Genomic DNA, 72,089 nt, shown 5'->3' with positions numbered 1-72,089 from the left:
ATCCAGGTAGGCTCCGAAGACTGGTAAGGATGATTCTGGCAGCCTGCTCCTTATAGGAGGAGAGTGCACGGTGCGGCCGGCACACATGTACATACTTCTACATGTATATGTGATCTCCCCCAATGGAATGCAAGCTCATTTTTTTACTTGTATCACCAGCACCTGACAATTACTGGTTGATTGATTAAAGACACTGGGTATGTTTAACCTCCAGAAAAGGAGACTCAGGGGAACGTGATTGCTGTCTTCGAGTATCTGGAAAACTGTCACGTGGAAGAGGGATAGGACTTGGTCTGCTCGGCCCCTCGAAGACAGAACCAAAAACAATGGAAGGAAGTGGCAAAGAGACAAATCGAGGCTCGATGTCAGGAATAGCTTCCTGGAAATGAGAGCTTTCCCAAAGCAGAATGGCCTGATGGCTTCCTGAGGTCCTTGAGCAAGCTAGATGACTCCTTGTCTCCAGCACGTTGTAGTGGGGATTCCTTTATGGGTATGGATGGTAATTCTTTGAACTGCACCTAAATTTAGCAAGCGTTGATTAGGCTCCTACTGGATGCAAAACAGAACAAAATGTGCTTCTCGCTCCTCATTGCTGCCCTCCTTGCCTGCTTTTCTCTGCTCTCCCTCTGCTCTAAAAGTCCACCTGTCCTTGGGTTGCCCTAACAAAACGAAGGTTCCTTCCGGCTTTAAAATTCCAGGAGTCCGAGGCAGCTAGGTGGTGCAGTGAAAAGAGCATGGGCTCTGGAGTCAGGAGGACCTGAGTTCAACTCCAGTCTCAGACCTTACTAGCTGTGTGTCCCTGTCAAGTCACTAAACTCTGATTGCCTCAAAAAAAAAAATCTAGAAGTCTGAGGTTTTGAAATTTTACAAATCTAAGATTTTGTTTCTCTAAGACTGGGATTCTCTGTCAGCCCTTCCTATGTCCAGTTCAATGCCTGGCTCTGAGGTCTCCCACAGCAGTAGTGACCCAGAAGGCCATTATGTATTGGATGGAGTATTTCAATTAAATTCCAAAAGTGTTTCTGAAAAGACTTGTATGCGACAGACACTGGAGAAACAAAGGTAAAAAGACAATTCCTGCCCACAAGTAGCATGTATTCTAGGGAGTAAGGGAAGGACTCAGAGGAGGAATGTAAAGTATACATTAACATGGTAGTGAGACAAATGAAAAGCCCAAGAGACAGAGTTTCTGGGTAATTAATAATTTATTAATTATGTCTAGCAGATAATCAATAAACTGAGGTGACAGTGCTCTTGGAAATCAAAGACACCATTTGTTCCAAATGGCTTTCCCTTTCCTCTTTCCCCTTTCCCTCTTCTTCTCCTCTCTGGGGTTTACTGGCTCAATTTCCTTCTCAAAGACTAAGCCTTAAATCCAATTTACTCTGGAGCTCATAGATTGGACAACAATAGGTCCCTGCCCAGGCACCATTTAATGGTTATTTTTTGGGCCCTCTTGGCTCAGAGTGAATGAAAATAGTAACTGTTTCTCTTTTGGTCAGCAACCCTGAGGGTCTTCCCCTCCCAGTTTTATTTTTTTTTTTCATTAAAGGGGCCATCCCTTGACACACTTCTTAAAGAGGCCTATGGGCATTACCCCACTCAAAGTAAGAACCTGGAAAGAACTTAGAATTAAAGGGCCAAGGTCTAACCTCCGCATCCTGGGCCATCTCCAGGCATCCTGATCAATGACTGGCCACTGGACCCAGATGGCTCTGGAGGAGAAAGTGAGACTGGTGACCTTGCACAGCCCTCCCTCACTCAAAACAAAGTCAGTGCAAGTCATGTTATCACCTCCCTGATGTTACGGTCTTCTTTGAGAACAAAGGACAAACACAACATCCAACAACAAGGGATACAAAGAAAGGCAAAAACAGCTCCTGCCCTCAAGGAGTTCATAACATGTAAACAACTACATACAAACAAGACATCTACAGCATGAATTGGAGATAATCTCAGAGAGAAGGGGAATGTGAAAGACTTCTTGCAGAAGGTAGGGTTTTAGCTGAGGCTCGAAGGATGCTAGGAGGTGGAGGAGAGGAGGGAGAGAATTATAGGCATGGAGAACAGCCAGTGAAAACAATCAAAAGTGAGAGTCTTGTTTGAGGAACAACAAGGAGACAACTGTCACCGGATTATATAAAGTACACGTAGAGGGGAGTAAGATGCAAGAAAGCTGAGTAGGAGGGGATCAGATGATGAATGGCTTTAAAAGTCAAAATACACACACATATACGTACATTTTATATATGTACATATACATCTCTCTCTCTCTCTCTCTCTCTCTCTCTCTCTCTATATATATATATATATATATGCATAATCCTAGAGGGAATATGGAACCACTGAACTTTGCTGAATAGGGAGGATAACAGGTCCCGTCGTGAGGTGATAAGCACCTGCACCACGGGATGACAGTGTCAGAGGAGAGAAGAGGGGGTGTTGAGATGTTTTGAAGGTAGAATCGACAGTACTCGGCAACTGCTTGTATATTGGGGGTGAAGGAGAGGGAGGCATCGAGGATGATACTTAGGTTGTGAGCCTGGGTGACCAGGAGGATAGACAGCAATAGCAAAGTTAAGAATAGGGAAGGGTTTTGGGAGGAAAAATAATTTTGGACATGTTAAGTTTTAAATGGCTATAGGACAATATCCAGTTCTGGGTGGTTGGTAGGGAATTCACAAAGATGTGAGATTGCAGATCAGGAGAGAGGTAAGGGCTAGATAAATAGATCTGAGAATCATATACACAGTAGAAATAATTGGCAGGATAGAAAAATCCACACTAAGAAGTCTCGCCAAATAAACAAAACAGAAAATAACTGATTGGGAATAAAAATTCACAGAAGTGAAGGACAATATGGAAAAAAGAAAAGCAAAAATACCAATAACATTAAAATAAAACATGATCTTCATACAAGCAAAACATCGATCTTTTTTTTCCTTCTCCAACCATTTATTTACATATTATATGTCAATATGTAATGTGTATATAAATGCATCGTGCACTGACCATGACCAACCTGCAGGTCTGAACAGCACATTATAAGACAGACTCCTGGAAGAGATGACCTTGCATTAGTATCTTTTAGTTTAAAAAAGAGGGAAATGTCTGGCCAGGATGGGAATTGGACAAATAGGAACGCTTCAGAGTGCAAAGCAGAGGAGAAGCTGTCTGACTGTCTTCAGAAGGTAGAGGTGGTGCTAAGGGAAAGAACACATCATGCACAAAATATACTTTACAAAATACATACCCATCCCACCCTCAGCCCCCAAAAGAGGATTTTCTTAGAAAAAGAAAAAAAGCTCCACTTCATACCAAACAGCAACATTATCACAGAATAAAAACATATTGATCTTAAAGAGAGGATTCATAGTATATCATGGATTATGTATCTTCCAGAAGAATATGACAAGCAAAAAACCTTAATAGCAAGAAATAATACAAGAAAACTGTCTAGAGATTTTTACAACAGGGAAAAAAAAAGTGTTAATCAAAAGAATCCAAAGGAACACTAATGCATTGTTGGTGGAATTGTGAACTGATCCAATCATTATGGAGAGCAATTTGGAACTATGCCTAAAGGGCTGTGCATACCCTTTGATACAGCAATTGCCGTGCTAGGTCTGTATCCCAAAGAGATCATGAAAAAGGGAAAAGGACTCATATGTACAAAAATATTTATAGCAGCTATTTTTGTGGTGACCAAGAATTAGAAATTGAGGGAATGCTCATCAATTGGGGAATGGCTGAACAAGTTGTGGTAGATGAATATAATGGAATACTATTGTGCTATAAGAAATGATGAGCAGGTGGATGTCAGAAAAACCTGGAAATACTTACATGAACTGATGCTGAGTGAAGTGAGCAAAACTGGGAGAATATTGTACACAGTAATAGCAACATGGTGCAATGACTAACTTTGATAGACTTAGTTCTTTTCAGCAATACAATGATCTCAGACAATTCCAAAAGACTCACGATGGAAAATGCTATCCACATCCAGAGAAAGAACTATGGAGTTTGAGTGCAGATGGAAGCATACTATTTTCTCTTTTTTGTTGTTTTTTTTTTCTTTCTCATGGTTTCCCCCTTTTGTTCTGATTCTTCCTTCACAACATGACTAATGTGGAAATATGTTTAATATGATTGTACATGTATAGCCTATATCAGATTGCATGCCTTTTGGAGGAGGGGGGAGGAGAGGGAGGGGAAAAATTTGGAACTCAGAATCTTATAAAAGTGAATGTTGAAAACTAAAAATAAATAAATTAATCAAAAAAAAAGAATCCACAGGTTGTCTCTAGAAAAATACACTATGCTGCAAACTCTAAGACACAGAGTGATTAAATTTAACAATTCCACTAAACAACAAATTTTGCGAGTGACCAGGAGAAAGACCTTCAGATATAAAGGAATTGACATTTTAATAACACAAAACTATTTTGTACCCACCAGAAGCTACAGGAAGGAATGGAATAATGAGTTCCAAAAGCAAAGGAGCTCAAGATGCAACACACATTTAAAAATCTGAAACTAACCATTAATGAAAAAAGATGGACTTTCAATAAAAAGAAGCATTTGAAAGATTCCTGACAAACAAACAAACTAGACCTAAAGACAATTATTTGCTTTCCAAACTCTCCAGACAACAGATGTACTAGAGGGGTAAATAAATATAGCAACAAAGGAAGACAACAACAAAAGAGAGACCATTAAATTCCTTTCTAAATGCACACAAAAAGAAAAAGGTGAAGGCAAAAGTCAAATAGTAGTGATGGTAGAGAAATAATATTATGAACATCATGGACTAAACCTCACAACAATTTGTCTACAGGTGAATCAATGTTTGTCTGTTTGGGGGCAAAGACTAAGTTACAGAATGAGAGGGTACATAAAAGGGGAGTGATAGAAGAAGATAGAGGTGATGTGCCCTATCAAGTTAAAGGCTAACAATGAAGGGAAAATAACTCCTGTAGTCTCTCAGGATGTAGGGAACGTATAAAAGAATAGAGAAGGAGGCAAAGTGAGGGATTGAAAAAGGAAGCAAGAAAAAGAGAAATCTTATTTCAGTTGTGGGAAAGGGTACCCCTGATAAACGCTCCCATAGGAGAAGAAGAATATTCTGTAAAGGGAGATTAGAACTTAAAATGGGTATAATCTGCAAGGATTTGGTGCTTAGAGAGATGGCTCATCTTGCCTCAGGTGAAGAGGAATCAGAACTTCTGGGGGCAACTAACCCCCAGAAGAGTGGGAGGGCACAGACCCAGGGAGGAGATTCAAGGCAAATGGGGAAAAAATGGCCATGGGCAAGGCAAAGGTCAATAATGAACTGCATAATTAGGGGCAGAGAAAAACTGGTACAGGGCAAATGAGCAATATCCTCTCTATCACCTGTGGGAATTGGTATTTCTAAGAGCGAGGTACAACAGTAAAAAGGGTCTGAGGAGGCAAGATATACAAGGCAATAACACAGAAAATGTTTAGAAGAAGGAACTCAAAATAGGTACCTTAAAAGCTTTAATTCTATGAGGATACACAAATTACAGGACTAAAAAATTGTAAGAACCACGAATCAAAGAATAAAAGTCTAGACATAAAAGGAAGGTAAATAATAGGGTGAAGGAAAGAAATCCTTTTCAGAAAAAGATGCAAAAAATGAAATTTTGAAAACAAACAAGCCAAGTTGAAGGGGAAAAGAGGAAAAGGGATTTTATCTGACAACTGAAAGGGGGAAAAAGAGGAGAAGAATCAAACAACTAAATAAGAACAAGAAAGAAAAAGGAACTAAGTTAAACAAAAGTCCAAGAGAAAGTTGTAACAAATGGGAAGGGGAGGGATTTGGATGTGAGAAAAAGAGAACTTATAGGAATAAGGTTGCCTTAAAATACATGAAGATAAAATAACTGGAGACATAACACTGTGTTTATAGAGGAAGAGAGGGGGAAAAATCCAAATTTGTAAAAAAAAAAACAAAAACAAAAACAAGTAAACTCAATATTAGATACAAATGAAGGAAAATATAAACTTAACTTTCATAGCTCTAAATATGAATAGAATAAATAATCCAATAAAATAAAAGAGTGAGTTTGGATAAGAAAACAAAATCCTACCATTTGTTGCTTATAAAAAATATTTAAAAAACAAAGACATATACATAATAAAAAAGTATTACTATATTATTACGTTACTATACATCAAGGGAATAAAAAAAGCAGGAGTAGCTGTCATGCTATTAGACAAAGTAAAAACAAGCATTCAAAATATAAAAAGGGATAAGCAAGGAAACTACATTTTGCTGAAAGGAACCAGACAACAAACCAATATCAATGTTAAGCATATATGCTTCAAATACCTTAGCAATTAAATTCATAAAGGAAAAATTAACTGAACTGCAAGAAGACAGACAAGTAACACAATAATGGTAGGAGATTTAAATATCCCTCTCTCAATTCTGAATAATTCTAACAGAAAAATAAAAGTCAAAATATAGAACTCAACAAATTGATGAATAAACTAGAGCTAAAAAACTTATGATGTCTTCTAAATAGTACTACTAAATATGTATCTGTGTGTATTTCTGAGCACCACGTGGAACTTTTACAAAAATTTATCATGTATTAGAGATGTTGCAAAAAAATTGCAAAAAGGCAGAAATAGTGATTACATCCTTTACAGAGCACAATGCAATAAAAAGAATAATTAGTTCAAGGATCGCACACATACAAATAGACACAAATGGAGACTTAATAATGAAATTCCAAATAATGAATGGGTTAAAGAAGAAAGAAACATAGAAACAATTAGTAATTATGTGAAAGTAAATTATAATGATGAAATAACATACCAAAATTTCTGGGACGTAGCTAAAGCAGTCTTGGGGAAAAAATCATATCCCTATAAACATACATCAACAAAAGAAAAAAAAAAGAAAAATAATGAACTGAACATGTATTTTTAAAAATTAGAAAGCTAAAAAGTGAACCTAAAATGATCATGAAAGAGGAGATACCGAAAATGAGAGAAGAAATAGATAAACTAAAAACTAAAAAAAAAACAACTATATAAATGATAAATAATACTAAAAGCTGGTTCTTTCACAAGACTAATAAAATTGATAAACCTTTGGGTAATGTGATTAAAAAGAAGAGGTCAGAAAATCAAATCAACAAAAGAACAAATTAATAAGGTGAAATCACAACAATACCAAAAGAAATTAAAAGAATAACCAGAACTTAATCTGTGCATACCTTTTGAACTAGCAATACCACTACTAAGTCTATGTCCTAAAAAGGTCAAAGAAGAAGGAAAAGGACCTATATGCACAAGAATATTTGTAACAGCTCTTTTTGTGGTGACAAAGATTCAGATGTGCCTCAGTTGGGGAATGGATGAACAAATGTTGGTATGGTATATTATTGTGATGGAATACTATTGTACTGTGAGAAATGGCAAAGGTGGTGGTTTCAGGAAAACCCTGGAAAGGTTTATATGAACTGATGCAAAGCTAAGTGAGCAGAACCAGGAGAAGATTTTAACAGCAAAATTGTAATGACAATCAACTGTGAAAGACTTAGTTACTCTGATCAATACAGTGATCCACAACAATTCCAGAGGACTCACTGTGAAAAATGCAATCCACCTCTGGAGAGAGAAATGATGAACTCTGAGTGGAGACTGAAACATATTCCTTTTCACTTTATTTTTCTTGCTTTATTTTATTTTGTTTTTGCAACATGGCCAATATGAAAATGTTTTGCATGACTTCACATGTAAAACAGGAATAATATTGCTTGCCTTCTCAATGGTTGGGGGAGGGGTTGGAGGGAGGGACAAAATTTGGAACACAAAAATTTTTTTAAATGTTAAAATTTTTTAAAAGAATAAAACTTTCTTGACAACCATTTGTACACAGTTTTATGCCAAAAAAAAAAACAAACCTCAGAAACACAAAACCATAAGAGGAATATCTTCAAAAATATAAAATATCCAACATAACAGAAGAATAGAAAGCATAAAAAAATCAACTCTCAGAAAAGCTCTTGCTCCTGAAGGATTAACAGGATAATTCTATCTAGTTTTTAAAAAACAATATTATACTATTCAAAAATAAAGAAAGAAAGCACTCTACCAGATTCCTTTCATGAGGAAAATAGTCCTAATACATAAACCAGGGAAAGATGGGAGAGCTCTAGACCAGTATAATTGATGAATGTTAATTTAAAAAATTTTAAGCATCTGTCAAATAGACTATAAGGGATTCATCCAAGAAATCATCCAGTTTGATCAGGTTGGATTTGTACCAGGGATGCAAAGATGGTTCAACATTAGGAAAGCAATCAACATAATTAGTCATAATGAAAACAAACAAAAAAAACCCTAAATCACACAATTGTCTTAATAGATATAGAAAAAACCATTGTCAAAGCATAATATTCATTTGTGCTAAAAATTCTACAAAGCATAGACATAGTGGGACCTTTTTTTTAATACAATAAAAAATATCCGTCTAAAATCCAAAAGCAAACATATATGACAGGGATGCACTAGAACATTTCCCAATAAATATAGAAACAAAGCAAGGATACTTACTCCTCCCACTGTTATTTGCTATAACTCTAGAAATGTTAGCAATAGCAATAAAACAACAGGAAGAAATTAAAGGCATAAAGATAGCTAAAGAGGAGATAAAACTCACTGTTTGATGATGATATGATGGTTTTCCTAGAAAATTTTCATGAATTAACATAGCTACTAATTGAAATAATTAATAACTTTTACAAAGTTGCAGGCTATAAAATAAACCCTTGAATACTAATAACATTTCTATATCATAGTAATAATAACTAAATCTAAGAAACAATAATAAGGAAATCCTATTTCTAATAAATAAAAATGTGAGATCAATCTCCCAAAGTACACAAAACTGTTGTATAGACTCAATTACAAAGTGCTCCTTAAAGAAATAAATAACTGGGGCAGCTAAGTGGTGTAGTGATGAGTGCTAGCCCTGAAGTCAGGAGGACCTGAGTTCATATCTAGTCTCAGACACTTACTAGCTGTGTGACCCTGGGCAAGTCACTTAACCCTGATTGCTTCCAAAACAACAACAACAACAACAAAACAAAAAAAAAACACAAAGAAATAAATAACAACTTAGAGGAATATTCTTTGCTCATGGCTGGGTCATGTTAATATAATTAAAGTAACAATACTATCAAAGTTCATTTACACTTTAATGCAATACCAATCCAATTTTCAAAGAAATACTTTTCAGAACTTGATGAAATAATAATAAAATTTATTTGGAAAAATAAAAGATCTAGAATATCATGGGAAATGATGGAAAGATGTAGGGATAAATGAGAAATAGCACTTCCAGATCTCAAACTCTGTTATAAAGCAGCACTTATCAAAAAGATCTGGTACTGGCTGAGAAAATAGAAAGGTAGATCAATGGAACAGATTACAAAAGGGAGAATCAGAAATAATGGAACTCAATAATCCAGTGGTTAGATAAACCAGAAAATATAATTAATTAGGAAAGGACTCCCTATTTGATAAAAGCTGCTGGGAAAACTGGAAAGCAGTCTGGCAGAAATTAGTCTTAGACCAATACCTTCTTACACCTTACACTTACACTACATTCTAAAAGGATATCTGGCCTTAATACTAAAGATCCTACTATGAAAAAATTAGAAAAGAAGCAGATCATATATCTCTCACTTCTATTGGTAGGAGATGTATTTTAAATACAAGGAATAAAGTCAACCACAAAAGATAGAATAGTTCATTTTGATGACATGGAACTTAAAGCTTCTGTTCAAACAAAATTAATACACCCGATATAAGAAGGGAAGTGATTGAATGGAAAAAAAAATCTTTGTATTAAATTTCTCTGATAAGGATTTGGCATCTAAGAATATAAAAAAATCAGCATACATATATACCTATGTGTGTGAATGGGTATAACAAAAAGCTATTTCACAATAGATCAGTGGTCAAAAGTCATGAACAAGCAGTTCTCAAAAAAAACAAAAAAAACCCCTATAAAATGTTTGCAACCACATGAAAAAATGTTCCAAATCACAAATAATAAGAGAATTGCACATCAAAACAACACTGAATTTTCAACTCATGCCCAGAAAATTAGCAAAGATGACAAGGAATGGGAATGGTTAATGTTGGGGGGTTTGTGGAAAGATAGGGATACTCATATATTGTTGGTGAAGCTGTGAATCAGTACAACCATTTTGGAAAATAATTTGGAATTATGAAAATAATGTGACAAAAATATCCATACACTTTGACCCAGAAATTTCATTATGGTCTCACACACCAAGGAGGCTATTGATAAGAAGAAAGTCTCCATATATACCAAAATATTTATAGCAGCACTTTTTGTGATAACAAGGAATTAGAAAAAAAGATTTCCATCGATTGTTGTTCAGTTGTTTAGTTGTGTTCAACTCTATGTTACCCTATGGACCAAAACACACCAGATCCTTTTATTCTCTACTATCTTCCAAAGTCTGTTCAAGTTCATGTTCATTGTCTCGATGACACTATCTATCCATCTCATCCTCTGTTGTCCCTTTTTCCTTTTGCCTTCAATCTTTCCCAACATCAGTCTTTTCCAACGAGTATTGTCTTCTCATTATGTGGCCAAAGTATTCAAGCTTTAGCTTCAGTATTTGACCTTCCAGTGAATAGCCCGAATTAATTTTAAATATTGACTGATTTGATCTCTTTGCCTTCCAAGGACTCTCAAAAGTCTCCTCCAGCACCACAATTTGAAAGTGTTTATTCTGTGGTGCTCTGTGGAAAATTGAGTACAACTCCCATAGTACAACTCTCACAGCTATACATTGCTACTGTAATAACCATAGCTTTGACTAGATAAACCTTTATTGACAAGGTGATGTCTCTGTTTTTTAGAATACTGTCCAGATTTGCCATAGTTTTCCTTCTGAAGAGCAAGTGTCTTTTAATGTCATGGGTGCAGTTTCCATCTGCAGTGATCTTTGAGCTCAAGAGTATAAAATCTGACACTGCTTCCATTTCTTCTCCCTCTATTTACCAGGAAGTGATGGGACCAGTTGCTAAGATCTTAGTTTTTTTGGTTTGTTTGTTTTTTTTAAAACAATTAATTAATTTATTTTTAGTTTTCAATATTCACTTCCATGAGATTTTGAGTTTTAAATTTTCTCCCCCTCCCTCTACCCTCTACCCTCCTATTCAATCTGATATAGGCTCCACTTATATGTTCATATTAAGCATATTTTCCCATTAGTCATGATGTAAAGAACAATTAGAACTAACAGGAGGAACCACAAGAATGAAGCAGTAAAACAAAACAACAAAGGACTCCATAGTTCTTTCTCTGGATGTGGATAGCATTTTCCATCATGAGTCTTTTGGAGGTGTCTTAGATCCTTGCATTGCTAAGAAGAGCCAAGATCAAAGTCAGTCATCACACAGTGTGGCTGTTACTGTGTACAATGTTCTCCTGGTTCTGCTCATTTCACTCAGCATCAGTTCTTAGAAGTTCAATCAAGGTTTCTCTGAAACCATGTGCTTCATCATTTCTTAAAGCACAATAGTATTCCATTACATTCATGTACCACAACTTGTTCAGCCATTCCCCAATTGATGGGCATTCCCTCAATTTCCAATTCTTTGCCACTACAAAAAGAGCTGCTATAAATATTTTTGGACATTTGGGTCCTTTTCCCATTTTTATGATCTCTTTATGACACAGACCTAGAAGTGGTATTGCTGGGTCAAAGGGCATGCACAGTTTTATAGCCCTTTGGGCATAGTTCCAAATTGCTCTCCAGAATGATTGGATCAGTCGACAACTCCACCAATAATGCATTAGTGTTCTAATTTTTCCACATCTTCTCCAACATTTATCATTGTCCTGTTTTGTCATGTTAGTCTATATGATAGGTGCGATGTGGTACCTCAGTCATTTTGATTTGCATTTCTCTAATCAATAGTGATTTAGAACATTTTTTCATATGACTATAGATAGCTTTAATTTCTTCCTCTGAAAACTGCCTGTTCATATCCTTTGACCATTTATCAATAGGGGAATGACTTGTATTCTTATAAATTTGACTCAGTTCTCTGTATTTTTTAGAAATGAAGCCTTTATCAGAGACACTGGTTGTAAAAATTATTTCCCAGTTTTCTACTTCCCTCTTAACCTTCAATGCATTTGCTTTGTCTGTGCAAAAACTTTTCAATTTAATGTAATCAAAATTATCCATTTTGCATTTCATAATGTTCTCTATCTCTTGTTTGGTCACACATTCTTCCCTTCTTCATAGATCTGAAAGGTAAATTATTCCTTGCTCTCCTAGTTTGCTTATACTATCAGTCTTTATATCTAAATCGTGTACCCATTTTGACTTTATCTTGGTACAGGATGTAAAATGTTAGTTCACATCCAGTTTCTGCCATACTATTTTCCAGTTTCCCCAGCAGTTTTTGTTAAATAGTGATTTCTTATCCCAGAAGTGGGAGTCTTTGGCTTTATCAAATAGTAGATTAGTATAGTCATTGACTGTTGTGCCTTGCATACCTAACCTATTCCACTGATTCACCACTCTATTTCTTAGCCGTACCAAGTAGTTTTGATGATTGTTACTTTATAATACAACTTAAGATCTGAAACAGCTAGGCTACCTTCCCTTGCATTTCTTTTCATTAGTTCCCTTGATATTCTGGATCTTTTGTTCTTCCAGATGAATTTTGTTATTGTTTTTTCTAGCTCTATAAAATAATTTTTTGGTAGTTTGATTGGTATGGCACTGAGTAAGGAAATTAATTTAGGTAGAATTGTCATTTTTATTATATTAGCTTGGCCTACCCATGAGCAACTGATATTCTTCCAGTTATTTAGATCTGATTTTATTTCTGTGGAAAGTGTTTTGTAATTGTATTCATATAGTTCCTGGTTTTGTTTTGACAGGTAGACTCCCAAATATTTTATAATGTCTGCAATAATTTTAAATGGAATTTCTCTTTCTATCTCTTGCTGTTGGGCTTTGTTAGTAATGATCTTAGTTTTTTTTTGAAGTTAAGCTTCAAGCCAGCTTTTTCACTCTCCTCTTTCACCCATCATTAATTACTCTTCCCTTTCTGCCATCAGAGTGATATCTTCTGCAGATCTGAAATTATTGGTATTTCTCCTGGCAATCTTAATTCTGGCTTTTGATTCATCCAGCCTGGCATTTTACATGATGTATTCTGCATATAAGTTAAATAAATAAGGTGACAATATACAGCCTTGTTGTATTCCTTTCCCAATCTTAAATCAATTAGTTGTTCCGTGTTTGGTTCTAAGTATTGCTTCTTGGCCCACATACAGGTCCTCAGGAGACAAGTAAGATGAACTGGTACTCCCATCTCTTTGAGGACTTGCCACATTTTGTTGTGATCCACATAGTGAAAGGCTTTAGTGTAGTGAGTGAAACAGAAGTAGATGTTTTTCTGGAATTCCCTTGCTTTCCCCATAAATAAAGTGAGTGTTGGCAATTTGGTCTCTGTTTCCTCTGCCTCTTCAAAAACCAGTGTACCTTCTATTAATTAGGAAATGCATAAACAAGTTATTGTACACAAATGTAAGGGAATATTACTGTTATGTAAGTATGTAATGAACGTGACAAATACAGAGAAATATAGAAAGATCTATATGAACTGATGCAGAGTGAAGTAAGCAGAGTAAAGAAAACAATATTACAATGACTACAATAACACAAATGAAAAGAACAACCAAAAAAATAAAAAATGAATATTGCAAAATTATACAGAACAAGCATAGCTCAAAAGAAGAGATATGAAAAAACATCCTATATCTCTTCTCTGTCAGAGATCTACAAATATTGTACATTACATATATTTTCAGGCTTTTTCAATGTATTGATAGTTTATGCTATTTCTTCTTATCTTTTACTTTCTTTTTTATTTTTTTTCTTCAAAAATATTATTCCTTATATAGGATTGCTCTCTGGGATGGAAGGGGGAGAGACCCTTGGGAAATTATGATGATATTAAGAAAAACAAAATACATCAATAAAATATATTTTTAAAAAGAAATTAGAAAAAAAAACAAATAACCATGAAAAAAAATCTGATATCTGAGATATATAGAGAACTGATATATATATATATACATATATATGTATATGTGTGTGTATATATGATATATAAGAACAAGAGCCATTCCCCAATAAACAAATGGCAAAAGGGTATATATATGTACAGATAGTTCTTAAAAGAAAAAAATGTGAGTTATCAAGAACCATATTAAAAAAAGTTCCAATAAAATGAAACAACTCTGAGTTTCCATCTTTGACTTATTGTCAAAGATAATAAAAAAGGAAAATTAAAATTGTTGGAGGGGTTCTGGAAGGACAAGCACATTGTCACAGTTGGTAAAGTTGTGAATTGGTCCAGCCATTTTGAAAAACAAAGTATAACCATACCCCAAAAGTCACCAAACTATGCATACCCTCTGAACCAACTAAGTACAACTAATATTGATATACCTCAAAGAGATCACAGAAAGAGGAGGACCCATAAGTACAAAAATATTGTCAGTAGCACTTTTTGTTTTAACGAGGAACTAGAAACAAAATGGTTGCCCATTGTGAGAGATGATGTCTGAGGATCTCTCAGGAGTGAAGCCTCCTCAAGGAGTTAATCATTTGACCTTGTAAATAGACATGCTTTTCAACACATCTTGTACTTTACCAGACCCTCCCCCTTCCCAAACATGTTTTTAGGCATGTAGCAGGGAGGAATAACACCCTCCCCTTCTAAAACTGCTTAGTCACTCTTGCAAAAACTTCCCACCCTTTTTTTTTTCTTGTCTCTAGGCAACAGTTTTTTGTTTTGTTTGTTCTCTGTTGCTCGGGTAGACTTTCAGAGAATAGATTGTGCCGTCAAGGCTTGCACCAATGAGCTGAGAGGAAGGGGGTTAGGAAGAAGAGTTGTGGTTAGGGGCTATATAATCTTTCTTTGCTGAGCACGCCCTTGCACTCTCCCAGCAGAGCCATCTTAGGCAGATAGAGGGTGCCCTTTCTCAAAAAAGCTAATAAAGAAAACTTTCTTTTTGCTAATATCTCTGAGTCTCTGATTTATTGGCAAGGGTCTCTGTACCCCACACAGTTTTGGGAGATCGTCTGGTATTTGCACCCCCTTTTTCAGGGACTACCCCAACCTAAATTCGGGGGCAGGAGATCTTAGAGCAGCAAAACAAAAGTCCTGCAGCACCGGTAACCAGAAGACCACCGCAGCCACCCATGTAAGTGAAAGAAATTTTCGGTCATGTAAGTTTGTGTGCACAGACCCAGGTAAGCAGACTAGGAAGGCTTGGAACCTAAGTGGGGAGGCCCATGAGGTGTCACAAGCCCAGAACAGCAACCCTCTGGGTGACCAGGTTCCCCGGAGTCTAAGCAGAGAGGTCCAAGACCTCCAAGGGAACTGAAGTCTTCGGAGGGGAAGCCCTATGAGCCCGCCTAGACTCTTTGAGTCGGAAAAGTGGCCATCTGAGGAGGATGGGGAAATTGGGTGGAGACAAGGAAAAGTTACCAGATGTGCCAGCTGATAGTCCCTTGGGATCTAGACTTAGTAATTGGGATGAACTTCCAAAGTATAGGGAACAGATTGAGTAATTGAGTGCATTAGCAAAACATAAAAGGACAAGAAACTATAAATAGGATTTGTTTTGTGACTTTGTTTCTATCTGTCGTGTGTGTGTGTGTGTGTGTGTGTGTGTGTGTGTGTGTGTGAGCAAGTGCGTGTCTGTGTCATCTGAAACCCTGTAAGGTGTAAAAATGCAGCCAGCAAGGGTAGCTCCTAAGAGCTGCAGCTGGATTTATTGCTTGGGAAAGTGTTTTCTTTCTTTCTCTCCCCCTCTCCCTCCCTGATTACAGCAGCCTCAGAGGAGTGGGTGGATGGGAGAGAGAAAGAGGGACAAATACTTGATTATTTAGGATGATTGATAAAAGGCAAGTCAAGAAGGATCCTCAAAGCATCAGATCAGACTTAGAAAGAAATAAGATATGTGCAGTTTTAAAGGGACTTTAATCAAAGTGCATCAGAAGGAAAGGCAAGAAAGTTTAAGCATGTAGGAATGAGAGAAGTATGGGTAGAAAGAAAAGTATAAGGTATTTGCACAAACAGTGTGAACAGAGGGTTTGAGAGTAAAAGAGTTGGAAACTTTTGAAGAATTGTTGGGAAAAAAAATTCTCTCTCCACATTCAAACTCTAGCCAAGTTTTGAATGTGGAGGGAAAGACAAGAAAGAAAAGGGAAACCTTTTCCCCTCAGGTCAAAAAGAGAGGTAGCACTTAATCTTTCCTGCATATCACATAAGAGACAAAAGTTTTTATGTACCGGAACACAACTAAAAGGTAATTTAATTCATTCTGGTAATATTTTAAATGAAATGTGATGTTCTTAATTTAATGCTTAAGTCAGAATTGAATTTATTATACTGTTTGTCACTAAAGTCTAAATTTGTATGTAAATGATAAGAGAGAGGTCTCTCAAGAAGAAAAATGTTATGATGGTTGCTAGAGACCTGACAGCAGCAGGTATATTCTTAAGTCAAGTAAAACCTCAGAACCCATTCAAAGGGGACCATGGGGCAAAATGAGTTTCTTTTGACTGGTCAAGGTTAGAATTAAGAGTTGTGCACACATTGTCTGTCTGTCTGTCTGTCTGTTGATGTGTTGTGTCTACCAGAAAAATTTTTGGGTAATTTTTTTGAGATTCAAATAGTAACAGTGGGAAAGAGCTTCCGTCTCAGGCTTTCTGGGGGAGATTGAGATTAGAATGAAAAAGGCAGAGAGAATCTCTCAGAAGTTAGTGGAAGGCGCAACAAGCAGCCTTTACTTTGTTGAAGGTGCTAATAGTAATAAGAGCAATGATTTCTATATATGATAATGTGGAAGTGCAATTGATGTTCAATTGAAATTGGGAAAATGAATGGATCTGAAATTTGTTAACTAGGTGACATTAAGCAAGTTATCTCAGTTTATCTCACATGATTGGAAGGTGCCTAGCACAATGCCTGGCAGAGGGCAGACACTATAAATGTTAAAAGAGGAATAGCTTACGGCTTATTTTGTAAATGCCTTGAAAGAAGCATCTATTTTAATTAAGGATTATCTATTTGTAGGTGATTTGATATGTACTGGTTTCAAATTAACTATTGCGTATTGGAGTGTGTTATTAATTTCTTAGTGGAATCTCATCCTCCTGATGGGGAATATGAATAGGAATGAATAATGAACTAATGCAAGGTATGAATAAGGCTAGGTTCTAATTTTTCTAATTTGAGTTTTTTAAAATATGACAATTGGCCAAGGTTCCAATTTTGACCTTGTAATAGTGGAAACATGGGAGTTGAGTTAACTTTCATTATTTTCCCTGGTTATTGGCAAGATAACTTAAAATTGTGTTAAGATCAGTCTTGTAGGAGAGAGGACACAAGAAGAAGGATCTCTGCAGGAGGAGATTCTGCTGGACACTGAGCAGCACTTGGACCAGAGGACTTCACCAGATGATGTCCAGAATGTCACACAGCTGTATGAGAAGAGACTTCTGAAGCTTTAAATGGACAATTTATCATTACTTTCGGGTCTCTGTTTCTGTACTTAATAAGGGGACTGCCCCCTTTTTTAAATTTGTCAATGCGTCGTTCACTTTGTCCCATATTATTTTAAGTCCCCAAAATCCCCTGATGAAATGTTGCCCAGTAGCACAGCCCCAGATAGGACCATCACTAAGGCATTGCAAGGTTTAACTACTTTAGCTGAGGAATTGGCAGAGAACTCTGAGATAGATAATTAGTTAAAGGGATGGTTAGAATGTTAACTGCTGTAGGATGTTGTATAGTTCCATGCAATAAGGGACTAGTATAAGGATTGATAATCTCACTAAAGATTATCCCAATGGCCATGGGTCCCTGCTCCCCTGAAGCCAGAATGGCCCCTTAGCAATAAGTCAGTAGTTAATACTGGAACAGGATCCTGGAAAAATGGGAAGAACATTCATGGCCCCTTGCTGAGAAAAAGAAGGGGTTATACTGTCTGAATCAAATGGAGGGAAAGACCCCATTAGGAGAGAATAGTTGTGAATGAACCTTCATGGGGCTCCCAGGAATCAGATTATATAAGTGCACTGAGATTCAACGGCAGTGGAACAAAACAGGTACCCCGGGTGGAAGTGCAATTTTGGGGAACACCATACTGATCAAATTAAGGGAAGAAATGTTCCAATGTGGGGGAGTGGAGGGAACCATAAAAGTCCCCCTTTAATACTTCTTGGTGGTCTTGGTTTGGAAGAAGTTAGTGGAAACAAATTCTGTGGTTTGTGCTAATTGCTATTAATTGCATAATATTATTCCCTGTGTGCCTCCCCTGCATGATGCAGCTAATTACCGGAACTGTTCAAGATGCCCTGCCTAAGATGATCAGATTAGAAAGGAAGGCAGAGGGGTCCATGCGACTGATGATTTTAAAAGGTGTCAGTGTCGACCCTATAGATCAAAATGAGCCTGAGGCGGAGAAGACAATTTGATGGAAGAAGCATATCAAGAATGGTGTGAGGAGGCTTCAAAGAGTAAAAAAGATAAGAGGAGGGATTGTGAGAGATGATCTCTGAGGATTTCTCAGGAGTGAAGCCTCCTCAAAGAGTTAATGGTTTGACCTTGTAAAGAGACGTGCTTTTCAACACATCCTGTACTTTACCAGACCCTCCCCCTTCCCAAACTTGTTTTCAGGCATGTAGCAAGGAGGAATAACACCCCCTTCCAAAACTGCTTACTCACTCTTGCAAAAACTTCCCACCCTTTTTTTTCCCCTTGTCTCTAGGCAACAGTTTTTTGTTTGTTTGTTCTCTTTTGCTGGGGTAGACTTTCAGAGAATAGATTGTGCCCTCAAGGCTTGCACCAATGAGCTGAGAGAAAAGGGGTTAGGAAGGAGGAGTTGCAGTTAGGAATCTATATAATCTGTCTTTGTTGAGCACACCCTTGCACTCTTCCACCAGAGCCATCTTAGGCAGATGGAGGGTGCCCTTTCTCAAGAAAGTTAATAAAGAAAACTTTCTTTTTGCTAATATCTCTGAGTCTCTGATTTATTGGTAAGGGTCTCTGTACCCCACACACCATCAACTGGGGAATGGCTGAACAAAATTATGGCATATCAATGTAAGGTAACATGATTGCACCATAAAAGATGACCCAAGGGAGGGATTCAGAGAAATCAAGGAATAATGGCATGAAATTATGGGAGACTGGGGTGAGTAGAACCAAGAGAACAATTTCTACACTGACTACAATAACATTGTACAGGAAAACAACTCTGAAAGACTTAAGAACTCTGCTGATAACAGAATATGCTTCCCAACTGTTGACAGGGAGGCAGTGGACTACAGTTGCAGAATGAGGCATATATAATCAGAACAAGACATGATCAACATGGGAATTTGTTTTACTTGACTATATCTGCTTGTTAAAAGGGAGTGCATTTATTTGGGGAGGGAGGAGGATATGGTATGGAAGATAGGATAATGATTTTTAAAAAGAACATCCAGGTTTCGGGAGCCAAGATGGCGGAGTAAAAAGGTAGTCGCTCTCACCCTCCCCTATCAACCTCTGAAAACCCAGAGAATATCACCCCAGAAAAAACCCTGGAATATCTGAACCAGAAGAAAGATGAGGTGCACCAGTGCAGTAGCCCAGGTAGCTAGAGGGATTAACAGGAAAGGCCCCTCTTACCTTGGGGGAAGGGGAGCAGTATGGATCCAGGAGTCACCCAGCCAGCTAGTGGAAAGACCCACTTTAGCACACCAGGAGGAGATTCTGGTGCCTCGGCATTCTATAGCAAATGGGTCTCCCAGTGCCTCAGCAAAAATAAGGGAAGCAGCACTACAAAGGGCCCCAGGCAGATAAGCACCCCACAGCATTCGTCTGAAAGGAGCTAAAGAAAGCAACCTAGAGTTGCCCGAAAGTTCCAGCCTTGCTGATTCCAGTCCAACACCAGGTAAGCTGTCAGAACCCTACAGCCTCCAACTGCCAACCAGGAGGAGATCCTGAAGCCCAGGTAATCGAGCAGGCAAACACCAACAGCTAGACCTCCGAGTGCCTCAGTGAGGGCGGGGGAACTGATGGAAACTAGCTCAGAAAACCACCAGGTGCCTCAGCATTCTACAGCAAAGGAGTCTCCCAGTACCTCAACAGAACTAAGGGAGGCAGTACTGCAAGCGGCCCCAGGCAGATAAACACCTGGCAGCACCCATCTAAAAGGAGCTAAACAAAGCTAAAGGAAAGGAAAATCAGGCAACCTAGATTTGCCTGAAAGTCCCAGCCTTACTGATTCTAGCCCAACACCACGTAAGCTGCCAGAACCCTACAGCCTCCAATTGCCAGCATTAGAGGCCCCAGCACACAAAGCCAGTGACCAAGACCTAGGCTCCCAACACAAGAAGCTTGGATCAGTGCCCTCTGCTCCCCATCAGGAGAGCTTAATCTCTTTAAAGGCCAGGGAATAAAGAAACACCATGAGTAAAATGTACAATAGATTCATGTTGTGAGAAGAGTGAAGATCAAGACAGAAATTCTGAAGAGGACAACATTGTCATCAAACCCACATCTGCAACATCAAAAGGGAATATGAACTGGTCTGAAGTCCAAAAAGCCTTCTTAGAAGAGCTCAAGAAGGATTTTAAAAGTCAAATGAGAGAGGTAGAGGAGTCCTTAAAAAGTACAATTGGCCAATTGGAAAAAAAGTACACTGAAGAAAACAAGTCCCTAAAACAACTGACCTGGAAAATTGATCCAGGAGGCAAAATTTAAAAATCACAGGCCTACCCAAAAATCATGATGAAAAAAAAAGCCTGGACAATATCCTTCAGGAAATCATAAAGGAAAACTGCCCTGAAGTCCTAGAACCAGAAGGCAAAATAACTATAGAAAGAATCCACCGCTCCCCGACTGAAAGAGATCCCAAATTGAAAACACCAAGGAATATAATAGCTAAATTCCAAAATTACCAGATTAAAGAGAAATTACTGCAAGCAGCCAGAAAGAAACAATTTAAATATCATGGAACCACAGTCAGGATTACACAGGACCTTGCAGCCTCTACATTAAAAGACTGTAGAGTGTGGAACATGATATTCCATAAGGCAAAGGAGCTTGGAATGCAGCCAAGGATTAACTACCCAGCGAAAATGAGAGTGATTTTTCAGGGAAGGAGATGGATATTCAACAAAATAGGGGACTTCCAAACCTTCCTGATAAAAAAGACCAGAGCTCAACAAAAAATTTGCTCTTTAAGTACAAGATTCAATACAGACATAAAAAGGTAAATGGAACAGAAAGATACAATATGTTGTTAATAAGTGCAAAATGTTTACATCCCTACAAGGGATGATGACACTTGCAACTCTTGAGAACTATATTGTTATTATACCATGTTAAAGGAGTATACATAAAGGGGGTGGATATAAGTTGACTTTGATGCAATGATAAAAAAAAATTTAATCAAGTAGGTTAAATGGATCCAAGTAAATGGATTAGTCTGAGCTAAGAAAAGGTACTGAGAAAGGAGGAGGCAGACAAGGGTAAATTACATTTCAAGAAAAGACACAAAAACCTATTACAGCAGAGGTAAAGAAGGGAGGGGAATGAGCATTGTTTGAACCTTACTCTCATCAGATTTGGCTCAAGAAGGGAATAACATAATCAGTTAGGTATAGAAATCTAACTTGCACTATAGGCAGTAGGAGGGAAAAGGGGAAAGAAAAGGGAGGGGGGATAGAAGGGAGGGAAGAAGCATTAAGGGTAAAGGGGAAGAAAAGGGAAAGGGATAATAGAAGGGAAGTGAGACTGAAGGAGGCGCTGGTCAAAAGCAAAACACTAGTGGGGGGGTAAAGGAGAAAAGAGAAAGAAAAGCATAAACGGGGGGAAAAGGATAGAGAAAAAGACACAGATAGTAATCATAGGTGTGAATGTAAATGGGATGAACTCTCCCATAAAACGGAAGTAGATAGCAGAATGGATTAAAAACCATAATCCTACAATATGTTGTTTACAGGAAACACATTTGAAAAAGAGTGACACATACAGGTATGGCTGGAGCAAAAATATATTATGCTTCAGCTGAAGTAAAAAAAGGCAGGGGTAGCAATCCTGATCTCAGACAAAGCAAAAGCAAAAACAGATCTTATCAAAAGAGATAAGGAAGGAAACTACATCCTGCTAAAAGGTGCCATAGACAATGAAGTAATATCATTATTAAATGTATGTGCACCAAATCGTATAAGCATCCAAATTCTTAAAGGAGAAGTTCAGGGAGTTACAGGAAGAAATATATAGCAAAAGTATACTAGTGGGGGACCTCAACCTCCCCATCTCTGAACTAGATAAATCTAACCTCAAAATAAACAAGAAAGAAGTTAAGGAGGTGAATAGAACATTATAAAAGTTAGGTATGATAGACCTCTGGAGAAAACTGAATGGGGATAGAAAAGAATATACTTTTTTCTCAGTGATACATGGTATATACACAAAAATTGACCACATTCTAGGGCATAAAAACCTCATAATCCAATGCAGAAAGGCAGAAATATTAAACGCATCCTTTTCAGATCATGATGCAATAAAAATTATATGTAATAAGGAGCCATGGAAAGATAGACCAAAAAATAATTGGAAACTAAATAATCTAATCCTAAAAAATGATTGGGTCAAACAACAAATCATAGAAACAATCAATAATTTCATGCAAGAGAATGACAATAATGAGACAACATACCAAAACTTATGGGATGCAGCAAAAGCAGTTCTTAGGAGAAGTTTTATATCTCTAAATGCTTACATAAATAAAATAGAAAAAGAGGAGATCAATGAATTGGGCATACAACTAAAAAAAACTAGAAAAAGAACAAATTAAAAATCCTCAATTAAAAACCAAATTAGAAATATTGAAAACCAAAGGAAAAATTAATAGAATTGAAATTAAGAAAACTATTGAACTAATAAATAAAACTAAGAGCTGGTTTTATGAAAAAACCAATAAAATAGATAAACCTTTGGTTAATCTAATTAAAAAAAGAAAGAAGAAAACCAAATTACTAGTATCAAGAATGAAAAGGGTGAAGCTACCACCAAGGAAGAGGAAATTAAAACAACAATTAGGAATTATTTTGCCCAACTATATGCCAACAAATTTGACAATCTTAGTGAAATGGATACATATTTACAAAAATATAAACTGCCCAGATTAACAGAAGAGGAAGTAAAATACTTAAATAATCCCATCTCAGAAAAAGAAATTGAATAAGCCATTGATGAACTCCCTAGGAAAAAATCTCCTGGGCCAGATTTATATAAGAATTTTTACATAATCTTTACATAAGAATTTACATAAGAATTCTATCAAACATTTAAAGAACAATTAATTCCAATACTATATAGACTATTTGGTAAAATAGGTGAAGAAGGAGTCTTACCAAATTCTTTTTATGATACAAATATGGTGTGATACCTAAACCGGGAAGAGTCAAAACAGAGAAAGAAAATTATAGACCAATTTCTCTAATGAATATAGATGCAAAAATTTTAAACAAAATATTAGCAAATAGATTACAGCAACTTATCACAAGAATAATACACTATGACCAGGTAGGATTTATACCAGGAATGTAGGGCTGATTCAATATAAGGAAAACTATCAGCATAATTCATCATATCAACACCAAAACTAACAGAAACCACATGATCATCTCAATAGATGCAGAAAAAGCTTTTGACAAAATACAACACCCATTCCTATTAAAAACATTAGAGAGCATAGGTATAAATGGAATCTTCCTTAAAATAATAAATAGCAGGGGCAGCTAGGTGGCGCAGTGGATAGAGCACTGGCCCTGAAGTCAGGAGGACCTGAGTTCAAATCTGACCTCGGACTAAACACTTGACACTTACTAGCTGTGTGACCCTGGGCAAGTCACTTAACCCCAATTGCCTTAAAAAAATAATAATAATAATAAATAGCATCTATCTAAAACCTTCAGCAGGCATAATATGTAATGGGGACAAGCTAGAAGAGTTTCCAATAAGATTGGAGGTGAAACAGGGATGTCCAGTATCACCACTGTTATTCAACATCATACTGGAAACATTAGCTTTAGCAACAAGAGAAGAAAAAAACATTGAAGGTATTAGAATAGGCAAAGAAGAAACAAAGCTATCACTCTTTGCAGATGACATGATGGTATACTTAGAGAATCCCAGAGAATCATGTAAAAAACTACTTGAAATAATAAACAACTTTAGCAAAGTTGCAGGCTATAAAATAAACCCACATAAATCATCAGCATTTCTCTATATTACCAACAAAGCCCAATAGCAAGAGATAGAAAGAGAAATTCCATTGACACTTACTGTAGACATTATAAAATATTTAGGAGTCTACCTCCCGAAACAAACCCAGGAACTCTATGAACACAATTACAAAACACTTTTCACGCAAATAAAGTCAGATCTATATAATTGGAAAAACATCAGTTGCTCATGGGTAGGCCAAGCTAATATAATAAAAATGACAATTCTACCTAAGCTAAATTACTTATTCAGTGCCATACCAATCAAACTACCAAAAATTATTTTATAGAGTTCAAAAAAATAATAACAAGATTCATTTGGAATAACAAAAGGTCCAGAATATCAAGAGAACTAATGAAAAGAAATGCAGGGGAAGGTGGCCTAGCCATTCCATATCTTAAATTGTATTATAAAGCAGCAATCATCAAAACTGCTTGGTACTGGCTAAGAAATACAGTGGTGGATCAGTGGAATAGGTTAGGTATGCAAGACACAGTAATCAATGGCTATAGTAATCTATTATTTGATAAACCCAAAGACCCCAGCTTCTGGTATAAGAACCCACTCTTTGAAAAAAACTGCTGGGAAAACTGGAAAAGAGTATGGCAGAAACTAGGCATGGACCAAAATCTCACACCATATACCAAAATAAAGTCAAAATGGGTACATGATTTAGATATAAAGGCTGATACTATAAGTAAACTGGGAGAACAAGGAATAGTTTACCTGTCAGATCTATGGAGAACAGAAGAATTCATGACCAAGCAGGAGATAGAGAACATTATGAAAAGCAAAATGGATAATTTTGATTACATTAAATTGAAAAGTTTTTGTACAAACAAAGCCAATGCAACTAAGATTAGAAGGAAGGTAGAAAATTGGGAAAGAATTTTTACAACCAGTCTCTCTGATAAGGGCGTCATTTCTAAAATATATAGAGAATTAAGTCAAATTTATAAGAATACAAGCCATTCCCCAATTGATAAATGATCAAAGGATATGAACAGACAGTTCTCAGATGAAGAAATTAAAGCCATCTATAATCATATGAAAAAATGCTCTAAATCACTGTTGATTAGAGAAATGCAAATCAAAACAACTCTGAGGTACCACATCACACCTATCAGAATGGCCAACATGACAAAACAGGAAAATGATAAATGTTGGAGAAGATGTGGGAAAACTGGAACACTAATGCATTGTTGGTGGAGTTGTGAAATGATCCAACCATTTTGGAGAGCAATTTGGAGCTATGCCCAAAGGGCTATAAAAATGTGCATACCCTATGACACAGCAATAGCACTTCTAGGGCTATATCCCAAAGAGATCACACAAACAGGAAAAGGACCCACATGTACACAAATATTCATAGCAGCTCTTTTTGTGGTGGCAAAGAACTGGAAATTGAGAGGATGCCCATCAATTGGGGAATGGCTGAGCAAGTTGCGGTATATGAATGTGATGGAATACTATTGTGCTGTAAGAAATGATGAACAGGCTGACTTCAGAAAAACTTGGAAAGACTAGTATGGTCTGATGCTGAGTGAAGTGAGCAGAACCATGAGAACATTGTACACAATAACAACCACATTGTGTTATGACTAATATTGATAAACTTAACCCTTCCTGGAAATACAAGGATCTAAGACATCTCCAGAGGCCTTGTAATGGAAAATGCTATCCACATCCAAAGAAAGAACTATGGAAGTCGAATTGCTATTTTATTTTTCTCTTCTGTTGAGTTTTGTTTCCTCTTTCTGATGGTTCCTCCTATTGGTTTTGATTTTTACTTACAACATCACTAATGTGAAAATATGTTTAATATGAATGTAAAAAAAAATAAAAAGAACATCAAGGAAACATTAAAATGTTCACCCTAGAGAGCAGAAGTTGGTTCAGCAGACAACACAAACAAGGCAGTGGTGGTAGGTAATTAACATGTTAAAGTGTAATTGCATAATTAAAAACAAAATCAAGCAGTATATAATAGAAATTCATGGTTTCATATGAAAGCTTCTTTTTCTTGTCATGGAAATGTATTTGTCAAGTTAAAAAAAAGAATTTTTTAGAGAAAAAGAAGGTAATATGGCTATATTTGGAATTGTTGTTCAGTTGTGTCCAACTCTTGGAAAAATACTGTAGTGGTTTGCCATTTCCTTCTCCAGCTCATTTTACAGATGAGGAAACTGAGTCAAGAAAGGTTAAGTGACTTTCCCAGGCTCACACAGCTAGTGAGTGTCTGAGGCCAGATTTTAACTCAGGAAGATGAGTCTTCCTGACTCCAAGCCCAATTCTCTGTCCACTGTGCCACCTAGCTGCCCCAATATTTGGAATCCCTAATGTAAATACAAAAGTTATCAATAAAACTGTATTTAAAAAACATCAAAGTCTTCTCCTTATATACTCCAACTGGATCACAGACAGAGCTAGAAGAGATTTTAGAGGTCAAGTAATCCAACCCCTCTGAGTCCCAGAGTGGGTTAAGTACCTCAGTCAAGGCCAGATAGGGTGAAAGCGGTAGATTCCCAATGTATGAATCCAAATCCAGTCTTTCCACTGAATGATGCTAGCCTTCTTCATTAGGACTAGCAAGATTGGGTATATGGGACTGTGTAGCACTAAAAATCCATACACATACATTTGAAATACCCCTCAAAAGCTGCCTGTAGTTCCACCATTAAAGAGTAATTTTTTTGGATTAAAGGGTTGAGTCACAGTGTGAGAGATTTAGAGCTGGAAAGAACCTTAATGTCTGTTCTAACTCAATTTTTAAGAAATGGAGGCCCAGAGAGGCTGACTTGTCCAGAGTCACATAGGTAGGAAATGGTATAGGGAGGATTTGAAGTTAAATCCCCCGACTTCAAATCCGGCACAATTTCTATGTACCATTGCATAATGTGGTACAATGTGGATAGAGAGACTCTCTTTGGGAATCAGGACACCTAGATTCTAGTCTGGGCTTAAACACAGCTTTACTGTGTGACCTGGGGCAGTTTTGTTTCAGATTCTTGAGAGTGGGGGCCCTAGAGACAGGGAGATGTGCATAGGACTGCTAATATTGGCTGGGGATACAAAGAAAGATAAAATACAGGGGCAGCTAGGTGGCGGAATGGATAGAGCTCTGGCCTTGGAGTCAAGAGGACCTCAGTTCAGATGCAGTCTCAGACACATGACACTAGCTGTGTGGCCCTGGGCAAGTCACTTAACCCCAATTGCCTCACCAAAAAGCAAAAAAAAGAAAGAAGAAAAAAAAGAAAAGAAAAGAAAAAGAAAGAAAAAGAAAAGCAAGATAAAATATAGTTCATGCCCTAGAGTTCACAATCTAGATGGGGGAGACAACATACAAACAAGCTATATACAGCATGAGTAGCAATAGATACACATACTCAACAGAGAAATAATCATCAGAGAGAAGGCACAAGGCCTGAGGTCCAAGATCTATGTCTGAAGTGAAGAGAGAACCTTATATACTAATTCTGGGCTGACAAAGTCTCCTGGACACCACCCCTAACAACAAATAAGCACCAAGAATGCAGGAGAAGGGCCCCACTCACCTTTCTCCCTGCTCTGTGACGTCAGCGGACTGGCCTTATACTTCTCTATGACGTTGGGGCCGGGGGTTCAGAGTATAGGGAATCTGTAAGAGATCACTACATTCAGGCCCACGTGTGGGACCCTCAGGGTGGGAGTAGGGGGCTGCTCTGGTCTCCTCAGGGTGGGTGGTGGGTAGCTCCCCAGGCCCGGACCCGGGCAGGGTGTAGGGACGGGTCTGGGGGAAAAAGGATCATGCGGCGAAGCCCTAGGCCCGGTTCAGCTGCACCCCCCCATAAACACAACCCCGATTTCTACAGCGACCGCAGCAACAGCTCAGTGAGCGCCAACTCCCGGGACAGCGGCTCCCGCAAGTGAGGGGAAGGGCGGGGTGCCAAGGTGGAAGTGACCCTCCAGACGGCTCGGGTGGGAGCGGGGAGATTTTGCTTGGGGGAGAAGAGTCCGAGAGGCAGCGGGGAGGGATGCGGGGTCCATCCGTGGCTCAGAGAGCATCCTGTATACAGAGGCAGCCGGAGGTCACAGGTGGGCTGGAAGCCGTCTAATGAGCCTCGCGCTACCCAGGAGGGCGGAGCGGACGGTCTGTGGCTGAGCACCGGTAAGGACAAAGGGATGCTCTTGGGAAATGGGGGATAGCGGGCGGGAACTGACCAGAGGAGGGTCCCAGTGGAGGCCTCGCACAGGACCGGGCTCTGCCTCCTGCAGCAGCGACAGCCGCAGCAGCAGGAGCAGCCACAGAGCCCCGCAGCCTTCACCATCCACCCGTGGACCTTTCCCGGGACCGCCCCATCCAGCAGCAAACCAAGAGCCTGATAAGTATGACACCCCTGACCCTTACCCAGCCCCACCGAGACGTCTACCCCGTCTCTGACCCCTTAATCCCAGACGCCTTGTTCAGATGCCGACCCCTCAATCAATCTGTCCTCCCCGCATCCCAGCCCTTGTCCTCCAGGCGCTGGGATTTTTTCCCGCCGTGTTTGGAGAAGTTGTGGGTGCTTTTGGCAGGTGCGGGTGAGTGGGGAGAGCACAAGGTGAGGGAAGGAGGGAGGATTGGTGGAGGGTGTAGAGGAAGAAGAGGCAGCAGGGGAGGCTGCAGGGGAGCCCATGCGGGGAGAAACCAGGGGCGGGAGAGCAAGAGCCGGGGGAGGAGGAGCTGGAGGTGTACAGGGGCGGGGCCACAGGGAAGGAGGAGAAGCCAGACGGGGGCGAGGGTAGAGGAGGGGGAGAAGCCATGGGGAGAGGAGGGGCCAGAGCCGTCTGGGAGAGGGGGTCAGTGGAGGAGTCAAAAGCGTGTAGGTGAGGAGACGCTGGGCCGTCTGGAAAGGAAGAATCAGAAGCAGGTAGGGGAGGAGCCCAAGCCGCTGTGGGGGAGGAGTTCGGGGAGAGTGGGGAGGAGGGGGCAGAGGTGCGCAGGGGAGGAATCGGAGGTTGAGGGAAGAAAAGCCGGAGGCAGGTAGGGGAGGGGGCAGGAGGCGGGCTGGGGAGGAGCCAGAGGCAGGTAGAGAGGGCCTTTTTCACTCAAACCCTCCCTCGTTCCTTCCCTCTCTGTTGGTCCCTGCACCAGGGAGGTCCGTTCTCTCCGCTTCCTGCTTACAACTTTGCTGTTCTTCAGTATCTTCACGGCTGGTGAGGGAGCCACTCTCAAACCCAAACCTCAGCCCCCAGCGCCCTCAGGACAAGGGGTGGGATGTGGGGGACCTCCTCAGGGACAAACCCCCAGGGAGGCAGAGCCAGAGGTTCAGGGTTAAGACAGCCCTATCTCCCATCCCTGCTCCCCAGGCTGCCTCTGGAGCCTCCCTGGGAAGGAAACCTTCCCACCCAGTTCCCAGCCTAGGCCCTTCTACACTTTGGAGCCCCCATGTCCAATCATCCAAGGCTTGAGCACTGGAGCCCTGTGTCCCTTAGCCCTCCAAATCCTCAGGCCCCTTAGTCACTGAACCCCTGATTCCCTGAACCTGATTCTCTCTCTGCAGTGGTATGGGGTGCACTTATGTATTTTGCCCCTGTTTGGGATGAGGTGAGTGATTCCTCCTGACAGTGGGGATGTGGGAGATGAGAAGGGCTGGGGAGACAACTTGGGGAAAGAGGTGATGGAGGCTGAGCTGAGATCTGTGTTCCACCTCCTCCCTTAGGAAACCAAGGAGTTCCTGACTCTGAGGTGAAGGCTGAAGCCTAGAGGGGCTGAGGGGCCTAGGGAAAACTTGGTGGGTCCTGTGGGAAGGCCCCTGAGGGCTCATCCTTATATCTATGGTGGGGAGGGGAAGAGAGGGGTTTGCCCTTTTTCCCATGTTCCCACCCTATGCTCCTGCTTCCTGTTCCCTGCCCTTTGCTCTCCTACCCTCCCTTTGCAGTGAATACCATGACAGGGTCCGCTCGCAGGGGATGCAGCTGCAACAACTTCAGGCTGAGCTTGATAAACTCCACACGGATGTGTCCAGCATCCGAGCAGCCAACAGTGAGGTAAGCACACCTCACCCCTTTGGTCCCCCACTCCCCACAGGCCAGACTCAGCTGGTCTTTCTCGCCTCGTCTCTCCCCAGAGGGTGGCCCAGCTTGTGTTCCAGAGACTGAATGAAGATTTTGTGCAAAAACCTGACTATGCGCTGAGTTCCGTGGGTGAGACTACCTAAGACAGAGATACCTGGGGAAAGAGAGATATGGAGATACACAGAGAGATAGAAATACTCAGAAACTGAGAGAGGCAGAGACACATGGAAACAGAAGACTCCCGTCCCCTTAGGCTCCATTTCTGAACCCAGACCCTTTGGCTGTTGCAGGGGCTTCCATCGACCTAGACAAAACATCTCATGACTATGAGGACAGGGATACAGCTTATTTCTGGAATCGGTTCAGTTTCTGGAATTATGCCAAGCCCCCCACAGTCATCCTGGAGGTATGAGGGGAACCTGAAACCCAGTGAAAGAGAGTAGAGTGGGTACTGAAAGACCCTGTGAGGAACTGGGACAGTCAAGGGGGATATACTCCCTGCATCTAGTGTATCTTCAAGCTCACCAGGCTCAAAGTAACCCTCTGGTGGGGAGGGGTCCATAAGCCAAAAATCAGACAAATCTAGAAAAAAGTGAGGAAGATGCTTGTCAGTGTGGATGAGGCAGGGGCAGGTTCTCTGAATGGATGGATGTAGATAGATCCTTAGGGGATCTATGTGGCAGGTTAATGGGGGTCCCTTTTGGTCATTCAGGACTGGTAGTGGGTTGTAATGTAAAGGGTCGTGGATTCAAATTACAGTCCTGTCATTACTAGGTTTTGTACCTCAGACACTTTCTGTGTAACCTCTGAGTAAGTCACTTAAGAGCTGTCTGCCTCAGTTTTCCCATCTATAAAATGGGGATAACAGTACCTACCTCCTAGGGTTGTTTAAACGACGTAAGATTTGTTTAGTGCTTTACAAACCTTAAAGTGCTTTGAAAATGATGATGATTACCATTAGCAAGTCACTTAATATCTCTGAGCCTGTTTCCTCATCCTTAAAATGAGTGAATTGAAATAGATGTTCTCCAAGGTATCTTGAAGCTGTAGACCCTATGACCCATGGGTTACTGGCCTGACCTTATGTAATATTTGTGTCATCACTTCTCTAGCCTGATGTCTTCCCTGGGAACTGCTGGGCCTTCCAGGGTGCTAAGGGCCAGGTGGTCATCCGGCTGCCTGGCCAAGTTCAGCTAAGCGACATCACCCTACAGTACCCACCACCGACCGTGGCCCACAATGGAGGTCCTAGCAGTGCCCCCAAGGATTTTGCTGTCTATGTAAGTAGGACTAAAGATTAGTCTGTGAGGTCCCCCACTGTCAGGTCCCTAAGGAGAACTGATGAAACTTCTGCTGGGGAAGGAAAAGAGGAGCTGTGAGATTGACACGTCTTGGATACACTTTCTGATTTCACCAGACTCCCATTGTGTCTCTACCTCCCCACTACCCCAGGGCCTCGAGGGCGATGACAAGACTGAAATTCTCTTGGGAAAATTCACCTTTGAGGTCGAGAAATCAGAGATTCAGACATTCCATCTGAAGGTGAGAAAAGGGCTTGGGGAGGAGATTGGAAAGTGGGCTGAGGCACCATGGGGAAGGGCTGTCACTGTCCCTTCAGTACTGACTAGTCCAGAATAAGAAGGGCTTGGGACTCAGGCCTCTGTCTTTCTCCCTAGAATGAGCCCCCCATGGCCTTCCCAAAGGTGAAGATACAGATACTCAGCAACTGGGGACACCCACGTTTCACCTGCTTATACCGTGTGCGGGCCCATGGGCTTCGGAGGCATGATGACGCAGGAGAGAAGATAGGACAAAAGGAGAGAAAGGGGGAACCTACTACTACTCTTCATTAAACCTCCTGCTAATTCCCTATGAGCAGATTTCAGGGATCTCTTCATGGGGAGCTAGGGACTGGGGGGACTAGGTCTGTGGGTGTCTAATTCTCTCCTTGGGAGAATGACAAATACACTCTCCAAACAAGAGCCCGCCTGGATTTCACTCTAGAGAAAGCATCCTGTTTTCCCTCTAGGAAATTAATCCTATGAACTTGCCACCATTTATCATAGGTCTCCTTCCTTTGGGCAGGAGAGTCTGCATAACTTTTTCCCTGAGCAGAAAGAGCTCAAGAAGTTTGGGTTCTAGACCCAGGTCTACCACAAGCAAATTTCTTTCTAGGCCTCCTCTGACAGTCAAACCAGAGTTGGAAAAATCGAGTGGGATCAGCCCCCTTCTGTTGTTGTTGTTGTTGTTGTTGTTTTTAACATTCTATAAGCTAATTTTTTTCTTCTTTTCACCCCTGGTCTGTGGTCAGTGTCTCTACCTACCAGTATTCCAACAGCATTGGATGTCCTAGAGACAATGATATCTCCTATCCTTTTCCAAAATAGCCTCCTTGGGCCAAAGCTCATTCCCGTCATATTTCGCTTTTACACTACCTCGGGCAAATTATTTTGGCTTCACATTACACAGTGACTGTGAAGAGACTTCACACACACACACACACACACACACACACACACACACACACACCTCCGAGACGTGAAGATGACTGCAATCTCCGTTACTCATGTCCCCTTCATCAGTTAGCTCCTGCTGAGGCTCCACCCCTGAACATTTCTGATGCAGAATCAAAAAAGGAGATAATGATCTCTGCTTTATTGTCAATGCTTTGCTTTTTATTCATCTTTGACTCAACATTTATTGAACACCTACTTTCACAGGACTCTGTGTTTTGTGGTAGAGGGATCTCCAAGATGCTAAGGTGAATTGTAGCCAGTGACCATAAGGCATTGAGTACTGAGTAAATTTTGCATCCAAATGGGATTAGTTGTAATTCCTTAGTCAGCTGGGCCATCTTTCTTTAAAAACCCCATCCACTGGGGCAGCTAGGTGGCGCAGTGGATAGAGCACCGGCCCTGAAGTCAGGAGTACCTGAGTTCAAATCTGCCCTCAGACGAAACACTTGACACTTACTAGCTGTGTGACCCTGGGCAAGTCACTTAACCCCAATTGCCTAAAAAAAAAAATCCCATCCATCCTCAGAAAGCAAATAAATCTGCCCTGTATCCAAAAATCTGCTGTGTGAAATAATGGTAGCCTCCCCCAAAACTACTTGAAAGATGTATTTGGGGGGCAGCTAGGTGGCACAGTGGATAGAGCACCGGCCCTGAAGTCAGGAGGACCCGAGTTCAAAGTTGGCCTCAGACCAAACACTTGACACTTACTAGCTGTGTAACCCTGGGCAAGTCACTTAACCCCGATCGCCTCACCCCCCCCAAAAGATGTATTTGGATTTACGAATAACGGTATGTAGCTCAAACTACAGCTTCACTGCTCTTTCCTAAGCTTTGGCTCCTAAAAGCCTTTTCTGTGCAGTCTCCTTTGCCCTGCAGATACATAAATTACAGAATGTCTCAGGTTGAGCCCTGAGAACCTTTTGCTTCTCAGATTCAGCTCAGTAGCTTTCCTGAAGCCCCATTCCTCACAATACAAATGAGTTCCTATCACTATCTTCCTTTGCAGGTGTCCCCAACCCTGATCTTTGCGGGGATGAGAGGAGTCATGTCTCAATTCCTTCATGGTGGAGCAAACCCAAGGCACCTACTGATGCAGTCAGAACCACCCCTAGACTGAAAGGACCAACTCCAGAGCCATGCTGGTATCATTTTCGATGCAGCAGCTATTCCAGGGGTGGGGAACCTGTGGCCTCAAGGCCACAGTGCCCTCTAGGTCAAGAGAGGCCCTTTGACTATCTTGGATTCAAGATAGGCCACTTGTGGCCTCGAAGCCGCCAGGTTCCCCACCCCTATCTCATCTCTGCTTCAAATAAACTTAAAACTCAGCTGAGATCACAGGATATAGGGCTGGAAAGGACTTTAGAGATCACATAAGTAATAGTAATGCAACTGGATCAGGCACATACCAATTATACTTCACAGCAGGGGGTACAAATGGACAGAGCCATTGGGGGCAGTAAGGAGATAGCCTTTCGTAGAAGAGCAAGATTCAGAGCAGGATCATAGATTCAGAGCTAGGTTCTCTACTTCCTTCTCCCTGCTAAGGCAGCATGGGAAAATAAGTATTAGATTTAAAAATCAAAGGACCTGGATGCAAACCCGGGGTTGGCTATTCTCTACTTGTGTGAGCCTGAGTTAAGAGTACTGTCCTGGTAAATTTGCTTGTGACTGCACTCACATATATTCTTCTGTTGAATTTAGCACATTTCAAACGCTCATTTTGGCCTGCTGGGGAATCTTAGCCAGGAATTCCCCATTCCCCTCCCTTTCATTGGCTAGGGCCTATCACCAGTTCACTTAGATGAGGCTAATACAATACAATAAGCTCTTCTATAAGCATGGCATGAAATTTGTCAACAAATGGTTTACGTAAAATTCAACTTAGGAAAAGACCAATAAAGTGTTGCCACAGCTTCCAGGAAGGTCTCACACCTTAGCTTGAGTGATGTTTGGTCTTGAAAACTGACCAATCCAAAATTATGCTTCTAGATTTGGTGCATTGATATGGTGTTCGTATTGCTGCACTGTGGCATTTTGGGCCCATAAGTGCTCTTGGGACTGGAAGGCTGGCTAGTTCACTCCTTTAGAATATCTTGTTTCTGCCTCTTTTGTACTTATGCACTGTAGCCTGAGAGCCCCAGTGGTGAAACCTAAGAAAAATTTCTAGGCCTAGGATAAGAGGACTAAATTGCACTGCCCTAGCTTGTGATCTTAACCAAGTCATTTCCCTTTCCTAGGTATGTTTCTCCTGTAAAATGGGATTAACACTTGCATCATCTCACAGGATTGTTATAGGAAAGGTACTCTGTAAACTTTAAAGCACCAAAAAGTTTGTTATTTGTAGCCATGTCTTATGCCCCTGCTAGACTCATCTTCATGAGGCCAGGGAACATCACTAAATCTCCAAGTTCAAAGGATCCTTGCGGCCATCTAGTTTAACCAACAGGTGAATAAGAATCCTCTAACATATCCAGAAAATGGTCATTAATCATCCCATTTCCCCTTTGAAAAGAGGAGCATAGGACCTTTGCACACACAGAAGGCTCTATAGTTATAGCTCAGTAAAAGGGCCCAAACAGCATTCAGTAAAGTCTCTTGTATGGTATTGACTAAGAATGATTCTTTCCCCTGGGCCTTCATCAGAACAGGTAGACAGAAATTCAGTTTTGATTGATCTTTATTAAATGCAGGGGATATGTATACATGAAGAGAAGAATGCAGAAGCAGCATAATGTATACAAATATAAAAAAATACAAAATATAATGGGGCCAGATTGGCTTGAGAGTGTCCTGGCCTATGGCATACATATAATCCAAAGCAGCAAGCGCAAATGTCCACAACTGAGACAGGTGCTCTGTTCCTCCTCCCACTGATGATGCACTGATGGAAGAAGCAAGAGGCACAGAAACTAGTCACGTGCAAAAAGACAGCTGGTGCCGTGGTCCATTAGTTCTTGGGGGCTGGTGCTGGGTCCTTGGCAGGCAGCACTGGGGCCTTGTGGGGAGCCAAGCCCTGCGCCTTATAATATGACACAAGCTGCTGGGGCACCTCTGCAAGGACTGCTTGGGCCAGTGCCTCCCGAGGGGCCTGTGGAAGTGACAGACATCAGGTAAGAGATTAGCTGATCCTTCTCCCAATCCAGGGTTGATCTGTCTTCCCTCAAACTCCAAAGCCCATCCCCTTGGCTCACATTCTGAAACTGGCGGAAAGGCACAAATTGGACAATGTCTCGGGCAACAGCCTCTCCACTGCGGGCGCGCAGAGGACCCCCATCCCCATCTAGCTCCTTCATGGCTGTGAAGTCGGCACCCCCAACACCCACAATGATGATGGACACAGGCAGGTGTGAGGCCCGGACCACAGCCTCCTTCGTAGCCTCAGCGTCTGACACGGCCCCATCTGTCAGCAGCAGTAACACAAAGTATTGCTGAAGGGTCCAAAAACACAGGTGTCACGAAGAGGGGTCTTAGCCTCAAAGTCACCCCATATCCTCCCTGATCATGTACCACAGGACACCCCAAGTACCATGGGCCCTTCTCACCGAGGCAGTTCCTTGCTGTGCAGCCTGGGTGGCAAATTGGGCTACATGGTTGATAATGGGAGCGAAATTGGTGGGGCCATAGAGTCGGACCTGGGGCAGGGCCTGGCGATAGGCATCTACAATACCCTGGATGCCTGGAGAATGGCAAGAAGTAAAGGTGGAACATGGATTTGGGAGAAAGAGAGAAGCTAGAGTAAGGATAAAATTTACCTGAGCAGTAAGGATTACTGGAATTGAAATTCAAGGCAAATCCATGAGAGACCTGCGTGTGGAAATAAGCATCCCAGTTATATTCCCTAACTACAACCAAGGATGAGGTCACTCTTCTTCCTCAGGCTTTATTTCCTCCTCTGTAAAATGAGGAGGCTAGACTAGATCCTCTCTAATGTCTCAGTTAAAAATCCTGTTCTTCCCTGACCCCTCCCTCACCAGGATAGTGACCACTCCCCAACCCTGAGGTTAAAGGTGAGAGATGAGGGAGGAGCGCACCTGCCAATCAGGGGGCACCTGGGCCCCAAATCCAAAAGCCGGGAACAGTTTGTCCCTGTGGGAGGAAGACAGAGGAGTAGAGGGGAAGTAATGGAGTCCTTACCCACATTCTCCCTTTTGCCCCCACCCCCATGGGTTGAGAGATGAAAGAGGACATCTGATAAGGAATCCATAATGGTTCTGGGGTGCGTAATCACTAAGGCTGGACTCACGTGTCATAATCCTGTACCACACAGCCCACACTCCACAGAGCTGTCAGGTACTCATTGACACCAGAGGGGCTCAGGTAGTGCAGGGAATCTGGAGAGGAAGGGTCCCCATTGGATCCTGTGAAGTCCATACCCACCTGGGAAGGCAGAGGAAGACATGACTGCATCTGGTGGAGAGACCTCTCTCCTTCCCTACAGTCAGTTTCCCACTGTTCCACTGAGTACTCACTGTGAAATTGATCTGGCAGCCACCCATCACGTAGTCCAAGAAAGAGAACTCTGCCTCAATCTGGTGGCCAACAAGGAAAGTGGGGTCAAGATCAGGGCCACTGCTTAGGAGGTTTGGGAGGGTGGAAGAAAGAGCCCTACCTGGCAGACCTTAACCCAGATGGTGCCTGAATTCTTATAACTCTTCTTTTTTTGCTGCTTCTCAGGATGAATACAGCCAAACTCCACCTGACAGGGAGGAGATAAAGGGATTTGTTGTTGGGGAGGGAGGGAAACTGAATAAATATGGAAGATTAGATCTAAGGACTGTGATATACTAGAAATCCAATTACGGAACTCTAGATCGGACCTCTACCCTCCAACCCCCCATGACCCAGCCATCATCTGCCCCAGTATTCCCATTCAAGCAATGTGTACAGTGGGCATAGCCAGGCTACTTACTGGGGAGCCCTGCAGCTGCGTCAAATTGGTCTGGAAGGAGCCAATGAGGTCATGAGAGCCATCACTGTCATAGTCTGAGCAGCGCACCTGGATGGGAGGTGGAGAGAACATTGGATTGGGAACCCTGAGACAACTGAATTTGTATCCCAAGTCTAACAGCTGTGACCTTGTGTGACCTTGAGTAACTCACAATGTCACCAAGCCTCATTTACTCATCCATAAAAGGGGAATAATGTTTTATAAACTTTAAGTGCAACATAAAGAGTTATCATGGAGACTGATTAGTCAGCTTGAGCAGAAGTCCCCTTGAAAAGGCTTCTGGGTCTTAGGGCTCAGCCCCGGCATAGGACACCAAGATTTTTCTCCTGTCACCTGGATAGGCAGGCTGGGGTCTCCCTCACAGAAATGCTGCAAAGGAACACTGAAGCGGCTCCATGTAGGATTCAGATTGTTCTTAATCACCTGGGGAAGACAGTATGCAAAGCTATGACTCTTTGAATCTCCGTCTTGTCCACTCCAACCCCAACCCACAGGGCAGGACATCTCTTCCCACCAAATGCCAGCTCTCCACCTACAATGGAAGGCCAGGACATGAGCTAAAGCACTCACTCTTCCCTTAATAGGCCCCACACACACCTCAGATCTGTAGACCAGATGCCACTTTCCATCACTCTGTCGATAAAACTCTAGGAATGGATCAGATTTGCCCAGAAAGTCCTGACAGAACCAAGAAAACATTAACATGTCTCTGACAGCACAAATGGGGGAAAAAAAATAGATTCAACATGTCTAGGGTTAAAATCTCTCATTCTCTTGCCAGAATTAGTCAATTCCCTTTTCTGAGGCAAGCTGGGCTAACCACCCCCTCCCCGTTTCTTCAAAACTTTGCCCCCAACCTTCTTGTCCAGGTTCCTGGCTTCCACTTCCATGGTCACCACTCGAGTGTCCTTCACCTCCTGGGCTGAGATCTAGGTGTGAGGGGAAGGCTAAGAGTCAGCCTGGAGCAGTTTCTCTTGCAACCTCAGTTCAATGACGTGTACGCCACAGGATAGACCCAGAAATTCCTCTATTCCCCAGTACCATACTTCCTCACCGTGATGGTTCCTTGCCCAGCAGGCTTCCCAGGCTTCAACATTAGGGGTAGGGTCACTGTCTGGCTGGATACAATCTGAGGGTGGTGATGGAGTCAAAGTCATTCCTAGGGCCTGGATAATCCCTCAGACTCAGCTCAACTGAAACAGGGCCCTAATGCTCTTAGGAATTTGAGATAGATCCAAGGGCCCCCAGAATCCCATTTCCCTGGATAACATGGAAAGATTGGCAGCTAAGACAGAATTCTTACTCCTCGCTCTAGACTCTGCCATGATACAACCCTTCTAGGACCATCTCACACCTAGTCAGCTATTCCCCCCATGAGTAGCTGTACTGCCTTTCACCTTAAGCAACCTTGTCCTCCCTGCTTTTGCCCTAGAGGAGCACCTCCCTCTCACCAATACCTGTACCACAGCCCTCAACTATTTTACCATACCTGTCCTAGGGTGCACTCAGCTCCCCCTAAGAAGTCATCATCTCCCAGCTCAGGAGTCTTGTTGTCAATGTCATAGACACCAAAACGCAACTTCTGGACTGTTTCAAAGTGATAGTCGACTGGCAGTGGTCTAGAAAACTCAGGGCTGGAGCAGTTCCGGACACGCTCTGTCCGACAGAGCTAGGAGGCACAGCCAAAATGGGAGGTCACTAAGCCCACCAGGGATCTCCTAAGGAGGAGCTTGTTGGTGATGTAGTTAGGGCCCCACTTTAGTAAGGACAAGAACCCCCTCACTTCTCCCCTGCCTTTGTTTCTAAGCGATCCCACATCCTGACAAGATCTTCCCAAGGGACCACAAGCCCTGCCCTGGCATGAACAGCCCACTTTTCCAGAAATTCCATGCCATGCAATGACAGCTGTTTTTTCTCCTCTGCTCACCTTCTTAGCTAACTCGGGCCCCATCTATGTAGATCAATGAGGCTACTCAAGAACAGGATTGGTTGGCCTCTCTAGTTCTCATCAGAGAACTATATATAAGGGATAACTCTCCTGCCCCCATCCCTGGGGTAACTGGCCCAAAACCAATGGGTACAGGTATTCAACCCCTCAGCCCTTTCCGCCCCCCCTTACTCCAAGGTCCAGTCCCCCTTTCCCTCCTTCTATGTACTTCAGCTTCCTCACCTCAGCCCAGTTGCCCCCACCCACATCCTGTTGCAGGACACAGAGTGGGTCGGACTTGGAGCCAACGTCTTTATCGATGAGATGATCACAGGAGATGGACAGCTGTACCGAGGTCACACAGTGGGCCATCTGGGGATATGGGGCCAGGGATCGAGGGTCAGAAAACCTCAACCAATACTACCTATAGTGATCTCTTTCCCTCCCTTCCCCCAGTTGGATGATTCAAGACATCTCTCCCCACCCCCTACTCTGAAGTGACACAAGTGGGGCAAGAAAAACAGCCCTCTCCCAGGCAAGGGTCAAGGAATGGGGTAAGAGGAATATACTCTATGACCCAAAAACCATCTGATAGGAAAGAATAGGAGAACTGAACCCCAAGTCCCCCACAATGACTCTGATATACTGAGCCGAAGTCTTAATCAGGGTCCCAACTTCTGAATCACTGCCCTAACATGGGCCCCAATCACTGAACCATTGCCCCAACCTGGGCCCCGACCACTGAACCACTGTCCCAACCTGGACCCCAAATAGCAAAACCACTTCCCCAACCTGGGCCCCAATTACTAAACCACTGCCCCAACCTGGGCCCCGATTACTGAACCACTGCCCCAATCTGGGCCCCAACCACTAAATCACTGTCCCAACCTGGACCCCAAACAGCAAAACCTCTTCCCCAATATGGGTTCCAACCACTGAACCACTGCCCCAGTCTGGGTGACCACTGAGTCAGTGCCCCAATCACTTAACCACTACCCAAACTGGTTTCTGACCAACAGGTCATAGCTGCAAAAAGTCACACTGTAGATCTGCTCCTGGACCTGCAATAAGCCTACTACTAAATAAATTGAAGGCCTATCCCTAGAGAAGGAAAGCAGTTAGGGAATCAGTTCCCTATCTCATCTCAGACAGGCTATTCAGATATAAATTTTTAAAAAGAAGTATTTCACCGAATTAAAGTTTCACCAGGCAATCCTCCTTCAACTGTCTTCATTTCCCTATCTTTGGCCATGCCTTTCCCCAGCAATACCTAGTACATTTCCATTTGAATGTTTAAATCAAATATGGCTAAGCCAAGACAGTTTCTCATCCAGTGTCCCAAGGCCCAAGTTCCCAAACACAAGTCTTCCTGACCTCCAACGTACTTCGTATTTGTTTTTAAAAACTCTATCCCAACAAGCTACTCATTTTCAATGTATTACTCAGTCCCAGAGTTACTGGAAATTGTTCAAATTCTCTTTCATTAAAAAAAGAAAAAAAAACAGACAAAACCAACCCTATTTATTAAGCGACACTGTGTACAGAGCACTTTGCTGGGTGCTAAGGGAGATAGAAAATGTAGATAACTATAACATACGCTATCACGTAAATGCAACAGAGAGATATCAAACGTTGTTAGGTCCAAAGATGAAGGTCACTGTCGATGGAGAGGAGAATCAGAGAAGGCTCCCTGAAAGACACCCACCTTTAAGCTGGGGTTTAGGGGATGGAGATGAATTCTACAGAGGGGAAGAAAAAAAGGAATTCAACAGAAAGACAGATCAGATGTTCCAGTCAAAGGGAGCAAGGCACAAAAATATGCCAAGTGCAGTATTTGAGGGATAAACAATAATCCAATTTGCCTCAAGCTTGCTGTGTGTAGGGAGCAGAAGAGTCTCACTTTTACTGAGAAAGCAACAGGAAGTCATCTTTCTGCCAAGATGGCTGCCTGAACAGGATATAGGATACCCAGAGCTCTTGGACATCAATTCTGGCAAAATCCTCAATTTTGAACCAGACTGAATAATTATCAAGACATCCAAAAGGAATCAAAATAAGTGACACCTTCCACCCCAAAACTGCACAAAAAGTCAGCAAGAAGCCCTTAAACAATAAGAAAGGGGTCCCTCAAGCAAAGTAAGTGCTAATGATGAGCACATAAGTTTCTGCTTCCAGAGTCAGCAAGAGTGGAGGACTCCCTTGAGAAAGTACCAGGGGTAGTTAGAATATGCCAGGGAGGAAAACATTTTGGAACTATGCCCAAGAGTCTATAAAACTGTGCATACCTTTTAACCCAACAATACCATCACTAAGTATATACCCTATTAAAAAAAAAAAAGGAAACAGCCATTATGTACAAAACTATTTATAGCAGCTCTTTCTGTGGTGACAAAGAACTGGAAACTGAAGGGATGTTAATCAACTGGAGAATGGCTGAAGAAGTTACTGTAGATGAGTAAGATGGAATGCCATTGTGCTATAAGAAATGAAGAGGATGGCTTCAGAAAAACCTGAGAAGACTTAAATAAATTGATGCAAAGTGAAGTGAGCAGAACTAGGAGAACAATCTACAAAGTCACAGAAATATTGTAAAGATAATTAACTGTGAAGCACTTAGAAACTCCCATCAATACATTAACCCACCACAACTCCAAAGTTCTCAAGATGTAAAAGGCTATCCATACCTCCATATAGGGAACAAATGGACTCTGAATGCAAAATGAAGCGCATTTTTTTTTATCTCACTTTCCCTCTCAGAACATGGTTCTGCATGGTTCAGCAACATTTTGTATGACTTCAGATGTATAATTAGGGAGAATCTATAACTGAAAATAAAAAAAATTTTTTTAAAAAAGGGGTAGGGACTTCAGAAGTGCCAGAAAGCAACAGCCAGCATAGTACCACAGACAGCTCAGGCCCAAGAGCCTTGAAGTCCCTAGCACTGTCCCGAGGCACCAAAGAGGGAAGACCATAAAGATCCTATACTCTTAACCTCAAAGATCCAGGTAGGCCTAACCCTGTAAAACGAAGGTGGGGGGGGCAGGGGGAACACAGGGGCCCAAGGTAAACCTAAGTAGGGACAAACACCTCACCCTGGCCTTGGCACAAAGTAGTCATTCAGGAACTAAGACTGGAAAGATTAGTAAATCAAAGAAAACATCAACCAGAAACAAAAATAACCACAAATTTAACTCCCTAACAACTGCGAGCAGAGACCCAAGGGAAAAAACAGGTTTCCTATGAGTACTACATTAATACCTAGACAAAATAAAGCAAAACACTAAAAATGAGACAAAAGCTCAATGGAAGAGTTGGAAGGAGAATAAGCAGCTTTGGAAGAAGAAAGTGGTAACTCTCTACCCAAGAAGAGATCAAAGAGAAATCAGGACTCCATGAGACAACAAGAAATATTAGACCAAAATCAAGTCTTAAAAAAAAAGAAAAGAAAAGAAAAAAGGTATATGATATAAAAAGTCACTTGGAAAACAGGTCAAGGACAGAGAATTTAATAATCCTGGAACTCCCTGAAAACTATGATTAAAAAAAAAAAAAGCTACGCATTAAATTTCAAGAAATCAAATGAAAAATGAGAAAAATATTAGAAACAGAGGCTGAAGTAAAAATAGAAAGAATTCACCATATTTCCTGAAAGAAACTCCAAAAGGAAAAGTCCCCAGGAATGTCATAGCCCAAATCCAGAGCTTCATTCTGAGTCAAAGAAAAAGTACTGCAAACAATCAGAAAGTGTTGGAGTACTAAGAAAACATGCTCAGGATCATACAAGAACTGGTAGTTTCTGTTATGAGTGAGAGATCTTAGAACACGATATTATAAAATACAAAATATATGGCTTACAACCAAGAATAACACCCTGTAGAACAATATAATCCTACAGAGGAAAAAAAGAACTTTAATGGAATGTAGAACTTTCAAGCATTTTTGATGAAAAGACTAGAGGCTTAATAGAATTCTGAAAAGTCCAGAGAAACCTAGAAAAGTGAATTTATTTGAGCAGCTGGAAAAAGCTGTATGATGACACAGTGCTAACATGCTACTAGGGGAAGAAACAAGTGTCCCATTAAAACCTTAATATCTTCAAAGAGTATTGACTTAAGTTAAAAAACCAAAGGTCCTAGAAGTGGATTGATTCTGTTTGAGGATATTAAAAGGGGAAAGAGAGGGACAGCAAAAAGAGGCATCCATTAATGTAGAGTGGAGGAAGAAGGGAGTAGAAATTGCTTTCTCGTAACTGGAGTATATAACAGATAAAGAAAAATAGGTGGGGAGGAGGAATTTAAAAGGGAGGGAACAGCTACAAACAACAACTTCCTTATCCTGAAGGGGAGATTATAAAGGGGAGGAGAGGAGGGAGAGATGGTGCACGGACAAAAGAGTCCAAGCATAGAGCGTGGCTTAACAAAGTAATTATATGAATGCAATGTAATATTCTTGGGCTATAAGAAATAACCAAAATTATTTCAGAGAATCCCAGGCAGTATGAACCGATAGAGTGAAATGAAAAGAACTAGGAAAACAATTCTTATACAAGGACAATATTACAAAGAAAAAGACTGGAGAAGCTTGAGAATTCTGTATCAATGCAATGACCAGCCAGGCCTTCGAAGACCTGTGACAAAACTATCTTACCCACCTTTTAACAGTGAGGCAATTAACACAAGGTACAGAAACACACATTTTTACACACAGGTGATTATGCTTACCTGTTACCATGCCTTTTCCCCCCACTCTTTTCCCTTCATTAATGGAGGGGAGGAGGCATTGTAATTGTGATGCCAAAGAAAAAAGGGCCATTGAAACATGTTTTAAATTCACAGAAGAGTTCAGAAGGAAATACAGGCAAGAGAGCTGTGAAAGTAGAGTGTAGAACTGTAGGGCTTTTTTTTTTTTTTAAAGCAAGAGCTGTGAAATAGTCTTGATTTCATATAGAATCTTCTTTTTGTGTTCTGCTGTGTGTATGGAAATGCTCTGCGGAGGGTGGGGGGGGTTAAGTTCAGAATAAAAAACTGTTTTTAAAAAGAAAATTTTTAAAAAGCAAACAAGTCAACAAAGATTTTTAAGGAGAAGAATAATATGACTAGTTATATGCATAAGAGATTATTTTAGCAGTGGTATGAAAAATTAATTGGAAGGAAGGCAGAAGAGGGAAAATCCTATCAAGAAGTTAATACAACAGTCTAGAGCAGATGGTAATAAAGGCCTATCCTAAAGTAGTGGCATGGAAATCGAAAGATGATAGGAAAGATTATTAACCCCCCCCCCAAAAAAACCCAACCAAACTGACAGGATGGGAAGGATCAAAAGATAGCTCAAAGACAACAGGTGGTGTAAAAGCCCAAGTATAGATGGGAAGTTAATTAATTCTCCTATGGTCATGCTGAATTTGAGGTTCTGGTGGGACTTTAACACAGAGATGTACTGAAGAGTGTTTGTAGATACATGTTTAGAATTAACATAGAGGGAGTAGTTGAAATTGTGGGAGGAAATGAGATTGGCAAGGTAGAAAATGTAGAAATAGAAGATTAAAGGCCAAAAGATGGGAACTCGGAGGATATTAAATGATTTGTGAGGAGGATGAGAAGCCAGGAAAGGAGACTAACAAGCAATTAAGAGTCAGGATGAGAACCAACAGAGTAGAGTGGGTCTTGAAAGTGGGGGTGAACAGTATCGAAAGCTACAGGATGTGTAAGGGAAGATGAGAACTGAAAAATTTCTTCCTACTCCCAAACCATCCTGCATGTTGCCAGAATGATCTTTTCTAAATACATTTCATGACATCAACTGCTTGGCTCAGAAACCCACAGTGCCTCCCCCACTGCTTATGTGATCAAGTAGTGTTTTCCTCTCCCAGGATTCTTCCCCTTCCACTATCCCTTGAAAACTCCTTTCAGTCTTAAGCCAAGGGACCTCACAAGACCTCTAGCTGAACTTCCCTCCTGACAGATCCCTTTGGGCACTGAATGAACCTCTTCTACATGAATACTTCCAGTGTTATATCCTGTCAAGGTACCCAGTACAACTACTGGACATCTCTTGACTTTTTATAAAAAGTTCTTTCAACGAATCCTTGTAAATTATGTGTGTAAGTCACTTCATCATGAAGACTCTGGATGCCCTCTGGTTATGATACCAGAACAGAACTTAATACTATACATGTAACCTGACCAGGAGAATGCAGTCCTCTTCCTTTCATAAAATCTTAAGGCTAATTTGATTTGAATGAATTTGGTTTTTTTTTTGTTTTGTTTTGTTTTAAGCTGCCAAGTCACAGTTTTAATTAATATCAAACCAACTAGAACTCCCATGGTCTTTTTCACATTAAGTACATATTAAGCCATGTTTCCCTCATCTTATTCTTATGCAGATGAAAATGTAGCATCTTATATTTATCCCTATAAATTAAATCTTGCCGGTTCAGGCCCAAGTGATATCTTTCTGAACACAAATCCTTTTCATCCTTAGCTTCTGTGTTTCACAAATCTAAATAAACACACCACACCGTCTCTCTGACTTTAGCCAACTAATACAAATGTGCAACAGGACACAGACATGGACAAGATAACTGTAACACATTAGACCCTTCAAGTTAATTACTCATTGATTACTGCGCCACCAGCTATTAATCCACCAGTCTATACCATCATCCAGCAATATTACTCCATCTTGTCAACAGTAACATGAGGCTTCACTCTGTTTTCTGAAATCAACCATCCCTTCCATCTTTGAGACAATGGTCCCAAGATCACAGGAGTCTGGGAGTATAATTCATTTTTTGTCTGAAGAAAAGCTGAAATAATTTAAATGGCTAAGAGCTTCCAAATTATCTTCATTCCTAAAGTGGGTTTCAATTACTCTCCTTTTCATGTGCAGATCAGAAGCTAAACAGTGTGATAGATGTGGTTTCAAATTCTGTTTCAGGCATTTACATTTACTAGCTGAATGACTCTGGCAAGTCACATAACTAACCACTTGGTACCTCAATTTCCTCATCTGCAGAATGAGCTTGACTTGACAACCTCTAAACTTTAGGCCTATGATCCTGAATTGAGTAAGTCCACTTGTCATCTATTAACATCCCATCATCTTCCCCATTCCATTGGCTTTTTATGCCTTTGCTAATCTTTTTGTTGCAAATAGCTAAAAGAACATCTCATTTTTTTTCTTGCTCCACTTAAGTCCTGCCCTGATACCTCACTACAATGTGGACAGATGTGACCCTGGGTTCTCTGATAGGTCTTACCAAGAGATAAAGATTCCCAGTATTGATTGGCCTGATATCACCTACTGTTCAGAAGACCAGTCTAGCTAACTTTTTTTTTTTAAGTTAGGCAATTGGGGTTTAAGTGACTTGTCCAGAGTCACGCAGCTATGAAGTATTATGTATCTGAGGCTGGATTTGAATTCAGATCCTACTGACCCCAGGACTGGTGCTCTATCCACTGCGCCACCTAGCTGCCCCTAGCTAAGTCTTAAGGAGCTTTATCCTTCAGGTTGCCTTCAGGATGAATTTTTTTCACCATACAACTTTTAAAGATCATCTACTCTCACGTAAATATGAATCAGTAAATACCTACAAGGAAGACAATCATTGCTCCTTTACATACCTAAATATTTGGTTTGTTTTTTAAATCTTTTTTTTTTTCCCATAAGCTTCAGCTCATTCTGTCCATTAGCTTTCTTGACAGCTCTTTATAGGTTTGAACCAGTAAGATTTTGCCTCTTGGTTGCATGCCCTGCTTTCATCTCCTTACGTCTAACATCATTAAAAAATCTTGGATAGCTCTCTTTTCATCCTTATAGGAACTGTCACCATATAGTGAGAATTTTGTTTGTTAAAGAGATTACCACCCTTTCTGGATCCATATTCCTTTATAAAGCCTTATCCCCTTCTCTTCAAAATGCACAAAACTCACTTCATCCAATTAATCCTACTTCATTCTGGTCCCTTCTTTACTCTGTAGTCTCCAATAATGTTATTCTTCACTATGTTTATTTGCTTATCAAACTCCATTACAAGAAATGAAGTGGATTTTTACTGATTCTGTCAAATTGGAATGGTGCTGGGAGTGAGTCGTTTAGTGGCCAGCCTTGGTAATGTTACCATCAAATAGTTTTACAGTAACTGTTTCGGGATTTTTTTTTTTTGCCATTGCATATGACATGTCATTTGGTTCTTCAGTTTCTGTAGTGTCTTCCTCAGAGAAGGAACTACCAAAGGTGCTCTTCTCCATTATATTGCTCCTCCCAGGGGCAGGGAGTGTATCTTTTCTCTCTCCCAAATTTTCCCCATCTCCTAGCCTAGTATACAGATTGAAGTTCAAGCATTATTTCTGATGAAGGTAAAATAAATGGGGGTTCTGAAAAAGTTAGGACTGATCCTCACAAAATTAGCTCTAACCCAGGCATCTGGAGCTGAGGGAAAGGACCATATCTTACTTAAATCTTTGCATCTTCCCCAGGGTTGGCACAACTCTCACCAATTTTCCTTTCCTCAGATCTCCTACAGCCTACACCTGTAGTTCTTCACCTAAGGTTCATGAATGTAAAAGTATATTTCAACATAACTGGTTCCCTTTGTAATCCTATGTATTTTCTTTTAAGCATTCAAAAACTTTATTCTGAGAGTGGGTCCAGGGGCTTCATCAGATTATCAAAGGAGTTCATGACATTAGCCAGTATAGTGCTAAAATACATACTAAATTACTCACTGACACAGAGTTCTCTAAGGTTTGGGCAATGATAGAGTGAGTGAGAGAGAGAGAGGTCTCAGTGGACAGGGAGTTGCTGTAGGACAGTCACTTTCTCCATCATTAGAAGTGTCCCAGGGTGTATGCTTCCTTTTTTTAGGGACATTCCTTGACATCCAGTACTGAGATCCAGCCAATCAATGCTCAGCAAAGAGGATGACCCTAGTATTTTTTTCTCAGGGTCCCAATCAGATCTAATTCAATACAGACTCAATTCAATGAAAAGCTTCTGAAGGACAGGTCATCACTGTTCCTGTCCTTTGCACTCCAGTGCGCTATTCCCCTAATATAGGCCCCAAATGACAAAGTTAGGGCTTCTCTCCTTCACCTGGTGTCTAACCATACCTCATCCCCGTACCCTCACCACCACAATAGTTCACAACCTACACAATAGCAAAGGATGATGTAGCAGCAGGGGAAGGAGACCTTGTGAAACAGAGAAAAGGCTACAAGGACTGATTGGTATACAGACACCAAGTGTGTAAGAGAATGGGAGTGGCAGCACCATTTTTCCAATAAGCCAAGAGGGCATTTATGGAACTACTGAGGCCAAACACCAACTCTCTCTAATGAGGAAATATAATCCCCTCCTCCCTTGTTGTATGACTCCCCACCAACCGCCATTCCCCAGTCCCTGATTGTTCCAAATAGTGCCCTCCTACATAGTAAATAATGAGAGATCCAGGATGGCAGGGGCGTTTTCCTCTGTGCATGTAACTTGATACCCATCACAGTGTTCAGGACCTAGCTGGTGTCTGAAATTGAAGGTGACTATAGAAAGATTCAGACTGTTTTCCTGACTCCCTCCTAAAATAACTACAAAGGATTTTTTGGACTAAAAATGGCCAAACTAAGAGGAAAAAAAACCAAGTCAGTGCCCATACTTTCATCCATACAGCCTTTCCCAGGATGAACTGTCACAGGGGAAATGGCTCTCTCAGTGAGTCAGAATCAGAGATGGACCAGAAATTATAATCACAGGCTCTTCCCTCTTAACATACAGATTCATATACTAGGCTTTTCCTCTCCTTCCCTCCCTCAAATGCTTTCAGGTAGGGGTCTGAAAGTCAGAATGATGCTGGTACAGGGCCAGGCTCTCCCAAATTCATTGAGGACTGTCCCTCCCCTCCAAAAAACACATCAGATATTGTTTCTCCAACTGGAGACACAAAATGACCTGAATCTTATACTTGGAACTAGGAGATTTTCAAAAGGCATAATCTGGGGATACAAACATTTTAAATATTTGGGAATCACCTGGCCTTTATATAAGAAAACAACAACCTAAAAAGAAAATTGGCAGTACACCTTCTCTTTCCAAGACAAGTCCTCAAGCTGAACTATGGAAAAATATCCCACAATATATACTGTGGAAATAGGAATGACCAAGGCAAAAAGTCACAGGCCAGGTATCTCATTGCTCCATACCAATAAGTTCCAGGGATGGGCTAAATATGCTGCAAGGCTAAATCCCTGGACCAGCCTAGCTTAACCAAAGACTTCTGAAAACCAGATGGGACCTTGGAGATAACCTATCTGAACACTTTCATTTTACAGATGGAAAAACCATGGAGCCCAGAGAAGTTTAGGGATTTGGCTTTCTTTCACAAAGAAAGTGAATAGCACTGCACCTTTGTTTTCCCTGATTGAATTTGCATAAATCACTTATCAACCTGAAAGTTTTATAGGCTGAAAATCACCCTATAAATAGGCTAAATAATTTGCATGGGCAAATTAAAATTTAAAAAAAAATTTTTAAATGGGCTAATAAGTTGCAATTACTTAACTTTGCCTAAAACTCCCATTAAAAGAGAACCCTGCTGGAGTCAAACAAAAGAAATTAAGGAGTGATTTTTCATTTCATTAAAGGACTCCTTGTAGGTTTCCTCTAAAAGGAAGGTCACTTTTAAAGTGGATCCAACTTATATAAATGACTCCCTCTTTCAGCAAACCTCCTGTGAGCTCTACCCACATCTGCTGGATCGCCCATCACTTTCTTCATTAGTTCTGCTTTATTTTATGTGCTGCCCTTCTGTCCCCGTAACAAGGGTATAGCCTGCTCTTCTCTTGGTTTACCTAACTGTGCTAGTAAGCAGCAGACGGACACATAAAACTCTGTGCAAATAAAATGCAACCTACCTACTGGCTTTTAATTCAGGATGTTAATTTTTTTAATCCCATGAAAACACACATAACCATAGCTAGAAAGGAATGCTAGGGACGTTCTAAATCCAGGCCTCATTTTAGAGATAAGGAGGTTAGTCCAATTATTTCCCTTTTTGGTCCTCAAAGTCACACACAGATAACAAATAACAACAGCTGGGACACAAACCTGCAACTTCTGCCTAGAAAGCTTGAGCTCTTTTTCACTGTATCATGATGCTTCTAGTCACTTTAAGCATCCTCATGCAGCAAATGAAGAATCCTAGAGTAGTTCTCAGAATTCATACATAAAACACCTGTTTGTAATCTCTGTGAGGAGAGACAGGGAATGAGGTGGGAGGGTTGCTTTGGGAAAGTGTGAATTGTCATTAGCACTGACCACCCCAGTAGACACATAGGTTCCCAATGTGGGCAATACCGCCCCTTGGGGGTGCTGGAATAATGGGGGGGAGGGGGATCAAGGTAGTAGCCTTAGGTGCAACTAGGGGACAATGAATAAAAATAAGGGTTAATTTAAAAGCCATGGGGGGGGCGCGCTGAGTAATTTTTTTTAAAGGGGGTGGTAGGCCAAGTAAGTTTGGGAACCTCTTCGAGATCAGCAAATGGGTGCTCATTGCTAGAACACTCCTCCAGGAATGGCAGATACTGCTGAAGAGGGCCAGCCAACAGAGAAAAAGTCAGAGGAAGAGCAAAAGGTCAAAAGAGAAGTGAGGAAACCAATATCAAAAGGCAAAGAAGTCCTATAAAGAACTTGAGATTTGGAGCAGAGCACCATAATGTTGTCTACAGCAGGGCTTCTTAAACTTTCTCCATTAATGACCCCTTGAGCACTTCTTAAACTGTGGATCGTGAACCCATGAGGTCGTGGTACAGAATTTTTGTTCTGTCAGATTCACAAGCCGAGTTGTCTATCCCTTGAAACCTAATATCCTCCATATAGATGATATGCTTTGTTAAAGGCTGGAAATGACTACAGGAAATAATTGGGATAGGACTTCCTTAACTATGATGGTACTTTATAGTTATCAGATTATCTCAAAGGACTAAAAGATCCCAATCTCTTGCCTCTGATTTCAAAATTGCCTAAAATGTCAGGGCCCACATACCGATACTACTAATATTCAACCACAGACTTGTTCATCTGAAAAGGCAGACTTCATTCCTCTGTGGGTCTGATGTTCAGGAAATTAGCCTTCAAAACCTTGTAATGTGGTATGTTCCCGATCTCTTCAACTATACTTCAAGTTTATAGTATGTATGTTATACATTTTTCTAACCTCACAGTGCCCTAACAGTCTGTTTTTCCAATCGGGCATGGCAACGTAGGCACTTCACTCTCCTTTTCAAATCTTGTCCATGTGACTTTGAGCAGTGATTTTTCAACTCACAGCACACTTGTGTCACACAACAGAAAAGCCAGTTTTTCCTTTTTGTCAGTATTTCTTTAACCTACAAATCCTTTTAGCCTACGATTTGCTTACATAGCCTTCTAAGTGTATCTTCCAACTAATATACCTCTCTTGTACTGTACCCTTCCTTCAGTGTGCCTGGCTGTACACAAGTGTTCAGTCAATGCTTGCTGGAGCTCGGGCCTTGAAGAGCTTTAAAGTCACTTGGAAGGGACAAAAATGGAAAACTGGAAGGCTAAAACAAATCTGTTTACAGTCTGCGTAGGTGTAGTTAAAAAAAAAAAAAGTGTTCACCTCGCTCATTCAACTAGATGTGGATTAGACAAAACTCCACTGACACTAATCCCTAAATCATTTTGTTGGATATACATGAAGACCAATAAACTCACTTTGAGCCTTTGCTCGACTGTGCTGTCATAGACAAAATGGGTTAGTTCATTATCACTATAATACATTAAACCAATATGGGTGATGGAGAATAGGTTAGTAGGGGCATTAATTCAGTTCCAAGAGTAGTAGTGAGTAAGAGGACAAGGAAAACACTTTTCTTCCAAGAGTGCTGGCCCTTACATAACCTGTGTTTTCACATTCTAGAATTGTCATTTTCTTCAACTTAGGTTTCTCCCCCTCATCGCCTCCACCCAAAACCTCATTTGGATTAATACTTCCCCAACTTGACTAAAACACTGACTCACTGGTGGTAGAACATGAACATTTCTCATACTGTCACAGAAGCAGTAACCAGTTCAGAGGTTTGTCCTGCATATCCCTTAAGGGTTTCAGGAACTCCCAAGAAGATACATAACACTTTTTATTGGGAATAATTCAAGCTCATCCCCTCACCCCTTGGCCAAAGTGTATATACCATGCCAAGTAATAATAATTTTAAAAGCCCTCCCCAACCCTAGAATTTTTGTCAAGAAACTCACAAAAGCACCAAAATGTGATGCTCTCATATTGCAACCAACAACCAAACAGGGGCAATAGTAAAGAAAGAGAAGAGGAATTTTTACCCACTAGGTGACCAAGCACAAAATCAGGCAAAGCGAAGGTTCTGATTCAGAAGATCTCAACCTTTTTCCAGGAGTCACAGAAGAATAATGAGCTAGCTAGATTTTTAATTGTGAAGCAGGTGTGGCCCATGGGTTAAGTATAGGTTGTACTAGGTCCCTTCCAACTTTGTGATTCCATTTTGTGATCTTATAGACCTAAAGTATGTGATGGAAAATTTGGAAGGGCAATGGACAATAGGGGAAAAATAAGATGAGTCAGGCATGTAATAGAATGGCACCAAGGGACCATTAAATGGCACCAGAGCAGCAGGATGTCATGAATTGTGCTAACTTCTTACCATCACCTTCAGCTTCCTCCTCTCCTTCCACAGGTCGGCTTCCTATACTATATTGTCCTCTCATTTTCTTCTCAACCTACTCTAAAAGTTCAATAAGTAGTTAAGGTGGGATAAAGGAAAACTATTTTCCATGTTTCTAACAATAAAAACATAAGCAATTCTTGTTTAACACGAATAGTGCTAGTTGTTCCATTTCCATAATCATCCGATTTAGTGCGAAAAGGAATTTGGACATCAGTCCAACCCCATCACTTTATGGACAAGGAAACTGAGGCAAAAGTGAACTGGGGTAAAGTAACTTGCAAAATTAAGTTAAAGGTAGAACTTGGACTAGAATGTGCTCCCAGTCCTGGGTTCTTCCCATTATACAAACTGCCTCTCCTTGATTACTTTCCTTTCACTGCCTTGAGTCTTTCAGAGATGCTGTTTGTTTTTATGGAGTAGCTATTGCTCTATCCCTTCAAAATGAGGGGTGTGGTTTTGTCTTTGCAAGAGCTTCAAAAATTTCTGATGTAAGGGTTCCACTTTCATTAGTTATGTTTGTTTCCAGTTCTTTGGGACTAGAATCCTATAAGGGAACCCGTTTTGGCCCTTTCCAGACACCACAGAGTAGAATCAAACCCAGGAAGACATCTTGTGTTAAATGTTGTTTCTGGGCCTCTGGAGAAAAGCTACATTCCAAGCCTTTTTATGAGGCTCTCTTGTAAAGCAACATCCAAGAGCCTGCTATAAACACAACAATCATATATTAAACAATTAAAATTTACCTGAGCAGTCACCAATCACCAGGAGATCAACTTATTCATATTGTAGTGCCGTAGATTGGTCCATACAGCATCAGAGTAAGAATTGTAAATTTACTAACCAGTGTACTTGTACTTCAATTATAGCTTCACACTAAACCTGTTCTCTCCCATACTTCATTCTTTCATGTAATCTTTTATTGAAGAAAATAAGATAGCCACAAGCGCAGGTTCTACTACATACTACAGATTTCATAAAACTTTTTTTAAAGGAGAAGGAAAAGAGAATCCTAACGTTAGCTGATCATTTGTTGGGAATGGGGGACACAGGGAAGAATACTGCACAAGCAGCTAGATAAATAAACCTGACAAAGAGCTTGCTAAGCAACTAATATCATGCACAAGTGAATTCCAGTTACCTCCTGGATAGCACCAGGTTATATCGTTTGCTTCCTAAAAAGAAATGTCCTTTCAGGATGGTGACTCTATTTTAATGAAAGATCTATGGAAGCTGCATTTACTGGTAATTTCACATTCTCAATCATAGCTCAAGAATTTAAAATCAACCACTCAGCTGGACTAAATAGATCCATTACTTGGAAAATACAGCATTCCCACCAGTTCAAAAAGAACCAGATATTCAAAGAGGAGAAAAAGGGTCAACTTACTCTGCAATTATTAAAAAAAAAAATTCACTAGGACAATTTTACTTTTACGTAATTGTTTTGATCTGGTTACAAGGAATAACCCAATATAATATTTTCTGTAATTCCTGTTTTAAAAAATCCAATTGCGTCCTCTTTAAAGAAGCTTTTCACTTGCTAATTCATCATGAACATTATAGGAAGCTGGGAAAAGTAAAGCAAAGAATGCCCAATTCTTCCCAGAACTTTTGTTTTGCTTCCAAGTCTGAGAACAGATATTACACTTTTTAAACTCCCTTCAAAAAAACAACCTGCTGCCAGAAAACACTCCCCAAACCACCCACCAAAGCAACACATATGGGGCAGCGAGGTGGCGCAATGGCCCTGGAGTCAGGAGGACCTGAGTTCAAATTCGGCCTCAGACACAACACTTACTAGCTGTGTGACTCTGGGCAAGTCACTTAACCCCAACTGCCTCGCCAAAAACAGAAACAAAAACAAAAAAAACCCAAAACAAAACAAAAAAAGCAACACATATACTGAAAGATCCAGCTTCAGAGGTCTGTGAGTGAAGGTGTGTTCATATGAGTTTGTCTTTGGGGTTTCTTTTCCTTTCCTCTACAATGGTCAAAATACTTTTGTATATATCAGCTAGTTCCTGCACTTTTCAGGACTCCTTCCCTGGAAAAAGAAGCTATCTTAGCCTCTATTTCTTTCTTCCCTAACCCTCCCAATCTTGACATTTAGCAGTATAAATACTACCACCAGATTCTACTACAATGAAAAGTGAAAAAGCCATGATGTTCCTTGTAATGGGATTTAACATGTAATCCTGTTTCTTCCCTGCAGTCCAGACATCCTCTTCTTTCCTTACTTCATAAGCAGAAACAGATAAACAACAAATGTCTGCCCCAGAGATCATTCTGCCTTCAACTCTCCAACCTCCATCCGTGGAATTGTCAGGACACTAAAAAAAATACCTGGTAGTAATGTTCAAAAACAAATGTGTAATATTTCCCCATAACAATGTTACTTCTTGAAGCTCAATAAAGAACTCTTGTCCAGTTGAAGCATTAAAAGCATCAGCCTGTTTTATTTTGTGACAAGTTTATTGAACAGTATTTAAGACTTCATCTTTATAAACAAAGCTCTATTGAGCAGTACTGAGGCAGCACCTGCAAATAATGCTGTGGCCATATCAAGAAGAAGCCATTTTATCAAGCATTTGGTTTCTTACCAGTTTAAATTCTTGTAGAACCACCAACATGACAGCTTAAACGTAGGAGAATTTTTCAAGGATTGGAAATAGCTTAGAGCATAAAGTGGCTACTGTTGGAATGTTGTTCAGAAGAATCTCATAACCAATTTTATTCAGGAAAGCTACCCCCTTTAAGGATAACATCCTACTCCACTGGAGTCAATTTTAGGGTGTTTTCTTCACTCCTTAACCAAGCACTTCTCTAATATCAAATAGTGCTAGGGTCCAATTAAAGAATGGAAGAAGCCAGCTAGGGATCAGATGCATCCCTAGTTTAATCTGAAGTAGAAAACTCCACAGAATGGGCTGGTATTTCTCAATATATAAATGTGAAGTCCTTTTTTTTTTTTTTTTTAAATACAGACCTAGATTTCCATGCAATGGGCTAAGTAAAGAATGGCACCACTACCTTGAATTTTTCTCTGATTCTTGAAGAAAAAAAATCTGCAAGTGGAATTTTTATTATAGATGTCCTGACAACTGGCAGTAAAAAAAAGCTATCGACTACGTTTTAATACTGTGTTATATTGAAAAAGAAAGAAAAAGGTCACTAATGATTGTTATGTACAACTACAGTGTGTATACAAAACAAAAATCCAAATTCTGCATGTGAGCAAAATGTTTCCCTAAGAGTTCTGTAAAATTTACAGATTTACGTATTCAGAAATACATTTTACACAAATGTCACTAACCCCTTTAAAGCAAAAGGAAATAAACGCACCAACTAATTAACCAGATGCAGAAAAAAGTCAAACCTAATGAGAAAGATTCTCTTCAATTCACTAAATACAACACTAAAATAAAAGTTACACAAATTTGAAAATATCATGATAGTGTTTACAAATGCACAGAGCTTTGAGAAAAGCTTTACAAAGCCTTCATACCATACAAAACTGATGACAAAAATCAAAGGAAATAATGTAAATCCATTTCCAACACAAACCTACTTCATTAGAAAATCCGCAGGAAAAGGTGTATGAACAGTTTCACAGAACACATTATAGAGACGTTTTACTGAAACTCCAATGCCCAAAACAAGATAAACAAAATGCTTAGCAATTAGCACTATTATTAATTAAAAAAAAATCTCAGATACACAAAAATCAAATTCCAGAGTGCAGGCATTTAATTACATTTCACAACAAGAAAAGTAATGTTGTGATTCAACCAAACTTTAGAGAGATTTCTCCAGTTTCCACTATTTATTTAATTTCATGAATAATGAAACCAGGTTTTCCTTTTTAGTATTTTTAATCTCAAGTGTAAAAACAAGTCAAAATAACCAAGTAGCTACAATAAGGTGTAAAACATTTAATCGAATAAATGTTAAGAACACAGAACCAAAATAAATTTGAAAAAATAAGCATAAAGACTCATTTTTCATCTCCTATTCAAATAACCTGTTTCTGGTATTGAAAATAGTCAACGTTCCAATAGGAGAAGAAGGGGATTTGCTGTTGAAATAAGACTCCAAAATGGTTTGTTGACGTTTTACACTTCATCTTCAGAATGAAATTCAATCACTTAACAGAGGCTTAAATTGAACAGTATATACAACCATCATATTGCTTTTTTAAGTTGAGGAGGCAACACCTAATGATCAGTCAAAGCAAATTTGTACTTATGAATTACCAGAAGATCCACAAAGCAGTCACCTCTTGATTGGAATACAAGTCTGTACAACCCCTTCCCTGAACAAAAATCCTGCGCTGTCAAATCTGCTAAGAATGTAGTGTTGAACAGGCTTTCAAAACTCTTAATGGTCACATGAATAAAACTGTTGCCACTTATATCTCTAAATCATACCACACTTTATTTCAGTGCTACCACTGACATGCAACACCAAAAAGGCACTATTTTGTGTGGAAAACAATTCTTTTCAAGGCTGCTGTTTAAGCACACTGATTTGCAAGAAATGTTGGGGACTTTTCAAAGCAAGACACAAGTGCCCGGTAAGAGACAAAAAAATTTTGTTTCTCATGATCTCTCCAACCTCCCATTCTCCATTAAGGCTATTATACTATACAGTAATATAACACCTCTGCCAGGGTTCTTGGATGAGTTGTGAAGGAAGGAAGGCAGAGGCCATAAAGGTGCCTTTTGGAGCAGTGGTGACCAAGATGCTCCCAGGCATTTCAGTGGCTAGGACTCCTGTTAACTGAGCTCCATTTAGTTTTTGGTTTTTTCCTCACAGTGCCGTAGTTCCAAAGAAAAGGAATGGAGGGCAAGGAACCCTAGGGGATCCTGTTCCCCTCTGGCAGCCATAGTTTGTCTGTATGAAGACACACTAATTGTTAGACTCCCGATCAAACAACTGCAAAAATAAAAGCTTCTAGAATAGAATTCAAGGAAAAACTACTACTTGTCAATCTATGGACTAGCTCATCAAGCAATTCTTCTAATGAATTACTGCTGACATTGATTGACTTAATTTTGACTTACTGTATAATGCTTATTCTTTTTAAAAGGACCCCTCCACTAGTTCCTTAAGTTCTCTTATGGGCCAAAATTTCACGTACATGAGTCAGAAGGAACATATCAGCACCATTAGTCCATCTCAGCTAGAAGTTCAAAACAAATCAAGCATCTTAAACATTGATTATAAAGTTTTTTCTGGTTGTTGATGCTATGTCAAAGAAAATGGACAATTTTAAACTGACTAAACTAAGACTTGATGGTCAAGCCAAAATTGCTCTAGGGAACTGGGACACCGTTATTTCTGTGGCAAAAGTCTTATTCCACACAATTATAATTGTGACAATGGGAATCTGTGTTCAAGGTTATAAACATAAACTCAGTTTGGATTTTTATAAAACAGTTCTTTCTGCTCATTACATAGGAGTCAATTAGGCAATTAAAGCAGCAACTTTCTAAACACACAACTGTCCATACATCAAGAACCTTTTGAGGAGCAATAAAGGTACATACAATGAATCTGTATACACAGAGATTTTATTCAGTTGCAAAAGAAAATTAGGACTTTAGACAAAGCTTTGACCCTATAACAGCAAATCTGTCCAGCTTTGAACCAAAAAAAATCTAATAGCCAACTTCTATTTTACAATGGCTTGCAATAGCACCCATCAAGAGCTTTGCTGACTTAATCTTAACACATTTCTATTTTCTTCATCCCAAATGGTATAAAACCAATCTAGACTCCTTGATAAACATTATGTGGTCATTTGAGTTTTAACAAATGGTTTCCCTAAAGGTGAGCCAAAATTATTTTTCTGTTCTCCCCATACAGCTCTACAGCAACATTTATCCTTGCAGCAATTCTGTAAACAGTCAACCAGTGCTCTCTCAATCTTATTGAAACCAATCTATTTGCAATTTAAACAATCCACAGGTTCTAACCTGGAAATACTAGGAAAACAATCTTGATGCATTAATCACAGCACTATGAAGATCTAGCCTACAAAACAGTTTACATGAACAGCTACCCTAATACAAGTTTGACTTTTCTTGAGCCTATAGGTCGGTCATTTAGATCAACAACAGCTGCCATGGCTTCATCACGAGACTCAAATGCAACCATTGCTTCACCTGTGGGCATGCCTTTTTCATTGTATTTTAAACACACTGAGCCTGGGATCACTTGATAGCCATAAAAGAAATCTAAAATTTCATCAACAGAGACAGTGAAGGGCATATTTTGAACTTTAATAACTGTTGGGCCTGGCTTTCCAGAAGCAGTTCCAAATCCAGGGGGTCCCCCAATATGGAGCGCTCCAGGCCCAGGACCAAAGCTCGGTGGCCCACTCAAATGTCCAGCAGTATTACCAAGACCCGGGGGACCACCTCCAAAACTTGGAGGGCCACTCAAAGCACCAGGTCCATTTCCAAAATTCTGAGGGGCTCCTCCAAAAGCTGATGGTCCACTTAAATTATTGGGACCACTTCCAAAACCTTGAACATCAATACCTAAACCAGGCAAACCACTATTTCCAACAGAAGGTATTCCAGGTCGGGCATCTCCAAAGGCCCCACCTAATCCTGGTGGTGGAAGTGGTGGGCCAAAGGCATTTGACCCACTAAAGTTACTGGGAAAATTAAATGGAGGGCCATTGTTTGCTTCTTTTGAGCCTACAGTCAGGAAAGCATGCTCATCACCTCCAGCATTTGGCATTCCTGGCACTGTGGCATTACCTGGCAATGGAATTTTTAACCCCTTTTTCACTTGAGATGGAGGATTTTTTTCAATCTCCCTCATGTCTTCTAGGGTAATTACATGCAATAAAACTTCTCTCCCATTAAGTTTCTTACGATGTAAGCGTTCAGCCTTATGTGCATCATCTTCATTTTTAAACTGAACCAATGCCTGTCCTAACCCTTGCCCAGTGTTATCAACAAGAATATGTACAGCACTTTCATCCACTGGAATTTCCTCTAAGAACTGTAGAATATCCATCTTGGTAATGTTGAATGGAATATTTGATATATGTGCACATAATTTTGGTGAGCTATCTCCCTCAGTATTTAAAATAATCTCCCTCTGATCATAACTGAAGTTCTGTAGCCTCTTCCGAATCATGTCTATCTTCTCTAACATTCCCTTTTTAGTTATTGGGTGAACCTGAATAAAGCGATTCCCCATGTATTGCTTATGACGACACAAAGCTGCCTTATAATCAGACTCGCTCCTGAATTCTACAAAACCTTCACCTGTTGCTTTCCCATTAGGTCCATAAGCAATGTAAATACTATCTTCCACAATATCTAGCTTTTTAAAGAAATCAATAACATGTTTGTTTTCTGCTTCAAAGGGTAGACCTTTCAAATATACACAAAAACCAGGCTCATGTGGAGATCTCGATCTTGACCTTTTCTGCCCACTAGGCGACTTTGACCTGACGAGTGTCTGAGGAGGGGGGTGTGTCTGTCCAGAAGGTCCCATGCTCTGCTTGAAAGTGATATGGCCTCCAGCAGCTACCCACTGTCTTTCTGTGGCCGGGCTGACTTCAACATAGCGTTGAATCATCAGCATTCTGTTTCTTTTCAGTGCTTCAAATGTATCTTGAGGGGAGAAAAACTTAACTAATCCATTCCCATTATTTCGGCCTACATGATCTTTCAACAAATGCACTGCATCTACACGAAGCCCATGGAAAAAGTCTTTGACATCAGTTTCCATTGCAGAAAAGGGCATCCCATGGACACTGACATACAGATCATCAGGGTTGATGGGAAGTGGCTTCAGACTACTTTGAGAGTTCATTTGAATAGGATTAACAGGATTCAAAGGACCCAGAAACATTGGGTTCAGGTTACTGTTCAGATTCAGGGCTGTTCCAGATCCATTCATCCCAGTAGGTATGGGAGCCACTGGTGGTGGATTCAAAGGAGGCATTCCTGATAGAGGTGGCATAGGGCTCATGGGTGGCACTGGAGGAACAGGAGGTATTGGGGGTACGGGAGGCACAGGAGGCAGTGTAGGTACAGGAGGAGGAACAGGTATTGGAGGAATAGATGGCATTGGTGGCAAGGAGGGTATTGCTGGTATTGGAGGAATTGGGGGAGGTGGGACTGTGCTCATGGAGGATGCTGTGCTAGGCAGAGTTGAACTAAACGTTGGGCTCCCAAAGGAAGCCCCCATATTTGGAGGGGCTGTACCTATGTTGGCTGTGGAAAATGTAGGGATGTTTTTGTTGCTTTCATGCACAGACGTGGCTGCAGTAACCACACTGGGAGAAGGATTATTAAAATTGGGAACTGTGGTAGGTAAATTTACCCTGCCACTCATGCCTGAACTAGGAGGTGGTCCTGATCGGCTAGCATTTGCTGGTGGCATATCTAAGTTGGCAGTTTCAAAACGCCTACGACTGAGTTCAATCATATTTTGCATTTCAGTTTTACTACTCAACAACAGTGTTACTTTTGACCCTTTAATAGTACCACCTGTGCGCATCATACCAAGCCTTGCATCTTCATCAGTGGCAAAAACGATGAAAGCCTCACCCAGTTCACCCCCTACAATATGCACGCCCCCATCAGGGATGGTCAATCCAGAGAAGAAGTGGCGAATGTCCATGGTCCCCGCCACAATTGGGAGACCTTGCAAACGGATGACCACAGCCATGCTGCGCTGAAATAACACACACCTGCAGATGAAAAAAGGCAACGGCTATGTCAGACTACTGTTTGTCACACCATTTATTTAGCTAGTAGAATCACCATCTACCATATTAGGCACTCAAGCATCTCCTCAAGCTAACACAATTAAGTGTTAATATAGATTCTATTTTTTTATTTTCAAAAAAGGGAAATCTATGTATTAAACAATTAAAACCACCACAATTTCAACTTCCAAAATACATTGTAGAAACACAGATTAAAAGTTCAGTCCAAAGACCCAAAACTATCAAAACAAAAACAATAAGAGGCAGCAATTTTGTCATACAGACTACCAGTTATTTAGTGACATTTAAAGAAACATATAATTCACCTTGGGAATGACCCTTTAACCACCATGGGAATAACCTTTAAATAATGTACCACAGAAAATACAGCTTACTGCCCCTCCCTACAAATCTGGCAACTTCTTGGGACTATTAAGATATTTTGCATAGCTACAATTTCTAAAATCTAAATGTAACAGAACTGAGGAACTGATTACAGTACTGATTACAAATGGTTCTTAATAGTGTGAATTATTCAGACAAATTTTAAGTAACAACTAGTTATAAGTTAGTTCTCTGCTCAATCTGTTCAGAACTATAGTAAGTAAAACTAAGTATTATTTTACTCAACGTTAAATTAAAGAACCCCAAAGAAATGACAATAAATGTATTTAATCCCAGCACTCCTAATTTCTGCAGATATTCAACATCTAAAACACTTTCCAGGAGAACCCTGCTACAATGCTAGTCACTGTAAAACAATTTTGGTTAAACCACGGGTCCAACCACCCCATCCCAATCCCCTCCACAAAAAAGAATTTTGAATATTGTGGGTTCTTTGGGGAAGGGGGTGGATTTTACTTTGGAGGGATCTGTTTTACTATGTCCTCTCAGAATGACTCCTGATGGGAAGAGGAAAGGAGGATTTAGATAAGCTATTATTGGGATAGTGTAATTATTGAGAGCTTATAGAACTCAGAGGGTGCTTTACATGGTAGCAGGGCTCTACTGTATTACTTTTTATTTTAATTAAAGGGACAAGGCCAGAAAGGGGAAAGTTACCCCCCAATATCAATATTTCGTACTCCAAGTTTTGGTACTTCAGATTCCAAATGTCGGAAACTCTGGTTCTTATAACAGTATATAACAATAAATACAGGCATAGCAATTTGCAAAGCGATAAATATGTTTTTATGCCTGTCACAAAATAATATTAATCTCCAGTTAACTTTTATAGAGTCAATACCAACTTTATTCTAAAAACTAGAAATATCAAACTTTTGAAACTTAGTAACTTTATGTAGATCACTTCTAGCTGTAAAAGGACAACTCAAATATAATATGCCTCTTAAATTAGTTGTGTGACTCCAGGTCAAGTCACTTAACCTCTCTAAGCTCTTTTCCTTACTGTGCTAGATGCTTTCTTCTAAAGTTCCCTTGAGCTTTAAAATTCCACAATTCTATCACAACAGTACTCTTTATAATAAAATTTCCTGAATACTGACTAGTCACAACAAGATACCATACTGAGCTTCTTTATTATTATGATTATATAAAAGGAAAATAGTGCTGTTTTGGTTTTGTATTTTATAGACTCTGCAATAAAATATAAAACAACCTAAAATATCTGAATAATAATGGGAAGAAAGGAAGGGCTTTTTGCTCCAAAATGTTAGATTTTTAAACCTCAAAAGATAGCTCTTATTAAACTCTTATTTTAGATATTAAGTCTATATATTTTAGCTTAGTTATTTAATATCAGCTGGAACTTTTAAAAAAGTGAATTAAATGTGCTTAACTAATGATGCATGCTGAATTCCTATATATTACTGCACTTCATTTAAAGGCAATTAAATAAGCAATATAGGACATAGTATGAATAACCCAAGTATCAAAAATACCGAGTGAAGTAAGTTAGCTTGCGCTGGGTACAGGTACATAAGAGTAGCCCAATGTGGCCCCAAAACACGAGACATAAACCAAACAGGGCTTAGTGCCACACAGAGTAAGTACTGTACAAGTCTTTTCCTGCTAAAGGTGGGAACCTAGTGGAAATTTATACAAGGCAAAAATATGCTAATGAACACATGCCACAGATTTCTCTGCAAAAACCTTTGTGCTGAAACAGGTTGCTGCTGAAGGACTGGGACTACAACCAGAATAATTCTGGAAGTCTAGAGAACACAAAATTTCCCTGCCAAGCCTTCAACACAAGAAAAAAACAATCATCTTTTAGGTTTGGGAGGGGGAAGGGAAGAGCCAGAGCTCTGCCACTTAGTGTGAACTTGAACAAGTCCTTTAACCTCTCCCAAACTGTAGTTTCCTCATCTATAAAAAGGATTTGGGCTGAAAAATATGAGACGCAATAGCTCTAGAGCAAGGGATTCTTTTTTTGTGGTTGTCACGACCCTTCAGCAGTCTGGTGAAGCCAAAGGATTCCTTCTCAAAATAATGTTTTTAGATGCATAAAATAAAACACATAAGATTACAAAGGAAATCAATTATATTGCAAAATAGTCATCAAAACATTGAAAAAACAGGTTCACGAACCCCAGGTTAAGGACTCTTCATCTAAAAAATCTGCAGATTTATACCAGTATCAAAAGCAACTACATTTCAATGGATCTAGACTACTACTTACTGGGGAGGGAGGAGGGAACCTACTTATTCTACAACATTTAGGAATGTAGCATTTAGGCACATAGGACCGAAGCAGGGCAAAACTGATCCCAAAGGAATCTACACCAGCAGTACAAAGCACCCTAGACATCCCTCCTCCCCCCACAAAGAGAGAAAGAAGCTGAAGACACACCAATTTGTATATTGCACAAATCTTAAGGTTATTTAAACTACCTAGTTTAACTTAAAGATAAACAAACCTTCAATTCAAAAATCTCTTACCTGAAAAAACAACAGATGTATTTTCTTAACAAGTAGCAGAGGCCAAGTCAATCCTGTGGGCAACCAATTAAAACCAACTTTTAGACTGCAATAAAGAATAAATGGAGGCAAAAATCAATGTAGGAAACACACAAAATAGTATTTGCAGTTCACAATGAACTGTCTATTAAGAAGGCTCAAGTTTGAAACCACCACTGGGCACTTCAACTACAAATATCCAAAAGATGAACTGTGCCAAAACCCACACAGGCTTACTACTTAATAGTGCTTTCAAGTTTTAGTGTCTGTACTCAGTAAGAATAAACGATATTTTAATGTAGATTTGCCCTTAAAAAAGTGATTGAGAACTAAAACATTTATTTTGCTTAGTTTCACACTTGACATTTGGTTTTCTGATTGAAGGATTTGGGGATGAGGCAGTGTAAGGAAGAATATGATTCCTTCTGTCCACAAAGAAACAGTCCAGTAAATCTTAACCATAAAATAGTCCAATTGCTTAGACCAGGCCAGCCTCTACAATTTACCACTAAATTCTAGATAAAAACATGATACTAAAACTCAAAATAACATCACTTTGGTAGGCAAATTATGTCAGCTCCTTGGAATTTTGGGAAATTAGTATAATCACTCTTCCAACAGTTGCTATACCCAAGACTTCAGCGAACACCACAAGCATAAAGTCAATAAAGATTTCAGGTCTGAGAATTTGGAACACAAAAATTGCACTGAGATTCAAAGTTCTGAGGAAACTGATTTTCCCAAAATATCTAGATCTGTTACCAAAGTTATCTACAAGAAACTTCAGAATACTCCCCAAAACAATCATAAGTGAAACATCTTTCATTCACATTTCCTTAGTCAGTGTTATGGCGATACTCAAGCAACCTACACAGCAAGTGATTAAGAGAGAGAGTCCTTTGGGAAGAACGAAAAGCCATGCGATAACGCGCCTTACTGGAATCATGCTCATTTTTAACCAAAAACCACCATTCAAGACCAAAAACCAGTAAAACTAACAATTGTTACTACTGATGTACAATAGAAGATACTTTAATATTTCAAAAGCTAATTACACTCTAATCCAAGAGTAAATATTCTACCAATATCATTCTAAACAATCCCAAAGCACAAACTAAAATAACTCACCACTTACACAAATAAATTATCAATTAACGGATGTATTATGAAATACTACAAAAATAACTCAATAAATACCACAAAATGACAAGAAGATACATAAATGTTATTTAAAATGCAATTACATTATGTATTAATTCCATAGTGTGCTGATTGATTTTTTTTGAAAGTCATTACACAGCAAATTAAATTCTTAAAAAGCTTAATAAATTTTAAAAGCCACATTTAGTAAGCTCTCCCAGCAAATACAAAGAGAGTAAAGGAAGAAGGAATTGAATAGAATAGCACTTCTTAAATGAAGGCAATGCTTAATGAGCATGGGTCCACACCATATCAATATTTTCTTCTGATAGTTTCTAATTTTGCTCCACTGTCCAGAGACAAAAGTTGTTAGCAACTATGATTAAATGAGATCACTGAAAATTATTTCTTAAAAATATGAAATGCTGGGTTTATACTGTATCAATTTTTCTTAGTGCAAAAATTGTGTTTTCTCTAGTATTATAAAACTGGTTGAAATGACAAGCAGGTACTATGCAGACCACTGTAGCTTCAACACCATTTTATTCATATTTATTACTTGGTAATTTTCCATGTTGCTAAATCCATTAATGTATTTATTAACAACCTTGTCAAAAATTGTGTTAACTAGAGAAACATAACATAGAATCAAAAGGATAGTTCTTGGCCCAAAGAGGGTGAGAGAGATTATTTACCTTAAAATACTAAATACTAGCTAAAAACAAACCAAATGTGCCATGGCTGGTAGTCAAAGTAGCAGGTGATAAGGCCAAAGACAGGAGATTAACTTTGGGGAAAGATTTTGGAGAGAACAGACCAGTGTTTCCAGGTCTTGAAGAGGTCTCTGATACAAGGTCCTCCACCCCCAGAAACTAAACAGCTTCAGCCAGGAAGCATGTATAGTCCCCGCAGACCACAGCATCCTCCCCAAAGGACTAAATCAAGTTTACCCTTAGGAGCAAATAAAAAAATGTGTCATCCCCCTACTCCCACCCCATACTTCTTTCCCACTAGGACAATGATGACTGAAATTGCTGACTAGAAATCAGGAGATCTGAGTTTGGGTCTCAGCAATTGCAAAAAATTCAAGGTGTGACTGCGGACATGTCACTTAACCTCTCTGGGTCTCTGTCAGGGATGACATTCTAAAACTTTAAAGGGATAAAACTTATCTTTAAAAAGATAAAAAGCTTAAAATACAAATGTAACTCAAGTAAAATTTTATACTTTGAAACACACTCATATTAATCAGTCAAACCATCACCAAGCAAGAGTGACAGTGACATAAGACCCCTTCCTGTTTGAAAAGTGCTATCTGTTTAGAAAGGAGGGCATGGAAGGGACACTGGCAGACACAAACCAGATTACAAACTGCAGAGACCACAACTTTGTCTAGGTTGGTCCTGGTGATCTAGACTAGAGCTGCCAGGCAAAAAGCTGTTGAATTAGAACACATTCCAGGCCATTTCTGCTTCTAATCTTAATTGTGAACCAGGCCAAGTTCAGAAAGGCTCATCAACAGCTGGCTAAAGGGTGTTGGCTATAAGCAACTATTGAAGTTATATATGGGCCAGGACTTGTGTTGGTATAAAGAATTCCCACAACCAATGAAGTCAAAGATCTTTTAAAGAATGAAGTATCTTTGCAAATAAAGGATTTCCTAAATTATTTTTGTTTTGCTCTGAAACACAAAATTAAAAGGAGTTGATTTGTTCATGAAGCTATCATTATAGTCTCAAAGGACAAGGAAAGCCAAGTCATTCCCTTGATGTCCTAAATCCCAATTCCCAGATACAATCAGGTCTCTAAAATTGAGAAACTCATACTAGTCAAGTTCTAAAGTATTATTTCAGTTTTTAAAGGAAGTGTTTAAACTAGGCAAAGAAACAGTTAACTTCTGAATACAAATTAATCTGAAAATTAAAAGCAAAGGGAAAACAAAAGTCTGACATTGGGTTTCAAATGACATTAAAAAAATTAAACATATTTACGATTTGCTAATTCATCAAATAAAACAACTTCAACTAAGTAGATTACAACTTTTTCTGCCCAATTTCACTTTTGCTTCAATTACAAACTAAGAAAACCAACATCTATTTCAGTTTTGACACCACTGTATTTTAATAAAACTTTTTAAAAAATAAACTGTACATTCTTGCAGAATTTTAAAAGCACAAAAAAAGACTTATCTTCACAATCTACAAGCAGAAGATAAAGGTATGTAGTTTGCAGGTTCATTACTTAACCTGACAATTACATTCTTTCTCTAATACAAAAAGGCACAACAAAAGCAAATTTGAATTACTTTCAGCACTACAATTTCCATCCACCACAACCAGTAGGCATCACAACTAAACAAAACAACCTCATCAGACCTCAAAGAAACGAAACAGTAAAACAAACTCCAAATCATACCAAAAAAGATAAGTGAGCCATAGAGAGAGACAAGGAGAATAAGCCAAGTGCTATAATCAGCAAATATGAAAACTTTTGACAATTACAAGATTGCAAAACAATTATCATTTAGTTGACTACTTTTATTTTGTCCCCCTTAATGGGTCACATTTTATGCTGGGATTTAAACAGTTTCCAACACTAGTAGAACTTTTCACTTTTTCCATTAGCAACAGGTCAGTTGTCAAATGCAGTATTTCTAAATGTTTATACCATCTACAAAAAGCACTGCAAACTATCTTTTGTTTGTAAGGATACTCAAAAGTCTTAAAAATTAAGTTTCTGAGACTAAAAATTAGCCAAAAAAAAAAATTCCAGCTCATACATATTTCGAAGAAACATTTTAATTCTATGGTAGACCCATTCACTGTGACTGCTGGTTTTAAACTTGATGAACTCATGTGTTGTGCGTTGAGTACTTGTACTAAATTCAAAGCATACCAAAATATTTGTCTATGAAAAGTATATAAAGATTTGATAAAACCACAGAAAAACTAAAATGATTAATTCAGTTTTCCTCTGCAAAATAAGTACCTAGTACTTAACATTCTTTTAGTTGATTCTACTTTAACTACTGATACTTACCTTCTCCCTAAATATCCTTTTAAGAATTCAACTAAATTGGATCGTGCAGTTACATCCAGTCCAAAGGAAAGCAAACAGACTAGCAATCTTAAATGCTAGTACTTATTCAGATGCCAGTCACTCAACCCCACCTATTCAATGTGCAAAATCCAAAGGCTTCAAAAACTCTTGCCTGTCCCAAGGTCCCCCAAATTCTTTACACAGGGGAATAAAAATGTCAAGTTTAATAAGCCAAAGAATGGGATAAAACAGCCCATGATTCCCTGCTCTCAGCATATTCAAGTTAATTAAAGCTTTGGAAAATTTTCTGCAGCTTCATGTTTACCCCGATAAAAAAATTTTTGTGTTTGAAAGCAAAAAATAAACATCACAACAAAGAAATCCAAATTTAATGTTGCGTTTAAAAAACACTGATATTAAAGCATCTTTTGAAATTAAACTGCACCACATAGTTAAAAAAAACTAAAGTACATTGTCAGCACACAAATACAAAAGTATTTCATTTTCTGAAAATGTTAAGTTACAAATAATTACAATCCAAATATGTAAACCACCTACAACACACTTCTATGTAATCACTATTCAGCATTCCCAGAAAGCATTTTTGCAGAAAAACAAAAACCAAAACAAAACACCTAGTCATGATTGCTTTCTGAGTTCGAAATTCCCCAGTCTTCCAGAACTACCGTAATGAGGGGCAAGCACAAACCAGGCCATACTATGCTTCCACAGAGCTAAAGATTTCTTTAACTCTAGGTCGCGTAACAAAAAATTGTAGGCTGAAAGTAGTTTGAAATACATTAAGCCCCTAAACTACTCAGTAAGTGGAAACACTATTTATTCGAAACGATTCTTTTTTTTACAAAGTTAACTTTTCAAACCATTTACTAATAGCAAGGCAAAACTCTGAAACCAAGCAAAGGTAGAAAAATTCAAGGAAAACGCTCCATCTGATGACTTCAGATCAGGTATCAATGCTTTCAGACAAGACCTTCCGTAGAGGCATATTCTGAGTAAGAAAAAATGGACCCTGAACTATCCCTGCAAGCACAGCCCAAATCTTTACCAAGTGTCTTCGATCACGCACAGAGTGGACTCCCTATACTATCCCCTCCCCCTCAAGGCAAACCCCCAAAATGATGTTTGGTGCTGCATACTCTAGCAGAGGCCTGTTACTGCAACCCCCCCCCCCATGATAATTCGATACCACCAACACACAGCAAACATCCTAGCATCTAATACTCAGGGCATAGGTGTTCGTACCTCTATCATACATACCCTACTTAACACCATCATTCTCCCACTAACCAAGCCTTACTCTCGGCCTCCCCCGGCACCAAAAGTCAAAGCAAGCTCCCAGACACAAAAGAACACTAACCTCCCCCAAGTCAGACAACAGAACTGGACCCTCCCTGGCTCCAGGGCATCTCCCACACATTCCCAGTCCATTCATGCCGGCTGCACATCCCTTCCCCGCCGCCGCCCCGGGCCCCCTCCCCCGCCCCCCCCCCCCCCCCCCGCCCGCCCCAGTACACAGGCGCCCGAACAAGTCCTCCCTCCAAACTCCTGCAGCGGCTCCGGCCACAGGGGGCGTCCTCCTACAACCCCCGCCCCCCCAGGAGGGGGGGATCCTCGTGGCCGCCCCGCCGCAGCTCCCGCGACCGGGCGCGGCCTCGCCAAGACTGCCTCCTTCCCTCCCCAAATCCAGCCCAAGGGGGCGGCCTTCCTCCCGGCCCCCTCCCCCGAGGCTCCGGCCGCGGCGGGCGTCGTCCCTGCGGCCCCTCTCCTCAGCTCCGCGGCAGTATCCCGGCCCGGGCCCCGGCTCCAACGCGGGGGCGCGGGCGGGGGCGGGCGCGGGCCGACTGCCAAGCCCTTTGTGTGGGGGGCTGAGGCGGATTCCGCGGCCTCCGAAGGCCCCGCCCCGAGCCCCGCCGAGCCCCGGTCGCGGCGGGGCGGCCCGAGCCCCGCACAGCCCCGCCCGCCCGCGCCGGGGCTGCGGGAGTCTTACCGGGGAGAGCTGCGCGGTGCCCGAGCCCAGACCCGAGCTACCCCCCGCGCCAGTGTCTCCGCCCCGCGGCCGACAGCCCCAGCCCGAGCGGGGTCCCCGGATCCCGCAGCCGCCGCCGCCGCCGCCACTACCACTGCCGCCGCCGCTTCTGTCGCCGCCGCTATCGCTGCTGCACAAAATGGCCGCCGCCGCCGCGCTGCTCCGCGCTCCAGTTGGGGGGCGGGGCGCCGCTCGGGGGCGGGGCCTCGGGCCGGCTGGAGCAGGCGCACTGGAGGCCTGGCCAGATGCTCTCCATCCTCTAGGCGCCGGGAGGCGAAGGTGGTAGGGTTGGTGATTTTTGGAGCGCGCAAAGCACCATTCGGAACCAATATGAGGATCCATTCATTCATTCAATAAACGGTTATTAAGTACCTACTATGGGCCAAGCACTGTGCTAAGAGCTGGAACACTAAAACACACACTATTCAGGCTCTGGAGGAAAAGCTTATCATAGGCTCACTGACCTTCCTCACCTGCGTCTGTCCATCTCTCCTCTCAGCGCCTTTGCACTAGCGGTTCCTCAGTTCCTGGGGTGCACTCCTCACCTCGGCTTTCTAGGGTGTTTCCTTCCAAATGCTACTCAAGCAACGCCTGCACGAAGCCTTCCTAATCCCGTTCTTCTAGTGCCCTCCCACCCAAAAATTTATTGTGAATATA

General features: G+C 40.4%; 2 protein-coding genes across 6 annotated transcripts; one reads left to right on the top strand and one right to left on the bottom strand.

The window, feature by feature from the left end:
* Nucleotides 1-28,194: 28,194 nt before the first annotated feature.
* Nucleotides 28,195-32,665, top strand: SPAG4 (sperm associated antigen 4). The gene is made up of 13 exons (XM_027867295.1): nt 28,195-28,313; nt 28,464-28,555; nt 28,663-28,773; nt 28,896-28,968; nt 29,522-29,583; nt 29,931-29,974; nt 30,090-30,115; nt 30,309-30,417; nt 30,498-30,573; nt 30,735-30,850; nt 31,557-31,724; nt 31,897-31,986; nt 32,121-32,665. The coding sequence occupies exons 1-13, from the start codon at nt 28,195-28,197 to the stop codon at nt 32,295-32,297; spliced, it is 1,263 nt and encodes a 420-aa protein (XP_027723096.1). The 3' UTR covers nt 32,298-32,665.
* A 2,954-nt stretch (nt 32,666-35,619) lies between these two features.
* LOC114046803 (RNA-binding protein 12) lies at nt 35,620-71,483 on the bottom strand. 5 transcript variants are annotated; one of them, XM_027867331.1, is made up of 17 exons: nt 71,394-71,476; nt 65,189-65,273; nt 40,079-40,207; nt 39,398-39,577; nt 38,963-39,037; nt 38,766-38,837; nt 38,506-38,586; nt 38,242-38,331; nt 37,870-37,956; nt 37,570-37,656; nt 37,430-37,489; nt 37,204-37,337; nt 36,992-37,046; nt 36,713-36,764; nt 36,503-36,636; nt 36,152-36,388; nt 35,620-36,048 (listed from the first exon to the last, which is right to left on the bottom strand). In XM_027867331.1, exons 3-17 carry the CDS (start codon nt 40,205-40,207, stop codon nt 35,908-35,910), a joined length of 1,614 nt encoding a protein of 537 aa, XP_027723132.1. In that variant the 5' UTR covers nt 65,189-65,273; nt 71,394-71,476; the 3' UTR covers nt 35,620-35,907. The 5 variants fall into 5 exon arrangements, with proteins under 5 accessions (XP_027723132.1, XP_027723130.1, XP_027723131.1 ...); XM_027867329.1 differs by lacking the exon at nt 65,189-65,273 and having other exon boundaries at nt 71,394-71,483; XM_027867330.1 differs by lacking the exons at nt 65,189-65,273; nt 71,394-71,476 and adding an exon at nt 62,127-62,209.
* Between the last annotated feature and the right edge of the window lie 606 nt (nt 71,484-72,089).

This window comes from Vombatus ursinus, unplaced genomic scaffold (assembly GCF_900497805.2).
Source record: "Vombatus ursinus unplaced genomic scaffold, bare-nosed wombat genome assembly UNPS02014785.1, whole genome shotgun sequence".
Lineage (NCBI taxonomy): Eukaryota > Metazoa > Chordata > Mammalia > Diprotodontia > Vombatidae > Vombatus > Vombatus ursinus.
This window is presented reverse-complemented; position numbering and strand designations above follow the sequence as displayed.

Coding starts and splice junctions, on each gene's coding strand:
- SPAG4 (XM_027867295.1), top strand. CDS start 28,195: ATGCGGCGAAGCCCTAGGCCCGGTTCAGCTGCACCCCCCCATAAACAC. Junction 28,556..28,662: donor CGGTCTGTGGCTGAGCACCG/GTAAGGACAAAG, acceptor TGCCTCCTGCAG/CAGCGACAGCCGCAGCAGCA. Junction 28,774..28,895: donor GCAAACCAAGAGCCTGATAA/GTATGACACCCC, acceptor CCCGCATCCCAG/CCCTTGTCCTCCAGGCGCTG.
- LOC114046803 (XM_027867328.1), bottom strand. CDS start 62,247: ATGGCTGTGGTCATCCGTTTGCAAGGTCTCCCAATTGTGGCGGGGACC.